General features: G+C 37.4%; 4 protein-coding genes across 5 annotated transcripts in view; 3 read left to right on the top strand and 1 right to left on the bottom strand.

The window, feature by feature from the left end:
- LOC117668790 (olfactory receptor 13G1-like) overlaps positions 1-8,900 on the top strand; it is an 8,906-nt gene extending 6 nt beyond the window's left edge. Inside the window, exons 1-3 of the mRNA XM_087893628.1 lie at positions 1-87; positions 512-1,464; positions 8,378-8,900. The exon at positions 1-87 is cut by the window's left edge and continues 6 nt beyond it. Of these exons, the coding sequence (XP_087749754.1) occupies positions 1-87; positions 512-1,464; positions 8,378-8,900 (1,563 nt within the window). The remainder of the gene's footprint in view (positions 88-511; positions 1,465-8,377) is intronic.
- A 5,709-nt stretch (positions 8,901-14,609) lies between these two features.
- On the top strand, positions 14,610-25,694 carry LOC117668789 (olfactory receptor 13G1-like). The gene is made up of 2 exons (XM_034422851.3): positions 14,610-14,633; positions 24,723-25,694. The coding sequence occupies exons 1-2, from the start codon at positions 14,610-14,612 to the stop codon at positions 25,692-25,694; spliced, it is 996 nt and encodes a 331-aa protein (XP_034278742.2).
- Positions 25,695-34,802: 9,108 nt separating this feature from the next.
- On the top strand, positions 34,803-36,148 carry LOC117668903 (olfactory receptor 13G1). 2 transcript variants are annotated; one of them, XM_087894517.1, is made up of 2 exons: positions 34,803-34,816; positions 35,233-36,148. In XM_087894517.1, exons 1-2 carry the CDS (start codon positions 34,803-34,805, stop codon positions 36,146-36,148), a joined length of 930 nt encoding a protein of 309 aa, XP_087750643.1. The 2 variants fall into 2 exon arrangements, with proteins under 2 accessions (XP_087750643.1, XP_034278848.1); XM_034422957.3 differs by lacking the exon at positions 34,803-34,816 and having other exon boundaries at positions 35,228-36,148.
- A 13,246-nt stretch (positions 36,149-49,394) lies between these two features.
- LOC117668788 (olfactory receptor 5V1-like) lies at positions 49,395-50,330 on the bottom strand. The gene has a single exon (XM_034422850.2). It carries the CDS (start codon positions 50,328-50,330, stop codon positions 49,395-49,397), a length of 936 nt encoding a protein of 311 aa, XP_034278741.2.
- Positions 50,331-50,631: the final 301 nt, after the last annotated feature.

The following is a 50,631-nucleotide window of genomic DNA, read 5'->3' as shown; positions in this document are numbered from 1 at the left end:
AAACATGAACGAACAATTCATATGATTCTATATAATACTACAGTTACATTTTTTTTGTCTCTAACAGTGAAAATAAACCCAGTGGAGGTAAAGAAATTTAGCACCTACATTTTCAGTGCTAGAACAGCTAAAATGTTATGTTACAAATAGTAAGTGGTATTAGAAACCTCATTTTATCACTAAAGCTTCTATTTATTTATTATTCCACATTCCTAAAATATACTAAAAACATTATTTTAAAAAATTGTTAAGAATTTAGTGGATTCCAGTTCTGTTGATTATCACTGATACTACCAGAACCATAGGGGTTCAGAAAGACCCAGGTTCATCACTATTGTAAACTAATCTAAGAGTAGAAGATTTTCCATATTTTAAAATAACCACATAAAATAATTAGATTTCAATTTTTGATGGAAAATTAAAAGAGGTAAGAAGGAACTGAAATATAGCTAGATAAATTATTGAATTATGCAACTATGTTGATCATTATAGTAAATCATGTTCTCTTTAGGATAGCAGCTACAACAATATTGAAATAAAGAACAAGAGTGCCATACTGGAGTTTATCCTGGTTGGGCTATCTACAACAACTGAAATTCAGACTCCCCTCTTCTGGGTATTCATAGTCATCTTTATTACAGCCCTCACTGCCAACTTCATTCTTATCCTTACCATATGTAGTTTCAAAAAACTCCACACGCCAATGTACTTCCTCATTGTCAATTTGTCCTTAGTGAATGTAATCTCTATTTCAGTTACAACTCCTAAATTGCTCTATAGTCTTTGGACTGGAGGAAAGACCATCTCATTTTATGGATGCATTGCACAGGGCTATCTGTTTATATGGGCTTTAGGAACAGAACTTCTGCTTCTCTCCTTTATGGCTTTTGATCGCTATGCAGCTATCTGTCACCCTTTGCAGTACACTATGATCATGAGGAAGCAGGTGTGTGCTTCCATAGCTATTGGAGTATGGGTTGTAGGACTGGTCAATTCCTCTACACATTCTGGACTTATATTGCAGTTGTCTTTTTGTGACTCCAATGTTATCAATCATTTCTTCTGTGATATACCTCCATTGCTGCACCTCTCATGCTCAGATATAACTCTAAATGAGATTGTTTTATCTTCCTCAGATGTTATATTTGGGATTGGTTGTTGTGGATTGACTCTAACATCATATTTGTTTATAATAAGAGCTATCTTCAGAATCCGTTCCACTGAAGGGAAGAAAAAAGCATTTTCTACCTGCTCCTCACATTTTATTGTAGTCAGTATTTTCTATTCTTCTGTCATCTATACTTACATCAGGCCCTCTTCAGCCTACTCTCTAGACCAAGACAAACAAATTGCTCTTCTTTATTCAGTGGTAACTCCTGTGGCTAATCCAATCATATATACACTGAGAAACAAAGATTTCAAGGAAGGATTGAGAGTGCTCACAAAGACAATTGGACTGCTCAAGTGATTCAATACTGAGCTATATTCTACAGTGTAATTCTGGAAAAGCAGAATTTCTAATGAATAGATATAATGCATATATTGCAAATTTTTAATCAGAAAATATATATGCACGCATATGTACATGCTCATGCGTACACATAGATGTGTGTTTGCAAAGTTAATTGATAACACAAATATATATATATATATATATATATATATATATATATATATATATATATATATTCAAATGAATGTTTTGACCCCTTAATGAAGTTTTATGTTACTCTAGCAACCACTAAAATTAAAACTGCAACATACTTCAGTTTGCAAAATTTAACAGGCAAATTGGTACAAAAACACAAGGAAAAATTATGAGTGGCATTAGAAACAACATACAATCAAGAAAATTCGTCCAACAATAGCTCAATTTACTTTATCCCAGAGCATGGGAGAATATTTAATAGATTTCTGAATATGATCTATATAGGAACCATCTTTATCTCTGGGGATAAATCATTTCACAAGGCAGCTGTCATAAGGGAGAAGGCATGCTTTCTCTCACTGCTTAAGCAATGGGACTCAGAGCAGAAATAACTACAGAAAGATGCTCTCTTATACAACCAGGGTCGATGCTGTGAAAGACTTTATAAGTGATAAACAGCACTGTTGATTCAAATTCTGATAACTCTGAACCTTGGTTTAAGGATTCTTGTATTGAAATGACAGAAATAAAATTCAGGCTTCAGAGTTGTGGAGACCTTGAAAAAGAAACTACAAGCTTACAGTTGAACTACAGGATCATAACTACAGGATGCAAGCTCAAATATTTTTATAACTTTTGTACCTTATCTCTAGTAAGCAATGTTCCTGTTAGGTAACCAAGTAAAACTAAGAAACTTATATATGCTTGCTTAGAATTGCATTTGAATTTTTTCCAGCCTTATTAGAGGGCCTACCTTTGTCCAGCACTAACTCTGTCCAGCACTAAATAAACATGTGACTTAGAACGAGAATCTGGTTTCTGCCTTTTTGATCTTGTTGAGCCATACCTGATCTCTGATTAACAACACCTTGAATTGCAACCAAAATCCAAATGATAACCATTTGCAACATTCAGCGGAGTTACATGGACATCATGACATATATCTAATACTGCCTGTAGCACTAAATTCTGGATTAACAGTAGCTTTTGAGTGGTCTTCAAGAATAGCCTCATATAACATACCTTAACTAATCTATTCATGAGATGATTAGAGTATGAATAACTGTCTGAAAGGCATTGAGGTCCAGAAAATAGAACAAGAAACACCTATGCAAAGGTCCACTTGGACACAGCTACAATCTGGTCTTTGAGCAGAACTGACAGACCAAGATACCACCAAGTGTACCAATTGAAGAAGTGCCAGTCCTTGCTAGACAAAAATTCAAATACCTAAAACTAGGTAGCCCAAATATCGGCTGCCCCTAAGCCTTGTCAGGATTAACTTTAAATCTATTCCCCCAAATCCAGATGCACAGCATCCAGGTATTATAACAAGTTCCATGTTTAATATGTTTTGTTTTTGTTTTTTTCATATGTGTAGCTTACTTTAGGGTTTGCATTGCCATTATAAAATAACAGAAGAGTTTTTTATAAAATAATGTATGATAGGTTAAAATACAAGATATTTTCACGATTAGCAGCCAAAAATCCATAAGGTACACCCCAAAGTGTCCAGGAAGCAGTGTCTTATACTCGGACATGATTATTCTCAGGAGTTTCTATGGAAGTTTCCAGACTAGGAAATTTATATGCAAAATGATAGCCTAAAATTATTGTTTGAATCCCTGTTAGAGGGAAAACAAATGAAGTAAAATGTTATCAATTAGCTTCAGGATTAAATGAAGAAGATCCATTATTTCTGCCTATCTAGGTTTTTTTTATTCCTTAAGAATAATTTATTTCCACTAAAAGTACATTTGTTAAAAAACATATTGTACAAACAGCTGGTTCAAAACAGTCAATTCAAGCAAAATTATGAGCTAGATACATAGTTATTCATATAAAGAGTAAAATTCTGGACATCATGGGACTTGTGTTCTCTCGATTTCTATACTACTACTTTAATTAAAATTTCATTAGATCTGAACCTCACACAAATATATAAAATGAACAATAATTATTATGATTGGAGTAATTATGAAGAAGCTCCAGAAGTCAATATCTTTGTGGAAAGAAATATTTCATAGGTATATAGATTTGGAACTAGTCTTGGTCTACTTGAAAAATTCTTATTCTAAAGAGTATGCGGGGAAACATTCACTATATAATAATCAAAGTACCTTGAATTATAATAAAAAATGCTTCAGTGCATGTTCCTATAACAGGTATTTCCTCTACTAGAATATACAGAGATGTCTTTGAAAGAATGCTAAGCAAAGCAATACTTCCATTCATTTAGATCAGGGCTGTCAAACTCGTGGCCCGTGGACCAGATGCGAATTGCACTGGCCATGCCCATGCCTGGTTTAGCAAAGAGGAAAAAGTCCCGATACATCATGTGATGCCACCATGATGACATAAGTTTGACACCCCTGATCTAGATGATGCTGTATAAGTTTCCCTCCCAAAAATATCATTACTTTATTTTAAAAAAGAAAAAGATTTCAAATTAATAATGAGCCCAAAATGAGATTACACAACTTTCTTATTGATTAAAAAAAACTGCCTTACATATCTTCCAAATACCAGAACAGGGAACATCAAGCAGCCAAACACATCCTTTATTTATAGAAAGGAGTGCACATCAAAAGCTTAGAACAAAAATGGAATGAAGCCAAGACAGATCCTCAGGTTATCAGTTATAGGTCTTCCCAAACATTGTACTTGAATTGATTGTTGAAGGAACGTTCCATTCATAATGATTACAAAGAACTGTTGTAGTGGAGTTTATCCTGGTAGGGCTATCAGCAACAACTTACATGGAGATATTTCTCTTCTGCATATTCACATTCATCTATCTTACAGCCCTAAGTGCCAACTTCATCCTCATCCTTACCATCTGTACTTTCAAAAAACTCCAGCATGTTATTCTGAACAGAACAGAATAGAATAACAGAGTTGGAAGGGACCTTGGAGGTCTTCTAGTCCAACTCCCTGCTTAGGCAGGAAACCCTACACCACTTCAGACAATGATTATCCAACATCTTCTTAAAAACTTCCAGTGTTGGCGCATTCACAACTTCTGGAGGCAAGTTGTTCCACCGATTAATTGTTCCAACTGTCAGAAAATTTTTCCTTAGTTCTAAGTAGCTTCTCTCCTTGATTAGTTTCCACCCATTGCTTCTTGTCCTACCCTCAGGTGCTTTGGAAATTACCTTGACTCTCTCTTCTTTGTGGCAGCCCCTGAGATATTGAAACACTGCTATCATGTCTCCCCTAGTCCTTCTTTTCATTAAACTAAACATACCCAGTTCCAGCAACCGTTTTTCATATGTTTTAGCCTGCAGTCCCCTGATCATCTTTGTTGCTCTTCTCTGCATTCTTTCTAGAGTCTCAACATCTTTTTTTAAATCGTGGCAACCAAAACTGAATGTAGTATTCCAAGTGTGGCATTACTACCAAGGCATTATAAAGTGGTATTAACAGTTCATTTGATCTTGAGTCTATCCCTCTTTTTATGCAGTCTAGAACTGGGGTGGCTTTTTTGAAAGCTGCTGCACACTGATGGCTCATATTTAAATGGTTGTCCACTAGCGCTCCAAGATCCCTTTCTCAGTTACTGCTATTGAGCAAAGTACCACATATACTGTAAATGTGCATTTTGTTTTTCTTGCCTAAATGTAGAATCTTACTTTTTTCACCATTGAATTTCATTTTGTTAGCCCAATGTTCAAGTCTGTCAAGATCTTTCTATATCTTAAGCCTATCTTCTGGAGTATTGATTATTCCCCCAGCTTGCTGTCATCTGCAAATTTGATGAGTTCCCCATCTATCCCTTGTCCAAGTCATTGATAAATATGTTGAAGAGTACTGGACCTAAAACAGAGCCTTGGGGTACTCCACTGCATATTTCCTTCCATGTAGATGCAGTTCCACTGAGAACTACATGTTGAGTGCGGTTGGCCAGTCAGTTACAAATGACCATCACCACCATCTGGTGGTGATGCTGTCTAACCCACATTTTTCTTTTGATACCATTGACCATGATATTATGCTGCGCCGGCTGGAGGGGTTGGGAGTGGGAGGCACCGTTCTATGGTGCTTTTACTCTTATCTCTCCAACCGGTCACAGTCCGTGTTGGCTGGGGGGCAGAGGTCAACCTTGAGGCACCTTGTTTGTGGGGTGTCACAAGGGTCAGTCCTGTCACCTCTCCTGTTCAACATTTATGTGAAGCCGCTGGGTGAGATCATCCGTGGATTTGGGATGCAGTACCATCTGTACGCTGATGATACTCAGCTGTACATCTCCACCCCAGACCACCCCAATGATGCCCTTGAAGTGATGTCCCAGTGCCTGGAGGCCGTGCGGGTCTGCATGGGGAGGAACAGGCTCCGACTCAATCCCTCCAAGACCAAGTGGCTGTGGCTGCTGGCATCCCGATATAGCCAAATGGTGCCATCGCTGGCTATTGGGGGTGAGTCATTGGCCCCCCACAGAGAGGGTTCATAACTTGGGAGTCCTCCTGGATGCATGGCTGTCTTTAGAAGAGCATATGACAGCCGTGGCCAGGGGGGCTTTCTATCAGGTTCGCCTGATATGCCAGTTGCGTCCCTTTCTGGATCAGGACTCCTTATGCACAGTCACTCACGCCCTCGTCACCTCTCGCCTGGACTACTGCAATGCTCTCTACATGGGGCTCCCCTTGGGGAGCACCCAGAGGCTCCAGCTGGTCCAGAATGCAGCCGCGCAGGTAATCATGGGGGCTCTCATGCGTGAGCTTCACTGGCTCCCGGTGATCTTCCGGGTGCACTTCAAGGTATTGGTTCTCATCTTTAAAGCGCTCCATGGCTTAGGGCCTGGGTATTTATGAGACTACCTTCTGCCACCGATAATCTCCCACCAGCCAATCCGCTCCCACAGAGAGGGTCTTCTCAGGGTGCTGTTGGTCAAGCAATGTTGACTGATGACCCCCAGGGGGAAAGCCTTCTCTGTGGGGGCACCCACCCTCTGGAACGAGCTACCCCCAGGAATACAACTGATCCTGGACCTCCGTACTTTCCGTCGAGCTTTGAAGACCTTCCTATTTCAGCAAGCCGGGCTGGCTTAAAATTTTAATGGGTTATTTTATGGGTAAAGGGTTTTAAATTTCAGGAAGCCAATTTGATTTAATTCTGTTTTAATTTATTTTAATTTTTATATTGTATGTATTTTAATCTTGGCTGTTCACCGCCCTGAGTCCTTCGGGAAAAGGGCGGTATACAAATTTAATAAACCTTAACCTTAACCTTAACCTTTCTATTTTATCTAGTAGTAGGTTATGGTCAGTGGTGGGATTCAAGTAATTTAACAACCGGTTCTCTGCCCTAATGATTTCTTCCAACAACCAGTTTGCCAAACTGCTGGTTCTCTAACAACTGGTTCTCCCGAAGTGGTGTGAACTGGCTGAATCCCACCACTGGTTATGGTCTACTTTATCTAATGCCTTACTGAAGTCCAAGTAAATTATATCAACAGTACTCCTCTGATCCACTAATTTTGTCACTTTGTCAAAGAATGTAATAAAAATAGTCTGGCATGATCTGTTTTTGACAAACCCATTTTGGCTTTTGGTTATTACTTTGTTTGCTTTTAGATATTTGCTGATTCATTGCTTCATTATCTTTTCCAGAATCTTCCCTGGGAAGAAACTCCACAGACCCATGTACTTTTTCATTGCAAATTTGTCCTTAGTGAATGTGTTCTCTATTTCAATCTGCACACTTATAGTCTTTGGACTGGAAGAAAGACCAGTTCATTTTATAGTTGTGTTGCACAGATCTTTCTTTTTATACAGAACTTTGTCAGGTTGACAAAGTGTGCATGGGTAAACCTTTACATTTGGATTGTGCACATATTTTACACTGCCAGCTTCCCGGTTATTAGGAAAATGCAAGATTTTTCCGATGGCCTTAAGATAAAGAATTGTAATACCTATTTGGAATGTGCCATCTGTAAGGCAGCCAAATCAAAAACTGCTGCTATACCTAAGGCTTCTTCTGATGTGCAAGGTACCCTTATCACCTGGTACACATGGATTTGGTTGGTCCTTTTAGGCCCTCCCTTGGCAAGGGGCATTATTTTTTAATGGTAGTCAATGATTACTCTCGTTATGGCCATGCATTTATTTTAAAGGACAAAACTGAAGTCTTTACCAACTTCAAATATCTTTACAACCAGATCCAAATGCAACACAAGGTGTGCATCACTCAGGTGCAGAGCGATAGGGGAACTGAGTTTACACCCAGGACTTTTGAAAAGTGGATGAAGGAGAGAGGTATCCTCCATTTTAAATCATTGCCTCAAACGCCTTTGGAGAATGGCATTGTAGAAAGGAGAAATGGCGTGCTGCAGAATGTCATGAACTGCTTACTTGCAGATGCTGACATGAGCCAAGGTTTTTGGGCAGAAGTGGTCAAAATAGCTAATTATCTAGTCAACAGGATATGGAGTAGTGCCATTAACCAAACCCCATACTTCCTGGTCCATGGAAGAAAACCTTGCCTCTCACACCTGAGAATTTTTGGTTCCTATGCCTGGATCCATATTCCCAAGCACCTAAGAAGAAAGGGGGGCAAGGCATCGAGGAGGCTCAGATTTATAGGTTATGCAAGGCTGCTAGATTTATAGATTGTAGATTTGTAGATTGTAGACAAAAATAACCTTGTCATTGTCTCAAGATCAGCTTCCTTTGAGGAGTGGTCAAATTGGTCAAGAATTCATTCCAATGAACCCAGTTATTCCCCTATTAGGAATGACACTGAACTACCAGCACCACCTAAAGAGGATGAACCAACATACTCCAAACTACAGATCAGCAAAGATCCGGATGGTGATGAATCCCTACCTGACTCTGACAATTTGAACAAGCAATTCCTGGGTGACTTCACACCTTCTGCCTCACCAAAACGTCCATATCTTTGCAGCGGCTGGGACAGAGGCCCGCCTCATTTCAATTGGAAAGATGCATCCGGCAGCTCCAATTCTGACACCAATGCTCTGGATGACAGTGATAATGGTGAGTGGCAATTCCCCAGATGGTCAAAACACTCCAATAAAGGGGTGCCACCCAAAAGGTTGGACATTGGATGTGTGGCCTCAGTCAACAGCATTACCATGGCCCCTAAAACATACACAGATGTCCTTTGGCTTCCCGAGGAAGAACAGCGCAGGTGGAGGGTGGCAATGGAGCGAGAAATGGACAGTCTCAAAAAAATGAAACTCTTCATCCCCATGGAAGTCCCCAAACAGAGGAAGGCAATTGGCACCCGTTGAGTCTACAAGGTCAAGCCAAACTCCTTTATAAGGCCCGGTTAATAGCAGAAGGCTACTCACAGCGCTACTTACAGGACTTTGATGAAGCCTACTCCCCCACCATGAGAGCAGAAAGTGTGACGGCTGCTTTGGTCACCGCAGCAACACATGGGGAACACATTTTTCAATTTGACATGCAAACTGCTTTTTTATTATTATTATTATTAATAATAATAATAAAGTTTTAAAAAGTTTTACAAATATATCCCCCTCCCCCCACCCTCCCCAACCCTCCCCCTTCCCACCCACCCCCTCCCAGCTTCCCAGAGCAAAATACAGGGTATAACATTAAACAATCCTAATCTAACATAATCTAACTAACTGTAGCTTCCTACCTCCCCTTGTACTTTAACTCCACTTTTACTAAGCTAAATTTAGATACTTAATAACATCTCTTTATTCATTCATAAACTACTTGAAATTTTTTAGTCCAATATTTCCTTTGAATATAATCAATCCATCTTCTCCATTCCAACATATATTTCTCGTTTAAATGGTCCTTCAAATATGCTGAAATTTTTGCCATCTCTGCTAAGTTTGCTACTTTTAATGTCCATTCTTGAATAGTAGGCAAATCTTCCTTCTTCCAGTACTGCACCACCAACAATCTTGCTGCAGTTATTAAATTCAAGATCAAATTAGTTTTTATAACCATACAGTCTGTAATTATACCCAACAAAAACAGCTGTGGCGTAAACTTTATCCTCTTTTTAAGGATATTTTGAATAATCCACCATATTTTTATCTAAAATGCCTTAACCTTTTTACAAGTCCACCATACATGGAAATAAGTAGCATCATTGCAGTCACATCTCCAACATTTAGATTGTAAATTCGGATACATGCAAGCTAACTTTGTGGGATCTAAATGCCATCTATAAAACATTTTGTAAAAATTTTCTCTCAAATTTTGCACTTGCGTAAATTTTACATTTCTTACCCATATTTTTTTCCCATGTCTCCATCATTATTGATTTTTCAAGTTTTGTGCCCATTTTATCATACAATCCTTAACTAACTCTGCTTCTATCAATATATTATACAACCTTTTTATATGCATTTGACTCTGGTCTCTAATTTGTTTTACCAAGTTTCCCTCATTTTGTGTAATACCAATTTTCTGATCTTTTCTCCATCTAGCTTGTAATTGTCCATACTGAAACCAAGTTTGAATTACCCTTTCTTCTTTTAATACACTCAAGGGCTTCAACTCTAATATACCTCTCTCTATATTAAGAATTTCTTTATAGGTAGTTACATCCTGTTTTTGTTCTATACTTATGTTCTCTATCGCGTGTCTGGGTACTGTCCATATAGGTATTTTATCATTTAATTTATATTGATATTTCTTCCAGACACGCAATAAAGCATTCCTTAGTATATGACTTTTAAAAGTCCTATCCACCTTCTTATCATACACTAGGTAGGCATGCCACCCATATACCAAATCATATCCGTCAATATTCAATATTCTTTCATTTGTTAAATTAATCCAATCACTAATTGCTAATAAAATAGCTGCTTCATAGTATAATTTTAAATTGGGCATTTTCAGACCTCCTCTTTCACGTATATCTTGCATTATTTTTAATTTTATCCTTGGTTTCTTCCCTGCCCAAACAAAATTGTTAATACCCCTCTGCCATTCTTCCAGATTCACATCTTTTTTAAGTATTGGTATCATTTGAAAGAGGAATAAAAACTTAGGCAGAACATTCATTTTTACTATTGCTACTCTTCCCAGCAGGGACAATTGTAATTTTTTCCAGTTATCCATCTCTGTCTGTATTTTATGCCATAACACATCGTAATTATACTTATATAATTTCCCATTTGAAGTTGTAATATAAACTCCTAAATATTTAACCTTTTTAACTATCTCACATCCTGTTACTCTTTCTAATTCTACTTTTTGATTTGTTGTCATATTTTTAGTTATCATCTTTGTTTTCCATGCAAACTGCTTATTTACACGCACATCTAAAAAAAAAAAAAAAATACGTCAGAGGTGCTCCCAGATTCCAGCAGCAGGAAGGATACACCTGGCTTCTGAAGAAAAATTTGTACAGCCTCAAACAATCAGGCAGAATGTGGTACAAATGCCTGACTACAACACTCAAATCATTGGGTTTCCATCCATCTCCAGCTGATAAATGTACCTTCACAAGGGATACCAAAGGGGGGCTGGAGAAAGTCCTAGTGTATGTCTATGACCTTTTATATATAGGGCCTGACAAGGGGGGATGTAATATATTTGCCAGGACCCTACAAAAAAGGTTCACTCTAAAGTCTTTAGGATATGTGGACAAGTACCTAGGCATACAAATCATCACTACACCAAAAGGTTTTGCTCTCTCCCAAAAGGAGAAGATAGAGGAACTTTTGGTGAAATGTAAAATGGAAGATAGCAAGCCAACTGCTATCCCAATGCAGACTGACTATTATAGTTTGGCACACAAGGTTAGCCCAGAGTTCCAAAATAATACTCTATTTAGGCCAGTGGTCGGCTCATTATTATATATAAGTAATTGGAGCCGTCCAGACATTGCCCTGGCCATGAACCTGCTATCCAGACAAGTGGAACATCCTACCCAGTTCCACTGGTTGGCCATTTTTATTTTATTTTATTTTTTTATTTTATTTTTCAATTTATATACCGCCCTTCTCCCTGAGCACTCAGGGCGGTGCACAGCCAGAATTAAAAACATGAAATATAAATATTAAAAACAATTAAAATCTATATAAATTTGGCCCAAAATTTTAAAAAAACCCACAAACCAATTAAACATTTAAAAATTTTTTTAAAAAATTCTTCCTAAGCCAGCCTGGCTTGCTGGAAAAAGTGGGTTTTAAGGGCACGGCGGAAGGCACTGAGGTCTTGGATTCTCCTTATCTCTGGGGGCAGCTGATTCCAGAGGGTAGGTGCCCCCACAGAGAAGGCTCTCCCCCTGGGGGTCACCAGCCTACATAGTTTGGCTGATGGCACCCTGAGGAGGCCCTCTCTGTGGGAGCACACGGGTCGCTGGGAGGTCGTCGGTAGCAGCAGGTGGTCTCGAAGATAGCTAGGCCCTATGCCATGGAGCGCTTTAAAGGTGATAACCAACACCTTGAAGCGCACCCGGAAGACCACCGGGAGCCAGTGCAGCTCGTGCAGGAGCGGTGTTACATGGGAGCGCCATGCTGCTCCCATCACTACCTGCACTGCTGCGTTCTGGACCAGCTGGAGCCTCCGGGTGCCCCTCAAGGGGAGCCCCATGTAGAGAGCATTGCAGTAGTCAAGGTGAGAGGTGACGAGGGCGTGAGTGACTGTGCACAGGGAATCCCGATCAAGAAAGGGCCGCAACTGGCGAATCAGGCGAACCTGATAAAAGGTCCCCCTGGTTACAGCCATCAGATGTTCCTCCAAGGACAGCTGCATATCCAGGAGGACTCCCAGATTGTGAGCCCTTTCTGTGGGGGACAAAGACTCACCCCAATAGTCAGTGATGGAGTCAACTGACTATATTGGGATGCCGGGAGCCACAGCCACTCAGTCTTGGAAGGGTTGAGCTTTAGCCTGTTCCTCCCCATCCAGATCCGCACAGCCTCCAGGCACTGAGACATCACTTCAAGGGCATTGTTGGGGTGGCCTGGGGTGGAGATGTACAGCTGGGTGTCATCAGCGTACTGATGCTATCTCACCCCGAAGCCACGGATGCTCTCGTCCAGCGGCTTCACATAAACGTTGAACAGAAGGGGCGAGAGGACCGATCCCTGCGGCACTCCACAAATGAGAGGCCTTGAGGTCGACCTCTGCCCCCCTGCCAACACAAACTGCAACCGGTCGGAGAGAAAGGAGGAGAACCACCGCAATACGGTGCCTCCCACCCCCAACTCTTCCAGCCGGTGCAGCATGATACCATGGTCGATGGTATCAAAAGCCGCTGAGAGGTCTAACAGGATCAGAACAGAGGAGCAACCCCTGTCCCGAGCCCTCCAGAGATCATCAACCAACGCGACCAATGCCGTTTCCGTGCTGTGCCCAGACCTGAAACCCGACTGGAATGGATCTAGATAAGATGTTTCCTCCGGGAATTGTGGAAACTGTCACGCGACCACACTCTCAACAACCTTCGCCGTGAAGCAAAGGTTGGAGACAGGACGAGAGTTGGCCAATATTGCCGGATCCAGGGACGGCTTCTTGAGGAGAGGCCTCACCACCACCTCTTTCAAGGCAGCGGGGAAGTAACCCTCACTCAACGAAGCATTGATAACACGCTGGAGCCAGCCTCGTGTAACCTCCCGGGAAGCCAGTACCAACCAGGAGGGACACGGGTCCAGTAAACATGTGGCCGTACTAAGTCTCCCCAAAATCCTGTCCACTTCATCAGGAGTCATAGCATCAAACTCCTCCCAGATAACATTCTCAAGACTATTCCTCATCACCCTGCCCTGATTAAAAAGTTATTAAGGTATCTCAAGACCACAGCAGATTACGTGCTTCGCTTGGAACCTGAGAATACAGACAAGGCTCAATTAGAATGCTTCGTGGATGCAGACTGGGCTGGAGATACCAAGACACGTAGGAGTACTTTGGGCTTCTTGGTACTGTTAAATGGGACACCATCCATTGGCATGTGGGGCAATAGAAATTTGTTTTGTGCTCCACCGCTGAGGCTGAATTTGCATGCCTATCAGAGGCAGGGAACGATCTGATATGGTTTGATGCCTTAATCTCTAGCATCTGGACACCACCGACTTTGCCCATCCAAATTATAGAAGACAAGACCAGGGCCATAGGCATTGCCAAAGCCTATGAAGTGGGGAAAAGGTCCAGACATATTGATATCTGTTATCAAAATGTTAGACAACTAGTAGAGATGGGGTTTATATCTTTAACACACTGTCAGACCAAACATCAAACAGCTGACGTTTTCACAAAACCTTTACCAGAGGATAGGCACAAAGATCTGTGTAAAAAGTTATGTCTCACAGGGTAAAATCTGTTGTGCATTGCATTAGTGTGTTTGCATGCCATTGGCTCGCAAGGAGGGGAACTGTCAAGTATTTGCAAACCATTGGCACATGTATCATATAAACACCAGTGGAGGCAGAGAGTGTCTCCACCCCTATGTGGAAAGGAGGGGCTTAACCTGAGTATAAAACCCCCTCAAACCTTTTCCACCTTGCTCTCTTTCCATCTCTCTCTTCTTATGTTTGTTCCTCATGAGACTTGATCTCTGTTGTACATAGTTAATATGATTTATTATATGAATAAATACGTTTAAGACATTTATTTATGCATTTGCCTCTGAACTCTTCTATGCTCCTGGGTGTTTCTACGATTCCAACTCCACAGGTTTGGATATCATGGACTCAATCATGCCATATAGCTATGGGTGTTTAAACCACCAGATCTAGGAATATTCCATTTTTGAACTTGGTTGGTACACAACCTGGGGATCTTCCTGGATTCATAGTTCCTGCATAAAGAACAGATGTCAGGTGTTGTTAGGAAAGCCTTGGGTACAATTCCATTTGGTACATCAGTTCTCTCTCTCTTAGATTGTGGGATTGTTCAGATAATCACTCATTCCCGATTACCATACAGCTTGATTACTGCAATGTTCTCTAGATAGGGCTGCCTTAGGAGAACACCCAGAACTATCAACTAGTCCAGAAAGTGATGGCATGGGCAGTAGTGGACATGTCTTGGTATGTCCAATTAACACCTTTACTTCAAAATCTGCACTGGTTGTCAATTGTTTCTGGGTGTGATTCAAGGTACTGGTTGTTACATTTAAAGCCCTATATGAGAAACAACCTGCATTCCATAACATCTCCCTGGCCAATTTGACCTGAAAGTTTAGTCAAATGGTTTCTTATGTTAAACAATGTCCTGTTTTGTTAGCGTTCTGTAGGTACTCTACAGTAGCACTTACCCTGTGGAACAATAATCCTCAAAGATTCAGATGACCTCTATTCTGCTCTTGTTTAGAAGAAGTTTGAAGCCTGGGTATTTAACCAGACCTTCGGGGAGGAAAGTGACAACTCCTTGCTTCATCACTCTTTTCATCTTTTATCTTCTTAAAACATTTTATTGATTTTATTGTTATTTATTTGATTGTTATGGGTTATCAGAGTCATTGAGAATTAGGTGGCATACAAATTCAATTTATTGTTATATCGTTTATATTCTAAATATGATAGAATTTGTGTAGAGGTTAGATATACAGTATCAATAATACAACCAACAAAATAAGCAAAGGATATTTATTCTAAAAACTAATTTATTGCATGATTAGTTTAATTATAATGATGTCCCAAAGGTCAGTTTCCCAGTGGCATCATTACTACATGCTAGTCATTACTTTGTTTCACAAAGTATGTTCTTAAATGAGCCAATTCAGTTGTTAGCAGAAATTATGCTCCTTGAAAGGAATAGGATCTGATCATTTCCAGATGCCAAAGCTGAAAATAATTCTGAACATCAAGAGAGAAATTTCAAGAAAAAGTCATCAACAATAGCCATGATGGCAAGTATTACCGTTTTCCTTCATCCTAGCTATTTCTCCATATATATACCCCAATTTCATCAAATAACGTGAAGACTTCTATTAAATGTAGACTAAACTATTTCATTTGGATACAGATTTGGAGTACAGACAGCCAACAGAAATTAGAATCTTTGCAATCAGGGTCATATGTTGGGAATCATTAATTTGTAACTAAGCAAAGTCCCACATATTGTAGTTGTCTGCTTTTACCATGAAAAATATGTTCCCAGTCCATTGAAATAAGTACTGTGAGTATTAACAGAAGAGACTATCTTAGGGTTGAAATATTTAGTTCTTGGTATTTGAGAAATAAGAAGGCATTTTACTTTTCAGTAAATTCAAAGCAATAGTAGAAACTGAAGCATTCTTTCCAGTTCTGTACTGACTAGTAATTCTATAGTACACTATATAGTAATTCTATAGTACAGAATATGAATCAATTTACTATAATATGTATGTGGTTACTGTGTTGTCTTTTAAGACATACTGTATGATTAAGAAGGAAAGAAGGAGAAGGGGAGGGAGGAATGAAAACTTTTATGAAAAGTTTTCTGAACAATTAATCACATTGGCACTCTCTTTACATTCTTAACAGTTGAATTCTGAGGTAATTCAGAACAGTCTAGTTCTTCATATAACACATAAGCATATTCTCATTCATTTATCTCATTATGTAGTGTGTGTGTGTTTGTGTGTGCGTAGATAGATAGATAGATAGATAGATAGATAGATAGATAGGTAGGTAGGTAGGTAGGTAGGTAGGTAGGTAGGTAGGTAGGTAGATAGATAGATAGATAGATAGATAGATAGATAGATAGATAGATAGATAGACGATAGACAATAGACGATAGACGATAGATGATAGATGATAGCTAATAGATGACAGACAGAAAGACAGACAGACAGACAGACAGACAGACAGACAATAGAGTAGCTGGATTACATAACACACATATAGTATGTTGGTTGACTAAACAAGCTAGGATCATCCTTCACACTTCGGTTTTTCTTTAAAAAAATGATCATTTTAATATGACTAGTATTTCCTGAAGAAAAGATAGATATGATAACCAGGAAAATCTGTTGTCTGTTTGTTGAACAAAGAAGGACAAACTTCAAAATCTGCACTGGTTGTCAATTGCTTCTGGGTGTGATTCAAGGTACTGGTTGTTACATTTAAAGCCCTATATGAGGAACAACCTGCATTCCATAACATCTCCCTGGCCAATTTGACCTGAAAGTTTAGTCAAATGGTTTCTTATGTTAAACAATGTCCTGTTTTGTTAGTGTTCTGTAGGTACTCTACAGTAGCACTTACCCTGTGGAACAATAATCCTCAAAGATTCAGATGACCTCTATTCTGCTCTTGTTTAGAAGAAGTTTGAAGCCTGAGTATTTAACCAGACCTTCAGGGAGGAAAGTGACAACTCCTTGCTTCATCACCCTTTCCATCTTTTATCTTCTTAAAACATTTTATTGATTTTATTGTTATTTATTTGATTGTTATGGGTTATCAGAGTCATTGAGAATTAGGTGGCAGTCAAATTCAATTTATTGTTATATTGTTTATATTCTAAATATGATAGAATTTGTGTAGAGGTTAGATATACAGTATCAATAATAAAACCAACAAAATAAGCAAAGGATATTTATTCTAAAAACTAATTTATTGCTTGATTAGTTTAATTATGATGATGTCCCAAAGGTCAGTTTCCCAGTGGCATCATTACTACATGCTAGTCATTACTTTGTTTCACAAAGTATGTTCTTAAATGAACCAATTCAGTTGTCAGCAGAAATTATGCTCCTTGAAAGGAATAGGATCTGATCATTTCCAGATGCCAAAGCTGAAAATAATTCTGAACTTCAAGAAAAAGTCATCAACAGTAGCCACGATGGCAAGTATTACCATTTTCCTTCATCCTAGCTGTTTCCTCCATATATAGAAACTTTATTGAGATTTTTTACGAAACAAAAAAAGAAGTAAAAAAAAAGAGAAAAGGGAAAAACAAACATTCAAACAAAAACATAAAACACATACGTATAATAAACATTTTCAATTTGTATCGGATGTGCAGTGTTTTAACTATTTACATAAATAGTACTTGGTGACATTTCAACTCACTTTTAACCGTTATTTAATACACCTTTAGATCTTTCTTTCATTTTATCATGCAACCACTTGTACCACCTTTCCCACACCATATAGTAAACTGACTTCTCATCATTTAATTCATAAGTTAATTTAGTCATCTCTGCGCACTCGAGTATTTTCTTAATTGTAAGCTCTTCTGGTGGTTGAGTTTTCTCTTTTCAGTACTGTGCATATGCCAACCTAGCGACTGTAATTATGTGGATCATTAAATGTGTCATTTCCTTTCTATATGGCTTCTTTATTATTCCCAGGAGGAAAATCTCTGGTGTTAGTTCAATATCTTCATCAATTATTTCATATAACCACCTCCTAATTTTATTCCAGTATCCTTTCGCTTCCGGGCATGTCCACCACATGTGAAAGAAGGTGCCTTGACCATGGTCACATTTCCAACAGTTGGGATGTATATTGGGATATATCTTCGCTAGTCTGGCCGGGGCTAGGTACCATCTATGAAACATTTTGTAATGGTTTTCCTTATATGCCACCGCTCTAGTCAGTTTAAGATTTCTGTTCCATGCCTCCTCCCATTCCCCAAAATTTATATCATACCCTATATTTTTCTCCCATGCAATTATTTGGTTCTTTGTGACATCTTCGAACTTATCGTCTTCTAATAAATAATTGTATAGTTTTGCCAGAATCTTTTTATTTGTTCCCATCAGGACTTTATCCAATCCATTTGGTCCCAGTTCTAGACCGTATTGTTCTTTGTCTCTCTGATATCTGGATTTTACTTGTGAGTAGGTCCACCAATCTAAAATTATTCCTTGCACTCGTAAGGTGTCATTTGGTTTAAGCCTCCCTCCTTCGTCTAAAATATCTTTATATCTGCCCATTTTCTCCCTCTCCCACCTATTTGGGTGGGTCAGGGCCTCCATCGTTGAGAGCCAATTTGGGATTTTTTTGTAATATTTTTGCCTAATCTGGGTCCATGTTTGTATCAAGGAGTCTCTAATTTTATGTCTATGGAAATGTGTCTTCCTTTTCTTCTCCATGTCCCAAATGTGGGTGTGCCACCCTTTTTGCAAGTCATGGCCTTCTAAGATAAGAATCCTCTCATTTTCCAGGGTGATCCAATCTCTTATCCAAACTAGCTTAGCTGCCCTGTAGTATGTTTCCCAATCTGGGAGTCCAAATCTACCTATATCTCTTTTGCCCCTTAAAATTTTAATGGAAAATCTCGGTTTTTCCCCCTCCCATATAAATTCTCTGATAATTTTGTCTAGTTCTAGAAAGAATTTTTTGTCTAAATTTATCGGTATATTTTGGAATAAAAATAATATTCTGGAGAGGATGTTCATCTTAATTGTGGCTATCTTGCCCAAAAGTGATAGTCTTATTTTTTTCCAGCTGTCTAGGTCTTGTTTTATTTTTCTAATTAGGGGAGTATAATTATCGTCTTTCAGGGTCGAACATCTTGATGTAATCCAAATTCCTAGGTATTTAATTTTTTTGGCAACCTGTAATCCTAATACTTCTTCTATCTCGTTTTTCTGGCTCTCAGTTGTGTTCTTGATCAATACTTTGGTTTTAGTTTTGTTCACTATGAAGCCTGCCACCTCTCCATATTTACTTAATTCCTCTAATACTTTAGGTCCCGATTCTATGGGGTCTTCAAGGATTAGAGCTACGTCGTCCACAAATGCTTGCATCTTGTAAGTCTCCTTCCTGATCTTCAATCCTTTTATTTCCTTATTAGTTCTAATTTTCCACAGAAGAACTTCTAGGGCCAAAATAAACAATAAAGGGGATAGGGGACAACCTTGCCTTACTCACTTACTAATTTGGAATGTTTTGGTCCTATCCCCATTCACCAGGATACTCGCCTTTTGGTTATTATAGATAGATTTTTTTTTAATTTTATTTATATGCCGCCCTTCTCCGGAGACTCAGGGCGGCTTACAATGCGTTAAGCAATAGCCTTCATACTTTTGTATATTTATACAAAGTCAGCTTATTGCCCCCACAAATTGGGTCCTCATTTAACCTACCTTAGAAAGGATGGAAGGCTGAGTCAACCTTGAGCCTGGTAAGATTCGAACCTGCAGAAATTGCAGGCAGCTGTGTTAATAACAGGGTGCATTAAACCACTGTACTACCAAGGCTCATTAATCATCATTTCAAAATTTGTTCCGAATTTCATAATCTCAATTTGTTTAATCATAAATTTCCAATTTAGATTGTCAAATGCCTTTTGAGCATCGACAAAAATCAGAGCCATCTGTTTTCCGGGGTGTTCCTCATAGTACTCTAGCGTGTCTAGCACGATTCTCAAATTATCCCTAATTTGTCTCCCTGGTAAAAATCCATTCTGGTCTTTGTATATCCAATTATTTAAAATCTTTTTCATTCTTTCTGCCATTATATCCATGAATAATTTGTAGTCAGTATTTAGGAGCGAAATTGGTCTGTAATTTTGAATTTGTTTTGGGTCGGCACCTTCTTTCGGCACAAGTGTAACATGCGCCTCTTTCCATGACTCTGGAATTTTATGGTCTAACAGTGCATCATTAAAAATTTCTACTAATTTCGGTTGGAGTGTTTCGTCTAATTTTTTATATATTTCCCCTGGGAATCCATCAAGTCCTGGCGCTTTATTGTTTTTCAATTTGGAAAAGGCTATTTTTAATTCTTCAATTGTAATCTTTCTGTTGAGCATTTCTTTCTCATCATCAGTTATTTGTGGGAGCTCTGCTTTTATCAAATATTGTTCTATTTTGTCATCCGGTATCTCCTCTTCTTTATATAGGGATTCGTAGAATTCTCTCACCCTATCCCATTTTTCTTCGTCGTTAGTCAATAATTTGCCCTTAGAGTCTTCTAAAGTATGAATTATTCCCCTTTCATTTTCCTTTTTTAATTTATAGGCCAGCCACCTGCCCAATTTGTTGGTATTCTCAAAAAGATATTATTTCGTTCTTTTCATTCTTTGTGCCCGCTTTTCTTGCGCCATGAAATTTACTTTTTGCTTCCACATCATCCAATTTTCTTTGGCTGCTTCATCTTCTGGGTTATCTTGGAGTTTTCTTTCTGATTCTCCTATATGATTTAAATAGTCTTCCAGGGTCTTCCTTTCTTCTTTATTTTTATGTGCAGTGTATGAAATCACGACTCCCCTCAGATAGGCCTTCATTGTGTCCCATACTATTGCGCGGGATGTGCCTTTGTTTTCATTTTCCTTGAAAAAGAAGTTTATTTCTTCTTTGAATTTTTGTATACAGTCTTTGTCGCCCAGTCTTTGTTTCCTCCATATATATACCCCAATTTCATCAAATAACGTGAAAACTTCTATTAAATGTAGATTAAACTATTTCATTTGGATACAGATTTGGAGTACAGACAGCCAACAGAAATTAGACTCTTTGCAATCAGGTCATATGTTGGGAATCATTAATTTGTAACTAAGCAAAGTCCCACATATTGTAGTTGCCTGCTTTTACCATGAAAAATATGTTCCCAGTCCATTGAAATAAGTACTGTGAGTATTAACACAAGAGACTATATTAGGGTTGAAATATTTAGTTCTTGGTATTTGAGAAATAAGAAGGCATTTTACTTTTCAGCAAATTCAAAGCAATAGTAGAAACTGAAGCATTCTTTCCAGTTCTGTACTGACTAATAATTCTATAGTACAGTATATAGTAATTCTATAGTACAGAATATGAATCAATTTACTATAATACGTATGTGGTTACTGTGTTGTCTTTTAAGACATACTGTATGATTAAGAAGGAAAGAAGGAGAAGGGGAGGGAGGAAGGAATTATTATGATCAATTGAAATAACTTTTGATTAGAACCAAAGAATCTTTCCTGATAAGGAAATTTCCTGCAAATGAAAATTAAACTCATCAAACATATCTAGTCAGTTCTCTATTTTACAATTTCAAAATAAAATAAAAAATAGAATTATAGCTGAAGCAAAGTTTTTACCCATTCTTATTATGCAACCTGGGCAGGTAGAAGTAGTTGAAATTGCTTTGTGGATGATTCAACTCACATTTCACAATTGAGAGAGGAACTTTGTCCTACTCCTCTTCTTTCTGCTTCTTTGTTAGAATGGTATTTAAGCAGTAATTAGGTTCTTTCAAACAGCCTTCTATCATTTCTTCTGAAGAGGCAGGTTTTATGAAAAGTTTTCTGAATAATTAATCACATTGGCACTCTCTTTACATTCTTAACAGTTGAATTCTGAGGTAATTCAGAAAAGTCTAGTTCTTCATATAACACTTAAGCATATTCCCATTCATTTATCTCATTATGTAGTGTGTGTGTGTTTGTGTGTGTGTAGATAGATAGGTAGGTAGGTAGGTAGGTAGGTAGGTAGGTAGGTAGATAGATAGATAGATAGATAGATAGATAGATGATAGATGACAGACGATAGACGATAGATGATAGCTAATAGATGACAGACCGAAAGAAAGAAAGAAAGAAAGAAAGAAAGAAAGAAAGAAAGAAAGAAAGACCGACAAACAGACAGACAGACAGACAGACAGACAGACAGACAGACAGACAGACAGACAATAGAGTAGCTGGATTACATAACACAGAGATAGTATGTTGGTTGACTAAACAAGCTAGGATCATCCTTCACACTTCAGTTTTTCTTTTAAAAAATGATCATTTTAATATGACTAGCATTTCCTGAAGGAAAGATAGATATGATAACCCGGAAAATCTGTTGTCTGTATGTTGAACAAAGAAGGACAAACTTCAAAATCTGCACTGGTTGTCAATTGCTTCTGGGTGTGATTCAAGGTACTGGTTGTTACATTTAAAGCCCTATATGAGGAACAACCTCCGTTCCATAACATCTGCCTGGCCAATTTGACCTGAAAGTTTAGTCAAATGGTTTCTTATATTAAACAATGTCCTGTTCTGTAGGTACTCTACAGTAGCATTTACCCTGTGGAACAATAATCCTCGAAGATCCAGATGACCTCTATTTTGCTCTTGTTTAGAAGAAGTTTGAAGCCTGGGTATTTAACCAGACCTTTGGGGAGGAAGGTGGAAACTCCTTGCTTCATCATCCTTGCCATCTTTTATCTTCTTAAAACATTTTATTGATTTTATTGTTATTTATTTGATTGTTATGGGTTATCAGAGTCATTGAGAATTAGGTGGCATACAAATTCAATTTATTGTTATATCGTTTATATTCTAAATATGATAGAATTTGTGTAGAGGTTAGATATACAGTATCAATAATACAACCAACAAAATAAGCAAAGGATATTTATTCTAAAAACTAATTTATTGCATGATTAGTTTAATTATGATGATGTCCCAAAGGTCAGTTTCCCAGTGGCATCATTACTACATGCTAGTCATTACTTTGTTTCACAAAGTATGTTCTTAAATGAACCAATTCAGTTGTCAGCAGAAATTATGCTCCTTGAAAGGAATAGGATCTGATCATTTCCAGATGCCAAAGCTGAAAATAATTCTGAACATCAAGAGAGAAATTTGAAGCAAAAGTCATCAACAATAGCCATGATGGCAAGTATTGCCTTTTTCCTTCATCCTACCTATTTCCTCCATATATATATTCCAATTTCATCAAATAACATGAAGACTTCTATTAAATGTAGACTAAAGTATTTTATTTGGATACAGATTTGGAGTACAGATAGCCAACAGAAATTAGACTCTTTGCAATCAGGGTCATATGTTGGGAATCATTAATTTGTAACTAAGCAAAGTCCCACATATTGTAGTTGCCTGCTTTTACCATGAAAAATATGTTCCCAGTCCATTGAAATAAGTACTGTGAGTATTAACACAAGAGACTATATTAGGGTTGAAATATTTAGTTCTTGGTATTTGAGAAATAAGAAGGCATTTTACTTTTCAGCAAATTCAAAGCAATAGTAGAAACTGAAGCATTCTTTCCAGTTCTGTACTGACTAATAATTCTATAGTACAGTATATAGTAATTCTATAGTACAGAATATGAATCAATTTACTATAATATGTATGTGGTTACTGTGTTGTCTTTTAAGACATACTGTATGATTAAGAAGGAAAGAAGGAGAAGGGGAGGGAGGAATGAATTATTATGATCAATTGAAATAACTTTTGATTAGAACCAAAGAATCTTTCCTGATAAGGAAATTTTCTGCAAATGAAAATTAAACTCATCAAACATATCTAGTCAGTTTTCTATTTTACAATTTCAAAATAAAAAATAGAATTATAGCTGAAGCAAAGTTTTTATCCCATTCTTATTATGCAACATGGGCAGGTAGAAGTAGTTGAAATTGCTTTGTGGATGATTCAACTCACATTTCACAATTGAGAGAGGAACTTTGTCCTACTCCTCTTCTTTCTGCTTCTTTGTTAGAATGGTATTTAAGTAGTAATTAGATTCTTTCAAACAGCCTTCTATCATTTCTTCTGAAGAGGCAGGTTTTATGAAAAGTTTTCTGAACAATTAATCACATTGGCACTCTCTTTACATTCTTAACAGTTGAATTCTGAGGTAATTCAGAACAGTCTAGTTCTTCATATAACACTTAAGCATATTCTCATTCATTTATCTCATAATGTAGTGTGTGTTTGTTTGTGTGTGTGTAGATAGATAGGTAGGTAGGTAGGTAGGTAGGTAGGTAGGTAGGTAGGTAGGTAGATAGATAGATAGATAGATAGATAGATAGATAGATAGATGATAGATGATAGATGTTAGATGATAGATGACAGACAGAAAGACAGACAGATAGACAGACAGACAGACAGACACTAGAGTAGCTGGATTACATAACACACATATAGTATGTTGGTTGACTAAACAAGCTAGGATCATCCTTCACACTTCAGTTTTTCTTTAAAAAATGATCATTTTAATATGACTAGCATTTCCTAAAGGAAAGATAGATATGATAACCAGGAAAATCTGTTGTCTGTATGTTGAACAAAGAAGGACAAATTTTCCACAATTTATTCTATTTATATTGTTTGTGAATTATAAACATACAACATTATTAGTTGTTAATTTTCTTGCTGAAAGAATTAAGAAAAGTTGTCATTTGTAGAAAAATCACAATATTATGCAAATATATTAATATTTAATGTAAAACTATTTACCTCTCTAGAATACCAGCATCAACAGTATTGAAATAAAGAACAGGACAACCATAATGGAATTCATCCTGGTTGGTTTATCAGCAACAACAACTTACATGCAAATATTTCTCTTCTGTCTATTCATAACCATCTATGTTGCAGCCCTAAGTGCCAACTTCATCCTCATCCTTACCATATGGACTTTCAGGAAACTCCACACACCCATGTACTTCTTCATTGTCAATTTGTCCTTAGTGAATGTATTTTCTATTTCAGTTACAATACCTAAATTGCTCCAGAGTCTTTTTACTGGAAGGAAGACAATCTCATTTCATGGCTGCCTTACTCAGACCTATATGTTTATATGGGCTGTAGGGACAGAACTTCTGCATCTCTCCTTTATGGCTTTTGACCGCTATGCTGCCATCTGTCACCCTTTTCAATACCCCATGATCATGCGGAAGGAAGTGTGTTTTTGCATAGCTATTGGAGTGTGGGTGATAGGACTAGTTAATACTTCAACTCATTCTGGACTGTTGAGCCAGCTGTCTTTTTGTAACTCCAATATTATCAATCATTTCTTTTGTGATCTTCCCCCTTTATTGCACCTCTCATGCTCAGATCCAACTGTAAATGTATTTGTCTTATCTGCCTCAGATTGGATATTAGGAGTTGGTTGTTGTGGGTTCACTTTAACATCATATTTTTTTATAATAAGAACAATCTGCAGAATCCGTTCTACTGAAGGCAAGAAGAAAGCATTCTCCACTTGTTCCTCACATTTTATAATAGTCAGTATTTTTTACTCTTCTGTAATTTATACTTATATCAGGCCCTCGTCAGCCTACTCACCAGAACAAGATAAGGTTGTTGCTCTCCTTTATTCAGTGGTAACCCCTCTTGCTAATCCAGTCATATATACACTGAGAAACAAGGATTTTAAGGAAGGATTGAAAACACTTATAGGGAGAATCCGGCTGTTCAGTAGGCTTCAATACTGAGAATCAGTCTGAGAAAAGGAAAAATGTTAACAAAACCACGTACTGTAATAGAAGCCAACACATTGTATATAAATAGAACACTTTTTCATTTTATATAGTTGTATATCTAAATTCTTTTCTGATTCTTCTGTTGTCCATGTACAATATAATGACTGTATTTATTTCTCTATATGTGAATTTAATAATTCTGAAACTTACACAGAAAGTAAATACTGGAAAATATTTATAGATGCTAAATATTTTTCCTCTTTGTGGTACTACATTTGAAATATAGACCTCTGTATATGATTTCACTCAAGAAACGATCTTCACTCACATACAGTCATTTATGCCTATGATTTTTCCTATTTAGATTTGTAGTAAAAGTGCCATGCTTACCACAAAGTATCATCTGAGTTGGGATAGCAGGTTTCAGAGTTCATATCTTGTGTCCTTATGGTATGTGCTTCAGTATTAATAAACACTGAGTAGGGCTCTTATATTTATTGTGTATTCAAAAACATCAACAAACACTTCTTCTTAAACTGTTTTGTGCTTTCATATTTTAAAATTTTATTTTGTATTTAGGTAGCATACAATATACATTGCCAGATCATGCCAGATCATTTAATTTATGAAAAATAAAAATGTTTCTTTCAATTATATTTATTTATTTACTCAATTCAGATAATATATTTTTATTCAGAATGTTTCAATGAAGTTTGGTGACAGCATATATCAATATCACTCTTTGTTTGACTCAAAGACTTTAAAGGTATGGATATGGACAATTTGTTTCTCAGAAGATCATTCACCAATCTGCATGTGTGTGTGTGTGTGTGTGTGTGTGTGTGCGCGCACACACACACACACACACACATACACACAGTTTCTATTTTGGCTATCTATTGTTTATAAGTTGTGAATGCTTCAGCACAAAGTTTTTATGAAGAGATTAGACAACCATTTGTTTGAAATGGCATAGGGTTTCCTGCTGAGAGGAGTTGGACTAGGAGACCTCCAAGGACCTTTCCAACTCCTATTATTCTTTTTTTTTTAATTTTTTTTTTTTGATTTTATTAATTTAAAAACAAAACAGGAAAAAAACGCACATATGGGTACAAATAAAACATACACAACATATATAACATTTAAACGTGATGACTTATTTCTTAAGACAGTACATCGGTAAGGTATATTTCTCGATATATACTCCCACCTCTCACCTTATATAACAATATTATTTTTATTAATGTTTCGTCGTACTCTGTTGTGTCTCATTTGCTACAGGATTTGGTTCAAGTCTTTTAGGATCATCTTTTTGTTTGGTTTTCCTTTTCTCCAGCCATTGATACCACTTTTGCCAACCAAATAGTAGTCTGATTCTTCCTTTCCTTGGATTTCTTTAGTGAGTTTGTCCATCTCGGCACATTCCATTACTTTCAATATTATTCTGTCTTGTGTTGAGATTTCTTCCGATTTCCAATTTTGTGCAAAGATGATTCTTGCTGCGGTCAAAATGTGTGTAATTAAATATACTGTTTCTTTTTTGTAATTATTTGTAAATATACCTAATAAATATGTTTCCGGTTTTAATGGTATTTTTTGTGCTATTATTTCTTCCAGTTGGATTTTGATTTTATTCCAAAATTGTTTTGCTTTCGGGCACAACCACCACATGTGGTAGTATGTCCCTTTTTGTATTTTGCATTTCCAAAAGAGAGGAGAAGTATTGGGAAACATTTTTGAGATCCGTGCTGGGGGTAGATGCCATCTGTAAAATATCTTGTAGGCATTTTCTTTATATGGTACTGATAACGTCAATTTACTGTTAATTTTCCATAATTTCTCCCATTTGCTTAGTTCAAAACTGTATCCGAAGTTTTTCACCCATGTGATCATATTTTCTTTTACTATTTCCTCTTCTAGCTTATATGTCAGTAGAAAGTTGTAAATTTTTGTTATTAGTTTCTCATTTGGGCCCAGTAGTATTCTATCCAGTCCATTTAATTCTTTTTGAATTCCATATTTTTCCATGTCTGTTTTGTATCTGGATTTTAATTGTAGGTAAGGCAACTACTCAATTTCCACACCTTGTATTTTTAGCTCCTCTCTCGTTTTTAATTTTCCTTCATTGTTTAAAAGATCCTGATATATTTTCATTTTGTTTATGTCCATTGTATTTGGATATATTTGTGCTTCCATTGTTGAAATCCACCATGGGATTCTATCATAATGGTTCTTCCTAATTTCAATCCAGATCTTTAACAAAGTGTCTCTCATGATATGTCTACGGAATTGTTCATGCTTTTTAGGTTTCTCTTCCCATAGGTATGCGTGCCATCCTTTCGTCAGATCAAAGCCTTCTAATGTTAGTGTGTGTCTATTTTTGAGTTCGATTCAGTCTTTAATCCGTGTTAGTGATGATGCTTTAGGGTAAATCTGCCAGTCTGAAAGTCCCATTCCTCTTCGTTCTCGTTTGTCCTGTAAGTGCTTTAATTTAACTCTTGCCTTTTTCCCTTGCCAGTACTTATTTTGGGTGATACCAATAAATCCAGGCAAAACTTACTTTAAAGATTTGGACAAGACTATACCAACTCCTGTTATTCTATTACAGTGGTTATATTATGATATTTCAATGAAGGACTGGTCAAGATAGAACATTATAAAGACCAAAATGTATTCTTGCCCCATTCTTCATACATACAGTAGATAGATAGATAGATAGATAGATAGATAGATAGATAGATAGATAGACAGACAGACAGACAGACAGACAGACAGACAGACAGATCTATATCTATCTATCCATCCATTCATCTCTGACATCTTATCATATTAGTTTTTTTTCCATGTCTGTCTGTCTGACTGACTGTCTGTTAGTTCCCACAAGTGAAGAGGTTTCTCTTCCTTTTTTTTCTACCTGTACTTGCCATCGATTATGAGGAAGCCATTTAATCCAGATGCAACCTATTATTCATATACCATCTTCTGCTTTTTCAGTGACATTTGTTTTGTAAACTTTTGATACTGACAAGTCAATTGTTCAAAAGATGTTGGAAAATTTCACAACTGGCAAAACAAAGCCAAATATCTGCAAAGTGACATGCATTTTACAAACAATATTCTTCTCCATCACCACCTCCAATGAAGGCCTACTTAAAATAAAATGTCACTTGGGCTTTTTTTTTTTTGCTTGTTGCAATATCCAGTATATAGCACTACTTTGAATAATAAGGAGAAATTAGCAGTATCTTTTACACATTGTGTCTAGTATCCACAAGTGCAACCAAAGCTGGATTTTAGAAGTAGTCCTCAATTTACAACAGTTCATTTAGTGATGGTTCAAAGTTATATCAGCACTGAAAAAAGTGACTTATGACTGTTTTTCACACTTACTACCTTTGCAGCATCCTCGTGGTCATGTGATCAAAATTCAGATGCTTGGCAAGCGACTCATATTTATATGGTTGCAGTATCCTGGGGTCATGTAAATTCCTTTTGTGACCTTCTGGCAAACAAAGTCAACGGGGAAGCCAGATTCACTTAACAATTGTTTTACTAACTTAACAACTGTGGTGATTCACTTAACAATTATAGCAAGAAATATCATTAAATGGGGCAAAACTCACTTATCAAATGTCTCACTTAGAAAGTTTGGGCTCTAATATATTCCAAACATGTTTGTGCTATTTTACTAAAACCAGAATCTCTAAAAGATATCTTGCAAGACAACTTCAATAGTTGTATTGCCATCACACTAAGTTTAATGATGGTGATGGTGATGCAGGTAGTGGTGGTAATAGTGATGATAATGCAATTTCACTGTTAGGATGCAGTCACACAATTCACTCTCTCAAACAGACACTCCCCTTTCCCCTAAAACAAGCAGATTTACCCATGAAGAGAGCTGGAGCACCTTCCTCCCTGCAGTCACATGATTCACTCTCTCCTAAAATATTAGGATGCCTAAGATATTGAAGGTGGTCTTAGATGTTACAAGAGAATAAAATTCTTGAAGAAATGGAAAAAAAATAGTTCTAATATATAATAGGTATACCTTGAAACTATGATAGATTTATACACTGAGCAGTGTATAAATTAGTCAACATTGTAGCATATAAAATTAAATAAATAGCTAAATATACTGTGATATATTATCTCAAAAGAATACAATAATTACCAGTTGTAAGCATAAGCATAATAGGAACAGCGACACCAACTGAAAAAAAATACCTTTTTTTTAACATACCCGACAATATAGGAATACAGAAATATTTACCTAGTGCCCAGAGCTTGTTTAATAGAAATATTACATTCTCTGCATAAAATAAAACATTATATGCCCATTCAACATTGAAAGATAATTTCAAGATTCTTGTGAGAAAGACAAAATCTTTGATACTACAATGTCTATGGAGTTTCTCAGTCATGGTTGTTGCAAAGGTACTTTTTCAAAAAGCAAGTAGTTTTTGTTTTTCCTTAAAGACATTTCGCTTCTTGGATGAGAAGTGAAAAGTCTTCAAGGAAAAACAAAGTCTAGTTGCCTCTTGAAAAAGCATCTTTGGGTCTTTAATAGCAGATTTTAAATTGCAACTTCATCCAAAAAGATTAGTATGATATCACTATTTGATTTAATTAAGTTTGCTCAAAATTTGATAATGCTGATAATAGTAACAATTTGGAATTTGGAAAGTGGCCCGGAAAATGGAATTGTGACCCGGATTCAAAGTTTCTTGTCTCCCCCATTAGTCACATAATTTCATTTTGGCATTTGGAAAGTGGCCAACAGTTACAGCTGTTTACAGCATTCTGTGATCATGTGACCCTGATTTACAATATTATTTCCCGGAAACTGGTGGCTCCTTGGTTTACGGAGGAGCTCCGGGAGATGAAACACCGGAGGAGAGGCCTAGAGAGTGGTTGGAGTCCAGCCGTTCCGAGTCTGACCGAGCCCAGTTAAGATCATTTTTATGGTTTTATCTGGTGGCGATGGAGGCAGTGAAGAGTTCCTACTTCGCTGCCCTCATCGCGTCCACAGAAAATCGCCTGGCTGCCCTGTTTAGGATCTCCTGCTCTCTTCTGAATCGGATGGAGGGGGAGGACCCTATGAAGAGACGGGCCAAGGAGTATAGTCAATTTCTGACGGACAAGATCGCTCAGATTCGGGATGGACTGGACTCCAACTATGTGGGGTCGATCGGAGAGGTGGCGACGGGTCTGGTTGTTTGGGATGAGTTCAATCCTGTTACTCCTGAGGAAGTGGACAGGATCATGGGGAAGCTGAGTGCCACCACGTGTTTGTTGGACCCGTGTCCCTCCTGGCTGGTTTACTCGACCAGGGAGGTTACACATAGCTGGATCCAAGCAGTGGTCACTGCATCATTGGCTGAGGGGAGTTTCCCCGCTGCCTTGAAATAGGCGGTGGTGAGGCCCCTCCTCAAGAAGCCCATCTTGGATCCAGTTATTTTAAACAATTTTCATCCTGTCTCCAACCTTCACTTTATTGCAAAGGTTGTTGAGAGCGTGGTGGCACATCAGCTCCTGCTGGTCCTAGATGAAGCACACCAGTCGGGTTTCAGGCCCGGGTACAGTACAGAGATGGCATGCACTGGTGGATAACCTCTGGAGGGCTAGGGACAGAGGATATTCCTCTGCCCTGGTCCTGTTAGATCTCTCGGCGGCTTTTGATACCATCGACCATGGTATCTTGCTGCAGCACCTCGAGTGGTTGGTAGTGGGAGGCACTGTTTTACAGTGGTTCTTCTCCTACCTCTCAGGATGCTTGCAAGAGGTGTCGGCAGGGGGGCAGAGGTCGACACCGAGGCCCCTCACATGTGGGGTTCCTCAGGGGACGGTTCTCTCTCCCCTGCTGTTTAACATCTATATGAAGCCACTGGGGGAGATCATCCGTGGTTTTGGGGTGGGGTATCATCAATATGCTGATGATACCCAACTTTTTATATCCACCCTGAACCAGCCCAGTGATGCCCTCAACGTGATGTTCCGATGCCTGGAGGCGGTGTGGCTCTGGATGGGGAGGAACAGGCTCCGACTCAACCTTGCCAAGATGGAGTGGCTGTGGGTATTGGTGTCTTGGTTCCAAGGGACTATTCCATCTTTGGTCATAGGGGGAGAGGTGTTGCCCCCTGTGGATAGGGCGCACAACTTAGGCGTCCTCCTGGATGCACGGTTGACTTTAGAAGACCATGTCATGACCATGACCAGGGGGGCATTTGCCCAGATTTGTCTGGTGTGCCAGTTGCGCCCCTACCTGGACCGAGATGCCCTACGCACAGTCACCCATGCACTCGTCACCTTCTGGATCGACTATTGCAACACTCTCTACATGGGGCTGTCCTTGAAAACCACTCGGAGGCTTCAGCTGGTGCAAAATGCAGCTGCGCGGGTAGTGATGGGAGTGTCCCGATGCTCCCATGTCACACCCCTCCTGCGTGAGGTTCAAGGTGCTGGTGATTACCTATAAAGCCCTACATGGCTTAGGCCTGGGGTATTTGGCGAATCACCTGCGGCCAGCACCAGGTCCCCATCGCCCCGTGCGCTCACATAGAGAGGGCCTACTTGGGGTCCTGTCAGCCAAACAATATCGGCTGACGGCCCCTAGGGAGTGAGCCTTCTCTGTGGGCGCACCTACTCTCTGGAATCAGCTCCCCTTGGAGTTCCGGGTAGCCCCCAACCTTCGCTCCTTTCGCCGTGACCTTAAAACATGGCTGTTTTGCCAAGCTGGCCTGGACTGAATGGGGTTTTAATGGGAATTTTAGTTTTTATTGTTGAATTTTAATTGGACTTGTTGTTTATTGCTGTGAGCCACCCTGAATCCTTGTGGAGAAAGGGCAGCATATAAGCCTGATAATAAATAAATAAATAAATAAATAAATAAATAAATAAATAAATAAATAAATAAATAATTTCCCAGAAACTGGTGCTTACTTCCAGTTTTCAGCAAAAGGTTTCCACTGTGGCAATGGTTTCATTTAACAACTGTAGTGCGTACTTAAGAAATGTGGCATTCACTTGACAACTACATATTTACTTAATGACTCCTGTAAAAAAGGTTGTTGAATTGAGCATGGTTATGTGATCACACACTTAAAACTGGCATGATTTACAACTGTAATTCTAGTCTCAATTATGGTAATAAATGGAGAACTGCTTGTATTTATAAAATATTATTTGTCTTTAGAACTTGAAACTGTCTAAAAGTTGCAGGGATCAGGTAGAAAGCCCTTTTAGAGAATTTATGTATGCATGTGTTTATGCATGTATGTATGTATGTACATACGTACATAGGTATGTATGAAAAAATATATAAATGTCATTGTTGTGCCCAATTTTATTCTTCTGATCTGTTCTGATTAGAAAAAAATGGCGAGTTCTTTATTACTAGGCCTGACATTGGATCACTTTGTAAAGAATGCGGTGCTATCCTAACAAGAGTAACAGAGAACCAAAGTAATTTTACCATTAATTAAAGAAAAGGTTGTGTGGGAATACCTCTGGTCCCTCTTCAACCCAAACTGAAATTGTTCCTTCAGGATTCTAAAGTATTGTTGGAATACACTTGGGAAATTGTTCTCTCAGATGCTACCTATATACCATTCTACATATTAATCATGGTACTTCTCATCCATTATTTTTCACAGTATGAATAGTGAGCTCTATATTGTACAAAATTTTTATTTTTGATTCACTGTAAACTGCTAAAGGTGAGAGGGCTTTTCTCCATATGATTAGATTTCATTTTAATAGTATAAAAATGGATATTGTAATATACTATAATATCTATATTACATATTATAGTCTGCTATAACATAATAATACTAAGAAACTTCTCCTCTCAATTACTTAATACAGATCCCTTTCCTAAAGACTGCAAAAATGGAAAAGAGATATTTTGACTACCTGTAAGTATATTCCCTTTTAATCCATATAGAATGTTGCTGTTGTTTTAATGAGGCAAGATAGATTCATAGGGCATCGTTTTTATATATTGACAGACTGATAAAGATAGAATATGGGAAAAGATATCTAATGTAATGTTAATCAGCATTCACATGTTTGCTACTGTTTACATATTTATTTTTCAAAAATGGTTTTCTAAAATTCTTATTTTATTTGCCCAGTTTTGAAAGTACATCATACTAAGCTCACTACCTAAACGTTTATTGCAGTTTTATTTTAAATAAGTTTAAAAATAAAATAGGGAAGGATGGAACAGTTACTTAATATATATGTATTGTTCTTACAGTTGTTTCACGTTGCACTTTGTCCCTTTTTTATAAACAATGGGATTTTTTTTAAACATGAAGCAATAACAAGAATATATTGTCATGTCTTTCATAGCCAGATAAACCTAAACCCAAGTTGTTTGGTCAATTCTTTCCTGAACAGCACAGAGAGCATAAAATTATAGCTTTTGAGAGAAACTATTATTTTAAAAAACTTGAAAGAACAGCTATTTGAGATTACTTAGATATATGAAAGTAACAGTTTTGATGATGAGCATGATGATAAATTTGCTGTAGTTATTAAATGTATTAGATTCTGAGTGAAGGGAATAGTGTTCTAAACCCAGCTGGGGCATCGCTTTTTCAGATAGAGAAGATACAGTAGATAGATAGATAGATAGATAGATAGATAGATAGATAGATAGATAGATGATAGATAGATAGATAGATAGATAGATAGATAGATAGATAGATAGATAGATAGATAGATGCTCCACCCATCTCAATCCCATATTGGTCCAGTACATATTGAGGAAATATAGAGAGAAGTCAATAATTGGAAGCCAAACAAAACAGGAGAACTCTATGAATGTCATCTTTGTTGTGCAATTAGATTACTGCAATTAAAATAAAATAGTAATTAGAGTTTAATGAAAATTAACAGCTAAAGGTGTAGTTATGTGATGATGACAATTAACACTCTTTGCCTACAACCACTTAATTGCTTTGGACCATATGTCTCATAAGACTGTTGGCAGGCTCAATGAACAAAAGCTTTGGTTGCTTAAATCCAAAGCACCCAAAAGAAGAACATTTTATATATTTTCTCTAGATGTTAGATACAGGTTTAGTTTTATTTTAGGAAGTCCTAGTGAAATATATGAAATTAAATCTGTTGTAAATCTGCTATCACATTAACATTAATGAATGTGTTCTATGTATGAGTAAGAGTGTCCCCAACAGACTATATTTTCATATACTTTTTCTTAGCATTAGTACCTAAAGAATATGTAATAGATACTGTGTAAAAATATGGTAATCATTATACTTATCAATAGTTATTTCAATACTGTAACTGAAATCTGAAACATTTTCATGTAGTCTTCTTAGAATTAAATTTCCCTTTAAAGAAAGTAAAATAAAAATACATAAGAAGACATGATTATATGTGTTTTGTATTAAAACCTTAATTTATTTATACTGTGTTTCAAACATGAATGAATGAATTAATCAAATGAGATTGCTATTTTAAGAAAATTATTATGGACATTATTTTGGATCAACAGATCATGTGAGAAAATTGGAATGAGGAACAAAAGCTGTGTGACTACTTTCGTGATGATGGGTCTCTCTGAAAAACCTAAGCTGCAGTTAGTGCTCTTCATTCTATTCCTTGTTGTTTATATTGTTGCCCTAATTGGAAATCTTGCCATCATTGCTGCCATCATTTCCTATCCTAAACTTCACAGGCCAATGTATTTCTTCCTCTTCCACTTGGCTGTGGTAGACATAATCTGTACTTCTGCCATTATTCCCAAGATGCTAGGAAATTTAGCAACCTTCAGCAAAGTTATCTCCTACTCTGGCTGTATAGTTCAACTCTATTCCTTCACCTGGTGTTTGGGAGCTGAGATGGTCCTTTTCACCATCATGGCTTATGATCGCTATGTGGCCATATGTCATCCTCTGCATTATGCCATCATGATGAGCAAGAAAGTATGCATGGCACTATCTACAGTGGTGATTCTTATAGCTATTAGTAACTCATGGGTTCATACTGGTCTAATTATGAGGCTCACCTTCTGTGGTCCCAATGGTATCAACCACTTCTTCTGTGAGATTCCTCCACTTCTGGCTCTCTCTTGCAGTCCAGTAAGATTAAATGAAGTCTGGGTCTTCACAGCAGACATCTTCCTAGCTATGGGAAACTTCTTGCTAACATGCTTATCTTACTGCTTCATTGTTAGAACAATCCTTAAAATCAAGACATCTGAAGGAAAGAAAAAGGCCTTCTCCACGTGTTCGTCTCACCTTATTGTTGTGACCTTGTATTACTCTACAGTCATTTATACTTATATACGTCCAGCTTCCAGCTATAACTTTCAAAGAGATAAAGCAGTTGCTGCCCTATATACATTGGTTACACCAGTTTTAAATCCCATCGTTTATTCTCTGCGAAATAATGATGTCAAGGCAGCTCTTAAAAAAGTTTTTTTTATAACATGAATTAGATAAGCAAGTCTCTCCATGTTCTTTCAGCAGAAATTCAGTGTTATATTTCAGTTTTCATTCTTTGTTTTGATTTTTTTAAGGATCATACTAATTGTAAATGTGAATATACAATATATATTACTTGTTTATCCAACACTTTATGATTTGTAGCTCAATGAATGAACTAACCCTGTTTCAAAGTATGTTTGCAGGTGAGATGAAATAGGAATGTTTTCTCTACAGTATTTGATATTGGTCCACATATATTAGCATTAAGAGTTGAACACATTTGTGTAAATCAATCTTATGTAATTTAGAAAGGCCAATTCTAGAGTTCTTGTTTCCAGTGAAGAATTTTGGTTGACATGACTGCATTATTTTCTTGGAATTATTATGGTCCTAAACCAAATAAACTGATAAAAAAATAATATGGGGCAAGGTTAGTAGAGTAAATATAACTGTTGTCCTTCTAGCTCCACTTATACTTTCTAAATAACTATGTTGGGTGCCAAGACTCTGGACAAATTGAAAGAAACCCAAATTAGACAATCTTCTAAAATAGGACAATGTTCCAACAGAAAACTGAAACTCAAATACTATTGATTGGTCAATGATCAGAAAGATTTGAAAAAAATACAATATAAAAGTAAAATAAAAAAGATGAGATTTTTTTATTTTTTTATTTATTATTGCGATTTATATGCCGGCTTTCTCCCTGGGGACTCAAGGCAGCTTACAAAATGACAAATTCCAATACAAATCGCAATGAAATAAAATTAAAATCAGCAACCCTATTAAAAACAGTTTAAAATTATGACAGTGTACCCCCAAACGGATCAGTTGAGTTGACGAAAGAACCATGTCTTCAGCTCGCGATGGAAGGAAAGAAGTTCGGGGGCTGTCCTGAGCTCAGTCGGCAATCCATTCCAGAGGGTCAGGGCTCCCACAGAGAATGCTCTCCTCCTGGGGGCCATCAGCCAACATTGTTTGGCTGACATCACCCTGAGGAGGCCGACTCTGTGAGAGCACACAGGACGGTGGGAGAGCGGCTGGAGATGGTCCTGCAAGTACCCCGGGACTAAGCCATGAAGGGCTTTATAGGTGAGCACCAGCACCTTGAAATGTATCCGGAGCACCACTGGCAGCCAGTGCAGGTCATGCAGAAGAGGTGTTACATGGGAGTATCTAGACTCCCCCGTAACTACCCGCGCGGCTGCGTTCTGGACTAGCTGGAGCCTCCGGACGCATCCCAAGGGCAGCCTCATGTAGAGGATGTTACAGTAGTCCAACCTAGAGGTAACGAGGGCATGAGTGACTGTGGTGAGGGCATCTCAGTCTAGAAAAGGGCACAACTGGCGCACAAGATACACCTGTGCGAAGGCCCCCCTGGTTACGGCCGTCAGATGGTCCTCTAAGGACAGCCGAGAATCCAGGAGGACACCCAAGTTGCGGACCCTATCAGAGGGAGCAAGAGTTTCTCCCCCGATCATTAAAGATGGTACCTCCAGATCCCGGGATGCCGGCATCCACAGCCACTCAGTCTTGGAAGGGTTGAGTCTAAGTCTGTTCCTCCCCATCCAAACCCGCACCGCTTCCAGTAAGTGGGACATCACAGAAAGGGCATATAATACTATCATATCAGATATAATACTATCATAATAAGCAAAAGAGATAGCATACAAATTAAGACTCCTTATGTTGGAGATACTGTATATTGTTACATTTTTCTGGTTTTCTCGAGTAATATTAAAATTCTTTTATTAACTTTTCTTTGTATATCAGTTTCAAAGAACCTGAATTGTAAAGATATATTCAGTTCATTTAATTTTTATATTTGTAAATCTCCTAAATAAATAAAATATAAAATAAATAATAAAATAAAATAAAATAAAATAAAATCCTACATTAAACATCCTAATAATACTATTTACCCAGACTTTAAAAGTGTCTCTCTAAATGGATTACTGTGCAGAGATCATGTAATGAGAAATTGTGTTGTCATCCATTGTTTTTACTAATTCTCCTAACTTTCCTAATTTCTCCTGTATTTTTTTTAACCTAAAATTTTCACAATCATTGGGATTTTAATTCCCATATTTTTCAGCCAGTATGGAAATGTCTGATTGGAAATGTGGGTGATTGTTGTTCCAATAGCCTCTAATAATAATTGTAATTATATTTGTAATAGAAGCAATACCAATAGCAATAGAAATATTTGCAATAGAAATATTATAGTTATGTTAATTTTAAAAAATGCAATGTGGTAGCATCCAAAATGTATACAGAATAACAAAATAATAGAGTTGGAAAAGACCTTAGGCAGGAAACCCTGTATCATTTCAGACAAATGGTTGTCCAATCTTTTCCAAAACCTCCAGGGTTGCACAAATAAAGTTCAGAACTAATAGGAATAACTTGTTACAAATATGAATACTTAAAAATATGCAAAAACAGAAAAAGGGCCAGGTGGAGATTAAAAAAAAGGATAAATGCTGAGAGTAATGGACAATAGCCAACAATGGTATATGGGATTCTCATTATTATATTTAACTGCAATAAAGAAAAAAGAGTCTGCCTTTCTGAACTATCCTAGTAATTGAACTTGAATTTGATTCAAATTGAATTTGATGCAATAATACTACGCATATTTAAACTTAGATCTCCTTCTTTACATTCAATAGCAGAAGATAACTTGTCTGAAGCTAAGGAAATATATTCTTGATGACTACTGCCACTTATGTTTCTATAATTAGCAATATATCTAGAAGGCTACCTGTCACCAGTATAGATATGATACTTCAAAGGAATAACAAACCCATCCAATATCAGATGAATCCCTCACTCCAGTTCAGTGAGTTTCATTCATAGTCTGTTGAGTTTGAGCTGATTAAGTTTCAGCAACTTTACCGAAGCATATTCACGAGTTCCAATGATTTCATGGCATTAAATTATGGAAATGAAATAAAAGTTGATGCAAAACAAAACAAAAACAATACTATAGTCTTGTGTTATCTGAATAAAGGTGAAATGTACCCAAATCTCAAGTGATCTATCTATTGTGTACCCTCTCTCTCCACATCTCATCAGCGGTGGGATTCAAGTAATTTAACAATCGGTTCTCTGCCCTAATGGTTTCTTCCAACAACCAGCTTGCGAAACTGCTCAGAAAGTTAACAACCGGTTCTCCCAAAGTGGTGCGAACTGGCTGAATCCCACCACTGCATCTCATATATATTAAATAATATAGAGGATAAGATAGAATTTTGGGGTATTCACAATGCAAAAACAATAAATACAGCAGTGCAGGAGATTCATAAGGTAACCTTCTGATGCGGACATCCTCTGCAATAGTTAGTCAGTTAAAGACAAATTATCTGAAGAGATGTTGTTTAAAAATAGTCATTGTGGTTATTAGGTAGGTCCATAGCTGGCTTGAAAACCCACATATGAATGTTGCTATGCTGTTTTCTATATAAGGGCTGTAGGCATATTTGATTTATCTGATCTTGAGCACATTTCCATGCAAAAAGCACGATTTCTACTTACAGGGACTCCTTGCTTAAAGTCATTCATTCAGTGACCATTTGAAGTTATGACAACTCTGAAAAAACAGATTTGCAACTGTATCCTATAACTATGACAATGCCTCCCCTGCAGCACACATGATAAAAATTTGAACCAGACCATATCTTTGATTGTACCTTACTTCCTAACTGGTTTCATTTTCTTTGCCTCCATTGGGGTCACCATCCTGGCCACTGTGGCTTTGGGGCTTTTTACCTGGCTGGGACTCTAGAACTGCTTGCATCCTTAGGCATTTTCTCTAGCATTCCCCAGCTCTGTGAGCCCGCACCCTTGCATATTGTTCCCCAGCCAATATATGTACTGTACCCACATATATGCATTTTCAAATATCGTCCAAGGGTGAAAAAAAGTAACTAAGATTTAAAAAGAGAGAAAAAATGCAAAGTGATGTTGATGAAAAAATATTGATTTTGGAAGTTGGTGAAAGAGGTCCACCAGGGAAATGAATTGAATTAAAATATAGAGTGGTGTCATGGAATGGAATGTTGGAGTGAAATTTTAGAAATATTTATTGGAATAATATCAATAGAGGAAAAGTTCAGGGTTGAACTTCTCTGAGCTTGGTTATTTTCTTGCAGACATTTCATTATCCAACTAGGTAATATTATTAGTGTTAGAAGGAAGTGAGCTTTACAGCCAAGATTATTATTATTATTATTATTATTATTATTATTATTATTATTATTATTATTATTATTATTTATTGAATTTCTATACCGCCCTACTCCCGAAGGACTCAGGGCGGTGTACAGCCAAGATCACACCGCACAAAGATCCCACATTGGAATATTAGTGATTTGTGGAAGAGTGATATCAATAATGCTATACAAGTTAGTGTCAATTAAAATAAAAATAGAAAGAAATTCACAGAGAGAATTTTCAAAAATAATCCAGTCATGGATGTAAATGATATAACTGAAGAAATGTTTAAAATGTGTAGTGCAATAGCTATGGGATTTAACATATGTTATTGCACCTGTATCACAAAAATTCAGCCCCAAGAAATATGAATAATGGATGATGCAGTTTCCTGTCATTGTGTGATGGGAAAAACTGGAGGGGAGGGGTAAGATTGGGACATTTAAACAATTTTAGACGGCAGATATTCCAGAGACAAAGCTTTAGAAATAGAAAACTAGCAATAAAACTTGTATTTGTTGTAATTTGTGCACATTTATACATATCCTAGAAATTCCTTCTCTTTAATGTAAATGGAAAATTAATATTTTCAATCTATAAATATTAAAACTTTAATTTCACAATGATTATATTTGGAAGATTAATGTTTTAATGAAACAAATCAACAGCAAGGATGTGATTGCTTTTCCTTAGCAGAATTGCTATGGACATCCTTAGTTGTATTTGAGTGAAGTTGTTTTCCTCTTTAGTGCTAATTAATCACCACCAAGTTCTTATACAATCCCAGAGTACTTACTGGACAAGTATTGATGGCTATATATATTTATTTTGTATGTTTCCATTTTTTTTTTACTGTTTTAAAATATTTTTAGTATTTTAATTGTAATAGATTTTTTAAATGGTAAGTTTCCAGAGTCAGATGTGCAGCAAAAGACTGAGTCCTGATTGCTAAAATGATTAAAGAGCTTCCTAGTAACATTGTAATTTAGATAATTGGAAAAATAAAAAATAGAAACTTCTGTATCTGTGGATCATTTGAAAGTCCCAATAGTGCAAATTCTGTGATTGCAGTTTGATTTCCCATATTGATGTAATTAAGTTCCATAAAGGTTTCTGAAAATTGGGGAACAATTATAAGCATGAATAGTATGGTGATTATTTCTTCACAAAGGGTCACATAACAAAGAAATACTACTTGATAAAAATAAAATAATTTAAAAATTGAGATATTAAAATGTGGCAATAAGACAAAAAAAGTCATTGAATAATTAGAAAAAAGTTAACTGAACTCCAGAGGGGGAAAAAAACCTAAGAAAATACATTTTTGATTATTTATATACATTAATTAAATTTAGATCCAAATCAGGAATCCAGAAATAAAAGTTTTATTTATTTTAAAGTAAAATATAAATTTTATTGAATTATTACAAGATGCCATCTTGAAATTTCTGAGTTTACTTTCTTGCAAAAGTAATTTCCTTTTTTAAATTTTTCTTCTCAGAATGTTTGGTTTGGTCACTGGGACCAGAGATTTAGCCTTCCGAACTTTCAGACTCATGCTGGAGTCCATGCTCAGGGAACTTCTCTCACACTAGAATGTGTGTTTTGGACTGTTCTATGAATAGTATTTATGTGTTGCCTGGTTGTGTGTGGCTTTTTAGTTGTTGATTGGGGTGTTGATAGCTGTTGTTTCCTTGTGCTGCCAATCCTGTCTCATAAGTACTTGTTAAATAAATCAGCATTCCTGTTGATTGATAAGGGGCCCTTTTCCCAGACTTCAATGATTTTTCAGTGAGTGTTCTTGAAAATATTGCTTCATCATTTGAATAGAGTAGAACAGAGATGGCACTGGCAAGATGGTCCTGGGAATTATATCTTATTTTGAGTGAATTTCTTTAATGTAGTATGCATATTATATGCCATAGATTTTGGTCAATTGAGGAAGCCTCAATTTCTTTCACATTGTAACTTGGAATATGGAATCAAATGCTGCTTTAAAGTTTATGAAGATGTCAACTAAGGGGAGATTGTTTTATGGAAGGAATATCTTTCAATGAGGTGATCACTAGTCATTGATCAATGGTGAATTGTCCTTCCCTAGAGCTAGCTTTAGAATCTTCAGCTAGACTGGAGGAAATTGTTAAAATGGGGGCAAACTTAAGGTCCTTGAACTGCAGAAAGTGACCTAAGCTTGTCCTCCCTCTGAATCCCTGAAGTATCTGACCATTCTTAAGGGAATGCAGTCAATCTGGTGAGATTTTTGAAGCATAGATGACTAACAATAAAGACTAACAATTCATGAGTGCTTCTGGTTACTTGCTGGCAAATCTGCAAATATGTTTTCTTGTTTCAACTAGTCTTTGAATTTCCAGTTGTCTCTGTCTTTGGGACATAAAGAGGGTACCATCAAGTTTCTTCTCTCCCTTCTGCACCATCCACTTATCTAGTTTCTTTTCTCATGAAAAATCAGGGGAGCTTTGGGTTTGGCAAACAGACTGTCAGAATCAGTGCAGATGGACAGCATAATGTAGATCGCTGGCAAGCAGGGATCCCAATTTTTTAGCAGGAAGAACATCCTTTGGCTTGTCCTATGAAAGAAAAGGTGAAGGAAACTTTCTTTTGTGAGTCGGGTTCTGAAGAGGCTCTCATACTTGGAAGCAGGTGAATGTATACCTCCAGAATGGGTTTCTGAGAATGGGTTGACTTATTTAGTTTGCAAGGCAGTTTATTATGAATCCCAACTACTTGGGATTGCATGCTCCCTTGAATATTGATAGTGTGGAGCTATCAAAAGAGTCACTATTAGTGTCACTTCCACTCTTCTTTGTGAAAAAATAAGGTATTGTATTTTTAGGCCTTTTGGTGATAAATAAAGATTTAAAGAGATTGAGAAGTGTGCTGAGAACCTTCTGCAGGTCCAAATAAATGAGACACATGGTGTGAGATGGTTCAGAAAGTGAGAAGCTGAATTGGGCAGATGTATTAAGTTGTTGCTGAAATTTTATATCACTGTGAGCACTGGGAGAATGTGTCAGAATTGTTTTGATGTTTACTATTTTTTTTTTACTCAGATTTATAAATTCTGTGTTTATAGTTTTAACTACCCGCCTTGATGTGTGGTTTGGCTCTTCATTTTAGGCATGGCTGGTAGATTTGCTGCATATAGAATATAAGATTTTATGGATGTTATCTGCAGGTCATGACTATTTGTTGCTTTCCCATAAATGATATATTTCACTACTCTGTTCCATGACTTCTGAAAATATTTGCTACTTTCCCCCAGTTTTACAAGGGGATAATATAATATCATCTCTACCATTAGCTATTAATCCTCATGATTCTATTATTAATTTAATTTTCATTTAGTTTATTTATATTCTGTCTTTATTATTTTTACAAATAACTCAAGGCAGCGAACATATCCAATACACCTTCCTCCTCCTATTTTCTCCACAACAATAACCTGTGAGATGAGTTGGACTGAGAGAGAATGACTGGGCCAAAGTCACCCAGATGGCTATCTTGGCTAAGGAACGACTGGAACTCATGGTCTCCCCCTTTCTAGCTTTATATCCCAAGTGAGGATTGAGGATAAGGAAGGAGGGAAAGAAAAATATAATATGCTCTATCAAACAAGTAGGACAATAAGACAATTATCATATACCTTTACTTGACATAAATATGATGACAAAAATTGAGACAATAAATAAAAACCACAAATAATCATAAAATTTCCTAGGCCAATTCAAATAAACAACCCTTATCTGCTTAAATAAGAACCTTTTTTATTTTAATTGTTTCTTATTCTGCAAGTTTATTTATTATTAAATAAACTTACCAATAAATAAATTCTCGGCTTTCCGTCTATGTGAACTCCGAAACAATCAAAGCCAGTTTACTGGGTTTGGATGATCAGTGCTTGGTTTTAATTTGCTATACACGGGAATCACGGAAAGATGAGCATTCTCCATACAAAGTCGGCGCTGAGAGCGATTGCAGCTCAGTGCAATTTAAACAAGCCGCGCCGCCCGTGCCCCACCCTCGTACCATGTCTCAGCTGTTCGGTGTTATCGGCAGCCACTTCCTGCTTATTCTAGCCAGGATATGGGATCACGCCGCTCCCGAAGCCATGATGATATTGATCTGTCATCCACGCCTCCCCTCTTCTTGCAATCGTTCTACCATTCACCAATAGTCGACTTGTGATCCGCTGCCACCACCACCAAAACCTAGCCACCCGGTGCACATCTTCTCTTGGTATCATTGCAGGAGCATTGTCTATGTGAACTATCAGATATATATTGATGGCCGTGCTCATTTGGTTCTATGAGGAAGTTATTTGGTCAATACAGCTTCAGGTTCAAAAAGTTGTTTTATTATTTACAAATATATACATGCATACAATAATGAACAGGGTATCCTGTTGCATTTTTACCCTAACTGTATGACTCAGATGTTTAGAGGAGAGAGAAGTTCACGTGTTGTCTTGCTGAGAGATAGATGAGAGAGAGAGAAAAAACAGGGGAAGATGTCCAAGTGGTTTCTAGGTAAGAGTCCAATAAGAGAGTTCATTGGCTGATATAGTCACATGTGATGTCTGTAAAGACTTAACCCCTTCTAGTCTCTGGTGCATCATATGCAGGCAATATCTGACATGAACAGTCTTGTGGCGAGCCATGGTTGGGCTCGATAGGTGGCCCCTCTACTAGGAGTCCACCTGCAAGGAACAGACAATAAAATGTTAGCCTCAGTCATCTGGGGTTATTTTCTGTTTCTGCGGGTAAATCCTATGAAACCGTCACATTAACCGTGGGGCTTGGACATCGTCTTTGTTATCCCATGACGCCTCTTCATAAGGGTACCCTTTCCATTTGACTAGATATTTCAACCATTCCCTTGTCACTTTAGAATCTAGTATCTCCTCTATTTTGTACTCATTTCCATTAACTGATCCAGGAGGACTTGTTGATGCCACTTGGCCTGCTGCTTTCAATAAACTGCTATGAAAGTCTGGATGTAGTCATCGCAGTAATTCATCGAGTTTTAACATGACAGGAACTGGGTTAATGACCTTGGTGATTGTGAACAGTCCCAAATATTTAGGCCCTAGTTTCTTACATGGGATCCTGAGCTTAATATATTTGGTGGATAAAAACACTCGATCACCTACATGAAATGGTTTGGTTTCTGTTCTCTTTTTATCAGCCTGCACCTTGTATTCATCTGCACCCTTCATTAATGATTGTTTAACTTACTGTCCAAACTTTTCGGATTCTCTCAGCCCAGTCAGCAGAAGACAGTTGGTCCAGGGTACTTGTCTCTAAAACAGGAATTGCAGGGAAGTCTTTACCTGTCACTATGGCGGCTTTGAATCACTTGACGAGGTGTGGAGGTAATCCTCGATAAACATACGCCTGCCTCAAGTCCCTATCCAGCCCCATATGGAATTGGTGAATCAATAAGTGTTCGGGCCAGGCTCATAGTCTCCCGGCAATCTTCCTAAATTCTCTGATGTATTCCTTAGCAGATCTGCTGAGTTGTTTAATCACTACTATTTCTCCTTCAGCAGATTGGGCTCTGGTTTCATCCTCGAATCAGGGGTTTCGAGGATGAGACCTTCTAGGAACATACCCACATTAGTTAATTCCTGAGCATGCTCACTGTGCAGATTGGCTACCCAATCTGCCACCTCCCCCCTGAACACTGTTGTTATGGCTCCCACCATTGCCCACTGCGAAGGGTAGAACCGACCATAGAGGTCGAAATGACTAATGACTTGACTAAGAAACAATGCTACCCTATCAAGACTCCCATCAAAAGAAGCTTGGATGGGTGGTGGGGCCCAGAAGGGCGGTTGTTGATGCCATGAGCCAACAGGCCAAGCAGGCACCTGTTCACATCCTCTGGTGATATCCCTGCTTCCAGCATCTACTCGATGAGACTCCGACTGTGTCCTCTTAAGTGGGGGTCTAGTATCAATCACTTCGTAACTCCTGCTAGATCCCTGACCAGGATCACCCACTGCCTCCCCGGCAGTCTGCATCAAAAACCCAGTAGGGTTGTCTATACCCTTAAACTGGTGAGGATCCTGGTCTTTTCTCAATTTTGGGCTGGTAAGTCGAAAACGTGCATCAGAACCTGACCCACTGCCAGTCCCGCTCCAGGAGTTTGAGGAGTCCAGGGTGCCCAGGGTTGCCATGAAGGTGCATCCCTAAAGCTGGCTTCCCCGAAACATTCTCTAAGCACCTCCATAGTGGCCCCAGAATCCACAGAATAATTCCAGTCCTGATCTTCCTCTTCTGTCCAGCGTCTCTCCCTCTATCCTTGGAATGCTGCTGGTCTAATAGGGGTGGGGTTCTATCCCGAGTCTCCCCAGGCCCTGTTATTGTGGAGGTATACCACCAATGACCCAAAGTAGATTGTGTTATCCCCTTCTCTGTCTCCCCTTGGTGTTCTACCAGAGGGTCTGCAGTCGGGAGTTTCCTCTTCTTTGGTCGGACTACTAAAACCTTGCTTTCTGTGGGTGTCACAGCCACAACCGCTGCATCTTCCTCCTTAGCCTCCAGGATCTCAGGCATGCCCGGATCTGTCCCCTCAGCCATATCATACTCATGGCTGCTGTAAACAGCAGGTTGAGTTTTAAGGGAGAGTGCCAACTTTCTCTCGGCTTTCCAATCCATGTCTATGCGAACTCTGAAACAATCAAAGCCAGCTCACCAGGTTTGGATGATCAATGCTTGATTTTATTTTGCTATCCATGGGAATCAGGGAAAGACGAGTATTCTCCATACAAAGTCGGCGCTGAGAGCGATTGCAGCTCAGCACAATTTAAACAAGCTGCGCTGCCTATGCCCCACCCTCATAGTGCATCTCAGCTGTTCGGAGTTATCGGCATCTGCTTCCTTTCTAGCCAGGATATGGGATCACGCTGCTCCCGAAGCCATAATGATGTTGATCCGTCGTCCATACCTCCCCTCTTCTCGCAATCGTTCTACCACCACCAATAGCCCACTTGTGATCCACCACCACCATCAAAACCTAGCCACCCGGTATACATCCCCTTTTGGTATCATTGCAGGAGTGTTGTGTGTGTAAATGGTCTTGTGGCGAGCCATGGCTGGGCTCGACAGGAATATTTAAGTCATTCTATTTATCTTTTTTCTTGAAAAATGGAAGAATGAACCTAATTAACAAAAGCTTTTATATTTTATAAGCATTCATTTCATTCTTTGAATTTTCCTTTTGAAGAATAACATATTAATCTAATTATGGTATGTTCTCCTAAGTGCAGTCACTTGATCAATAAAATGTTTCTTATTATCTATTTCATTACACTTGTAGTACTTGCTATATCTTATGCTCAGTATAACTATTTGCTGTATATCAATATTGTAATATAACAATGTGAAATATAAACCAACAACTTTTTGTTATACACACTTTTTCATACACGAGAGTTGTACATTTGTATGTTTATATAAATAGTTTTGTATTTCTAAGAACATGTTTGAAACTATTTTAAAATAAATCTTTAATTTCTTTCTTTTAAGAGTCTGCAAATAACTAGGTTTAACATAGGATTTAAAGCAATGTATCAGACCCCTTTTCCCATCTCAAAGTCCAAAATCACTGCTGCTTTCTAAAAATGTCAGAGGAGATGCTGGCATTGTGTATTTTTAACATAATTTCAGAATCTGTAAGATATCTGGGTTTTCTCACCTTCTATTCCAGTTTAATTCCTTGCAAAAATGTTTTTTTTAATCAAATATGGTTGTGTGTGTGTGTGTGTGTATATATATATACACACACACACACACATAACAATTAACACTGTTAATGCTTATTCCTTAGCCAAACTGAACATTATATCTGTTATACCAAAAATATGAGTGACCAACAAAATATATTTCATTTTTTAAAAGAAAAAAAAAGTTAAAGCAAAAGGGTTCCTATATAAATAAAAAATAAATAAATACAAAACTAGAGCAGAAAAGGAAAAATACTGATATAAAAAGTAATGCTGCAGAAAGTAGAAAGATATTTTATCATTGTAATTATTATTTTTACCTGCTTCTATGTTGACTGTCATGCAGAATTTGCAAGAAATGAAAATGTTAATATATTATTTGACAATACTATAAAAAGAAAAATCATGACGTTATTTCACATAAAATTAAAGAAATCTTCCTGTAAACACTATGGAAACCATTTTTTTTTCCTTCCCAAGATTAGTGGTGGCATATTCATAATAAAAGAAAAACGGGAGAGTTGAAATGCTATTCATTGCAACTTAAATTGTGAATACTCCATTACCAATAGAAAAAGGTGATGAAATAATAAAAGAATAGTGCTTTGTTATTCTTATAATTGGTGTCAGCCCTGAATAACAGGGGTCCCTGCTCTGTAGGGCAACCCGGGGGTCAGTAACTGAGGTGAGACCAGGTAAAGTCAAACAGGAACGTTTATTACTAACAGAACAGCTAGAGAGAAACAGAGCAAAGAGCTAGGCATTTGACAGCTATTTATACCATAGCTGTCAAACCAACAACCAATAAGGATTTAGTATTTTCCCGCTGGCTGGATGGTGCGTCATAAGTGCGAGGACTTAGTCATAAGTGCGAGGACCTCATTGTAAGTGCGAGGACTCAACAGTCCCCAACCCCTGATCCATGACTGTTACTGGTCTGCAGCCAGTTAACAACTGGGCCATGCAAGCAGCACGTAAGCATGTGAAACTCCATTCCTGCAAGTGTGGCATTAGGTTGCACATGCAAAACCATTCCCGCTTCCCCTCTTGACACTACCACAATTACTGTGGTCTGCAGAAACTGTGGGGTCTACTGATGAATTATCCATCCAATTTCATAGACAAATTCAGAGCATAAGAAATGGGCTTATTTTCTGAGGATCAGTTCAGGCATATGCCAAAGCATAATACAGAAAAAGAAGCTTTTTTTTTTTTTTCTTATTGGGAAGCTTTTTCTTTTCTTCTTCAATCTTGAAGTGGTTCTTTTCTTTGTCCTTTCTGAGCAGCAAACTACATTGACATTTTACCCAGGTTTTGCCATTTTTTCCTAACCGCCATTTTTATGTCTTTATTTTTAAGGCTGTATATGATTGGATTCAACATGGGTGTTAACACAGTGTATTGGATAGAGATCACTTTCTCCAGATCTGTAGGAGATTGAGAACTTGGATTAAGGTACCTGAAAAAAGCTGAAAATAAAAACATGCAAACTACAAAGAGGTGGGAGCTGCACGTGGAAAAGGCTTTGCTCCTGCCTTTTGCTGAATTAATTCTTAAGATAGAAGAAATAATATAAATGTAAGATACAACAATAAGAAAGAAGGGCGTAAAAGCAAAAATAATAACTGAGCCAAGTAAGAACATATAATTGGTAAAGGTTTTGCTGCATGATAAGCTCAAAAGCAGAGGAAGTTCACATGTATAGTGATTGATTGAAGGAACCCAACAAAATTTCAAATATTTCAAAGGCAAAGAGTTTATCAACGCATCCAAGAATCCCATTATCCAGGATCCTCCCACCAACTGCCTGCACATTTGCTTTTTCATAATTATTAAATAATGCAGTGGGTTACAAATTGCAACATAACGATCAAATGCCATTACTGAAAGCAGAAAGAAATCCACACAAGCAAAATGGATAAAAGAAAAGATTTGCACAATGCATCCTACCAAAGAGATTGCTTTTTTATTTTCAATATAATTTCCCAGCATCTTTGGAACAGTGACTGTTGAGTAGCAAATGTCAACGAAGGCTAGATGACTGAGAAAGAAGAACATAGGAGTGCGAAGGCCATGTTCTGTCCTAATTATCAGTATAATCAAAAGGTTTCCTAATACTGTTATTGTGTATATAATTAGAATCACAAAGAATAGAATCATCTGTATTTCTGGGTTACTTGAAAGTCCCAAGAGTATAAATTCTGTAGTTATGGTTTGATTTTCCATTGAGAATTGACAAGCATCAATAAAGTCTGTCTGAGGAGAAAAAAATATGATTGTTTTTTTTTAAAAAAATATGAATATTACTAGATAAAATATATATTTGCTGTTGGTGCAGTATCTATTGAAGTAATTATGATTAGAATATATTTGATAAAAATAAATACTTAGCTATATGCACTGTATTTATGAAGAATATTGACTTTTAGTTTGACCTTGATGCTTAATATACAAGTTATTATGTAGAAATCAATGCATTTGTTTACAAGTTGTGGAAATGTGACATTTCATATAAATCTTGGTTACT

This window comes from Pantherophis guttatus, chromosome 4 (assembly GCF_059756535.1).
Source record: "Pantherophis guttatus breed Tessera chromosome 4, ASM5975653v1, whole genome shotgun sequence".
In the NCBI taxonomy this organism is placed as follows: Eukaryota; Metazoa; Chordata; class Lepidosauria; order Squamata; family Colubridae; genus Pantherophis; species Pantherophis guttatus.
Note: the sequence above shows the minus strand (reverse complement) of the source record. Positions and strands in the feature narration are given on the sequence as shown.

What these genes read in the sequence shown, in the direction of transcription:
- LOC117668789 (XM_034422851.3), top strand. Translation starts at nt 14,610, where the DNA reads ATGGGCAGTAGTGGACATGTCTTG. An exon ending in GCAGTAGTGGACATGTCTTG is followed by an intron (nt 14,634 to 24,722) that starts GTATGTCCAATT and finishes TTACCTCTCTAG; the next exon opens with AATACCAGCATCAACAGTAT.
- LOC117668788 (XM_034422850.2), bottom strand. Translation starts at nt 50,330, where the DNA reads ATGGAAAATCAAACCATAACTACAGAATTTATACTCTTGGGACTTTCA.